Genomic DNA, 72,089 nt, shown 5'->3' on the forward strand with positions numbered 1-72,089 from the left:
TATGAATGTCAAGCTAGATAACGTAATACTGTGATATATGAAATAGAATTCATTTTTAATAAGGATATATTTCATTAGAATTGGAGGATTATTAACTATTTAGCAAGCATTTTATGTTACACGATTATGTACGACATTGCAATTTGAACTTCAGATTCAAATTTAATTTTAATCTTTTGATTAAATGTGTTTAGCGGTAATCTCAAGAGCAGAAAAATACGATGTTCTAACTGCTGATTGGTGGCTACATATATATACTGATTGTCATTGGTTCACCTATGTGTTTATTTCAAAAACAGTAGTGCCCTGCTGCTCCTTAAACAAATGATACAAAGAGACTGAAACTAATTTTAGAATTTATGGAAAGAAAATTATTTAAAAATCGTATGTTATACATAAATGATAAAATAGATTGTGTTTCATGTCCCTTTAAATGAGAAATAATGCTACGAGATACATTATGAAAATACGGATTGGTTATACATTATATGTTACCTATAGCTATGGTGTTCCATCTTTACGCTTTAAAAAGGGACACATGAGAAATACATATGTTAGGGATGTTTTCAGATATGTTTAAAGATTTATTTGGAATAAGAATAATGACATGTATTTATTTAAGTTGAAATATGGTCAGCCTACCTATAGCAATATATCGTTGGATCATTAAAGAGAAACAATAATAAGAGAAAGATATTAATCAGCTAAAATATGCACATTACACACAGTGATTGCTTTTGTTAGACTACTACAATAAGATATAAGTGAAATTGTAATACATGTGCTGTCAACATTCAAAAAATAGTCTGTTTTAAAAATATTATATGTCTATGTTGATGTAAAAAGGACAAAAATACATTAGAAATGAATATCCATTCCTTAAGAATTGTGGTCAGCATCACTTAAAGCGACATGAAATACAAACAATTAAGTTCAGGATTCACAGAGAGGATATTATTTCCATTAAATTCATAATTAACATCGATTATTTCAGTTTAATAATCTTGGGTTAATTTATTAAAGGTGCATCAATTCACGAATAGTTTATAAATGATCACATAGATGTGCCAAAAACAACCTATATATATATATATATATATATATATATATATATATATATATATATATATATATATATATATAACAACAAATAATAGCGAAATCCAAAAGCATCAAACAGGAGATGAAATGTATTATAAAACATCCACTTTATTGTGCAAAATTTAAAAGAGCAAAAGGGCACAGCACACAGAACTGCTGCTGACGCATTTCCTGCCTTGCGGCACTTCCTCAGAGCTAACATACAGCTGAGATTTAAGGTATTAAATTGCCTACGGAGCCGTCTACCTGAGCGAATGAAATAGCAGAATTCCATCACAGCTGTTCACAGGTTCAAACAATATGCTCCATTCACAATCTATAAGGCTTAGTAATGCTAAATCAACCTGCCAAAAAGATATTATAAAATTAAACATGAATCTATACAAACTTTCTTTAAAAAAAGAATATGATACTTAGAAAAAGTTTAGGCTGGAAACACTTATATACACTATGTATTAGTATCGATCATAAGCATCTAGCATTGTGGCATATTTGTTAAAGCCACATTTATATAGTTATAACAAGAAGGACAAATATATATGTATATATATATAAAAACTTTGTATAACACATTTAAATGTACACAATATTAATTATAAAATGCCTCCTCTAACTAAATACTTTATCATCTTAAATCTAGATACTAATCTTTTCCGTTTCATTCTCCACAGGATAAACAGTGTTGGTGACAGACCCACATCGAATAAATACAGGCTTCAGATTATATAGGGAAACTAGTTATAGTCTATAAACAATTTCACATTGCTGATTTTATTGATTCTGTGGAAAGGTGATAACTAAGCGCCAACTATAACGCAACAGACCTCCAGCTCTAATAAATTGGCACCTAGTTGCCAAGGGTGGATTCAATTTTAAGATTGGATATCAGAGCGCCAAACAACGTAGGCAGGGTCTATGGGCAGATAGTCAAATACCAAAGGTAACAATAGGTTGAAATAATATGATTTAATACATAAGATAAAAAAGTTGGTACATTAAAATTATACAACAATTAGTCATGGATCCATGTTACACTTTAAAATATATATTGAAACAATAGGAACAATTTAAAAATGCTTGTAGAACAATAAATAACAAAAAAAAAAAAAATCTAACAAATAATGTCTATCGCTTAAAACTTAAATTCTAATATGTGAATGCTAGGAGCGCTTATGCACACTCTATTTATAAAAACAATGGGTTACAATGCACAGGTGGATAGATTCCAGGTTGCTTGAAACCGGTGGATGTGAAATGTAAGTGGCTCCAAATTGGGGTTTTGCCTATGTGTTTATCCAAAATTGTGTAACTCCTAACAGGTGGACAAAAAATGTTACAGGAATGTCTAGAACCTGAATTCAAAATATAAGACCTGAGGTTGTGCCTATGTGTTTATCCAAAAAGGGTGTAAATCCTAACAAGTGAAAAAATGTGAGAAAAATATTGCAGGGGTGTCTGAACCTTATTTTCAAAATAAACAATGAATTCAAAATAAAACGATATACAAGTGAATTTTTGACAAATCAACTAATGCAAACATAAAGCATAAATAGAACCAAAAAAAACAACAGCACAACTTTAACGTGTGTTCAAATGTGTTTCTGCTTGCAAACTGTGATGTGATGTGAACAAATATCTGTTATAAACACTGATTAGTGGCAAAACTTTGTGATTGGATTAAAATTGAACACAGGCTCTAAATTGATACCCTAAAATACAAATCTAAAGGGCTCAGAGTTGCTGAGCTAGATATAAGGGACTTGCTCAAAGAGCCTCGAGATGTTAATTAAAAGAGAACATATAACAACAGTGGGTTAAAAAACGGATGATATAACATAAAATGCTTAAAAGTCCAAATAAATATTCAAATTGGATAATAAGAATCTTGCTATAGTCTGTCTCAATATGGATCCCAACTGCTGATTATGTAGAAATCTTCTTGGGCAGTAGTTAACAAATAATTCCAACTTGCAATGTTGTCCCTTACCTGCCAAAAAAGGAAAGGCAAACAATAGTGCAGATGGCTTCTTAATGTGATCACAATTAAAATACTCCTTACCACTCAACCGGTTTCGGTCTCCACTGACCTTTCTCAAGACAGTCTTGAGATAGACATTATTTGTTAGATTTTTTTTTTTTTTGTTGTTGTTATTTATTGTTCTACAAGCATTTTTAAATTGTTCCTATTGTTTCAATATATATTTTAAAGTGTAACATGGATCCATGACTAATTGTTGTATAATTTTAAATGTACCAACTTTTTTATCTTATGTATTAAATCATATTATTTCAACCTATTGTTACCTTTGGTATTTGACTATCTGCCCATAGACCCTGCCTACGTTGTTTGGCGCTCTGATATCCAATCTTAAAATTGATTTTATTGATTCCCAGTGGATGCCCTGTTTTTAATGTATAGATCCAAAACACCTCTTTCTTGGTAAGGGCCATACACCTATCACCTCCCCTTGCATTGATTCTTACTTGATCTATACCTTGAAATTGGAAATAGTGTATTCCCTCATCATGTTTGGCAAAATGTTTCCCTATATAATCTGAAGCCTGTATTTATTTGATGTGGGTCTGTCACCAACATTGTTTATCCTGTGGAGAATGAAACAGAAAAGATTAGTATCTAGATTTAAGATGATAAAGTATTTAGTTAGAGGAGGCATTTTATAATTAATATTGTGTACATTTAAATGTGTTATACAAAGTTTTTTTATTTATATATATATATATATATATATATATATATATTTGTCCTTCTTGTTATAACTATATAAATGTGGCTTTAACAAATATGCCACAATGCTAGATGCTTATGATCGATACTAATACATAGTGTATATAAGTGTTTCCAGCCTAAACTTTTTCTAAGTATCATATTCTTTTTTTAAAGAAAGTTTGTATAGATTGATGTTTAAATGTATAATATCTTTTTGGCAGGTTGATTTAGCATTACTAAGCCTTATAGATTGTGAATGGAGCATATTGTTTGAACCTGTGAACAGCTGTGATGTCATTGGCTCAGGTAGACGGCTCCGTAGGCAATTTAATATCTTCAATCTCACCTGTATGTTAGCTCTGAGGAAGTACCGCAAGACAGGAAACGCGTCAGCAGCAGTTCTGTGTGCTGTGCCCTTTTGCGCTTTTAAATTTTGCACAATAAAGTGGATGTTTTATATTACATTTCATCTCCTGTTTGATGCTTCCTGGAACACTATATAGATGAAAAAAAGATTCTGAGAGGTCTGAGAGTAAAAAAATTCCCTGCATTTTATAAGGAATATCCTGACTTTATGACAGGCTGGAATGAAACACTTACAGACTGTTCACTAATTTTGATGGGGAAACTAGTCAAAATTAAGAAAGAACAAAGAGATTTAATTCTTGCTGAAATAGAATTGATTGAAGAACAACTGAAAGAATTTAGGGATGATGAAAAATTGATACCTTTTCAAAATCAGTTAGATGAAACAATGGATAAATTGAATATTGAATTGTCTGATTTCAAATTTAAAAAATATGAGAGAGACTCTAAAGACTACGAATTAGGGGTAGTCTATAATTGGAATACAGACAAGAAAAAGAATTATGCTAAAAATCAAAAGAAGATCAATAACAGCAAGACTACGCCAAAGAAAGTAACCTTTACTAGCTTTGAAAGCACTACAACAGATGGAGGTTAAAAATCAGGATTCAATTTGACAGAGGACATCCCCACTACGTCTACATCGAAAACAACAGAAGAATATTTCACTAAAGATCTAGGGGCCAGGCCAAAAAACGGGTTAAACAACAAAACAAAAGAAAAAGAGAAAGCTCCTGAATTTCAAGAGGTACACAGGAGTGCAATGGAGGTACAAACCTCAAGATACCCAAGTCGAAGAACACAGTGGAAAAAGAAGAACAACAAAAATTGAAAATAATAAATCTATCTTCTATACAGCTGATTAAGCAAGAAGAACAGGTGCTGTCTAAAGGCTTAGGCTTCTCTCCTTCCAGGGACTTTAATTTATTTGACACCATTTTGGACACCAATAAATTTGTAAGGAAGATAGTGTTAAAAAAGCATTTCACAAATTTAAATTTATCTGCAGGTGGTGTGGACTCCATTCCAGACAACAGACCAATATCTACTTTGAGTGAAAATTGTAACTCTGGGGAACTTTGTGACATTGTTTCAGATAGAACCTAACTTGACAAGTGGGGTTAATGCACAACAACCTATTAAGGAAGTTAAGAAAAGTACTTTTTAACCTGTCAATGTAAGAAATTATGTTATAGAAATTTTTCATTCTATTGTGGAACTGGATTTAATCACTCTGTCTGGGGAAGTCTCAAAGAACAAAACATCTTATAATAATTTAAATAGTAAAGAACATTTTGCCTTGAAGAAATTGGAGAGTAACTCAGACATAGTGATTCTTAATTCTGATAATGGAGGGTCTATAGTTGTTTTGAGTAGAGAACAATATTTAAATGAGGCTTATAGACAGTTAAATGATTCTGTCATTTACAAAAAACTCACATTTAATCCAACATGTAAGTTTCAAAATGAATTAAGGCATCTTATAGATTTAGGTGTTGAAAAATCAATTCTGTCGAATAAGATAAGTGAATATGTATTTGTGGAACATCCTAGAGTACCCTTATTTAAATTTTTACCAAAAGTGCATAAATCACTGGTCAATCCTCCAGGGAGACCAATTATTTCAGCTATTGGTTCCCTGGGGGAAAGGCTTGGTCAGTGGGTTGATGCACAATTGCAACCTGTGGTACAATCTTTACCTGGTTTTCTAAAGGATACTTAACATCTCCTTAGATTATTACAAAAGGTTAGTTGGAATAGAGACTTGATTTTTGTAACTATTGATGCTGTCTCGCTCTATTCTTGCATCCCTCACGATATGGGTTTGATAGCTGTGAAGAATATGTTAATGAGATTTTCTGATTATGATCCAGAGTTTATTGAATACATACTAGAGGTTATTTCTTTTTTACTGGAGCATAATTATTTCATTTTCAACAGCGAATTTTTTATACAACTAAGAGGAACGGCGATGGGGGCGAAATTCGCTATGTATTTAGGAGCTTTTCAAAGAATATTCATCTTTAGTGAAGAAAATTTATATGCTAACAATATGTCATGGTTATTGCCTGTACCTTTAAACTACCTGCCTATATAAGGCTCCTCCTCCTACCATACATTGCTTAGGATTCGTTGTAGGTAGGATTCACTGGATCTCTCCTGCATATCACTTAAGCCTGGACTATACTAAGTATTGAGGAAAGATTCTTTTGCATAATCAACTGCTTTGTTACTCTAGCGTTACTAACCTGTTGTTTTCATTTCCATTCATTTATCTGCTGCTTATTAATTTTTGCCTTCTCTTGCAAGCACATCAGTTACTTCCTCTGAACTGCAAGTGTCGACTGATCTCACCTCTAGCACCGCATCCACTTCCGGTGCTCAGACTCAGTGGCCTCCACTGTAGCTGCCTGTCTCCAGCTGTAACTCCATTTCACAGGCTTCCTTCGCGCCACTTGCGCTGCATCCTGTCAGCTGTTCACGCAAGCTTCCCTGCAGAGCCACACCACTCTCACTCCCCAGCGGTAATTGCAGAAAATAAACAGCGCTACAATCAGCAGGTACTCAGTGTGAAGACTAAGGTAAACCTGTCATATCTCTTCTCAGAACTGTTGTAGGGGTATTTATGCTACATCACAGTGTTTTACCTTATTCTTGTTTGTTACCAAGTGATTTACTGAAGCAGCCTGCATTACCCTTGTTGTATCTCCACTTAATATTTGCTCACATTAAACGATCATTCTCTGAACTGCATAATTATCTTTTGTGAATCAACTACCTATACACATAAGGTGACTAACTTTTGTCTCTTATGTACTTAAACAGTGATTATTGTATATTATTTACAATCTGCTCTTTCCCTTTTGGGCCCTCAGTCTATGAACTGAACAGGGGTTATTTTATTTCTAACCCCGCTACTTGTGAGACTGAGTGGAACTAGAACCTAATTCCCTTCGTACTAGTCCTGCCTTACACAATATCAAGATTTACACGAGATTCATAGATGATAATCTTCTATTATGGGAGGGGCCTGTTGTGAATTTAGAAATCTTTATGGAATATCTAAATAATAATATGGGTAACTTAAGATTCACTTATAGTACCTCAGAAATAAGTATGCCATACTTGGATGTATTACTGACTCATGACCAAGACAACATAATCACAGAAGTATATAGGAAAGAAATTAGTGGCAACACCATTCTAAGAGCAGACTCCTCACATCCCCATCATCTGAAAAAGGGCATACCAAAAGGCCAGTATATTAGATTAAGGCGAACTGTACTGACCTAAAATCCTATTGGGAACATGCTAATGAATTAACATCACGCTTAATAGAGAGAGGCTATGATTCATCCTTATTGCAGAGCATTTCAAGTCAGGTATCTGAATATGATAGAAAGAATATTCTTGTTGATAAAAGAAAAGAAAAGCTATGGTGACATCAGCTTTATAACTACGTATAGCAGACAATACAAGAGTATCTGTGAAATTATAAAAAAAGGATGTCTATACTAGAAAAGGATCATGATCTTAAAAATGTATCTACAAACTGTAAATTTGTATCTAGCAGAGCAGAAACAATTGGATATAGGATAGCAATTTTTTTTTGCAACAAATGTAAATAAAAGAGGGGCTAAAACTAACTGGCTCTCTAACAAAATAGGTTTTTATAAATGTGGATGCAGACCCATGCAAGAGTTGTAGCTATGCCACTGTAGGAGATACTTTTACATCTACAAATACGGGTAAAATATATGACATCAGAAATAGATTAAACTGTAATTCGACTTATGTCATATATCTTATTACCTGTGGTTTTTGTAATTTATGTGGGTCTCACATCTAAGTTTCTTAAGGATAGGATAAGGGAACATCTTCTGCCCTTAGAGGCGGAAGTCCCTAAGACACCAATGGCAAAACATTTTGCCAAACATGATGAGGGAATACAATATTTCCAATTGCAAGGTATAGATCAAGTAAGAATCAATGCAAGTGGAGGTGATAGGTATATGGCCCTTAGCAAGAAAGAGGTGTTTTGGATCTATACATTAAAAACAGGGAATCCACTGAAAATCAATTAAATCAGCGATGTGAAATTGTTTATAGACTATAACTAGTTTCCCTATATAATCTGAAGCCTGTATTTATTCGATGTGGGTCTGTCACCAACACTGTTTATCCTGTGGAGAATGAAATGGAAAAGATTAGTATCTAGATTTAAGATGATAAAGTATTTAGTTAGAGGAGGCATTTTATAATTAATATTGTGTACATTTAAATTTGTTATACAAGGTTTTTATATATATATATTTGTCCTTCTTGATATAACTATATAAATGTGGCTTTAACAAATATGCCACAATGCTAGATGCTTATGATCGATACTAATACATAGCGTATATAAGTGTTTCCAGCCTAAACTTTTTCTAAGTATCATATTCCTTTTCTAAAGAAAGTTTGTATAGATTGATGTTTAAATGTATAATATCTTTTTGGCAGGTTGATTTAGCATTACTAAGCCTTATAGATTGTGAATGGAGCATATTGTTTGAACCTGTGAACAGCTGTGATAGAATGCTGCTATTTCTTTGGCTCAGGTAGACGGCTCCATAGGCAATTTAATACCTTCAATCTCACCTGTATGTTAGCTCTGACGAAGTGCCGCAAGGCAGGAAACGCGTCAGCAGCAGTTCTGTGTGCTGTGCCCTTTTGCTCTTTTAAATTTTGCACAATAAAGTGGATGGTTTATATTACATTTCATCTCCTGTTTGATGCTTTTGGATTTCGCTATTATTTGTTGTTCTTACGTTGGAGATCCTGCTTAATAGGGGTGGAGTGGAGAGCCCCAGTGAGTCCTGCATTGCAGCCCATGCCGTTTATACGGAGTCGGCATCGCAACCAGGTGACACCCCCCCTCTGTGAGTATTAGAGTCAAGCACCATTCCGGACTGGTGTGTTTGTGATTTCACTGAGGGTCACAACTTGGCTTGTGGAGTCCTTACGAAAACGCCACAGGATAGGAGAGCCGTGACAGAGAAGGGGTAAGCCAAAGTTTTAGCATATTACTGAATTATAAAGTACTGTGTGGGGTGTTTATAACACAGTGACGGCCGCAAATTGTGGAGCTCAGAGTGAGCTGAAAGTCACAAGTGTAAACATATTTGATATATTAGTGAGAAGCTGCATGTGAAAATCTCTGTGATAAATACATGTGTTTTATATATATATATATATATATATATATATATATATATATATATATATATATAACAATCTACATCTAGAACCTCAGTTCTCTGCTAATCATGATCTTGCAAAGATAAACTTTTCTGCAAAGTATATCAAAATGAAGAAAATTAAATAAGAGATGTAAATAATAAATTTACTGACAATTGTATTATATATCTGAATCATAAAAGACCATTTTTTGTTTCATGTCCCTTTAAGGATTAACCACATAAAATATAGATTTTAATAAATTACATAAATAAAGAGGACAAATAATACATTAATGACATTTTTTTATTATTATGTCATAAAACATAAAGAAATAAGATAACGTTACAAAAAGTCATATTGATAAATCAGCCCGATTGGAGCCATCTGACAGGGGACATAGTGCATCACAGTCTTTGAAGGGAGTTGACAAGGGCCAACACAGCCCCATTGGATCCATCTGACAAGGTGAAATAGTGCATCACAGTCCTTGGAGGGAGTTGACAGGGTAAACACAGCCCCATTGGAGCCATCTGACAAGGTGCCATAGTATATCACAGTCCTTGGAGGGAGTTTACAGGGCAAACACAGCCCCATTGGAGCCATCTGACAAGGTGAAATAGTGCATCACAGTCCTTGGAGGGAGTAGACAAGGGCTAACGCAGCACCATTGGAGCCATCTGACAAGGTGAAATAGTGCATCACAGTCCTTGGAGGGAATTGACAAGGGCCAACACAGCCCCATTGGAGCCATCTGACAAGTTGCCATAGTGTATCACAGTCCTTAGAGGGAGTTGACAGGGCAAACACAACCCCATTGGAGCCATCTGACAAGGTGAAATAGTGCATCACAGTCCTTGGAGGGAGTTAACAGGGCAAACACAGCCCCATTGGAGCCATCTGACAAGGTGAAATAGTGCATCACAGTCCTTGGAGGAAGTTGACAAGGGCCAACACAGCCCCATTGGAGCCATCTGACAAGGTGCCATAGTGTATCACAGTCCTTGGAGGGAGTTGACAGGGCAAACACAGCCTCATTGGAGCCATTTGACAAGGTGAAATAGTGCATCACAGTCCTTGGAGGGAGTTGACAAGGGCCAACACAGCCCATTGGAGCCATCTGACAAGGTATTATCAAAAAATCAGGAAATAAGCCAAGCACCAATAAGTAAAAATAAAACTTAGAACTTTATTTTGACATTTAAAACAAAGAATTTAAGCGATAGAGAGTATGGGTAACCCCCAATAAAGACTAACGCGTTTCGGCTAGGAGAGCCGTACTCATAGTCCCTAAAACCATTGAAAACACACTGACTTAAATACCCAGTGTTACATCATGATAGGTTGGACAGTTAATTGAAATTTAAAGGTATATTCTCTATCATAGTTTCAAATCATATAGTATTTTATTCAGCATATTGCTAGATATTGGAATTACCTTACAAAATTCCTTTAAGTGTCCAAGAAGGGGGGATTTGGGTTGATCATGTTTGTATAAATTTAAATTCATTTACAAAGTATTAACAACAAATTGTACCTTACTATAGGATTATTTCCATCAGTAAAAAGATCAGTATACATATGGTTTACAAACTGCATCATGAACCTAGATATACAAAATATAATAAAGATACATGAAAAATAATAATGAAAAAAGTATATTCTATGTGTATACACCATCCAAAGGATCCTAATGCACCCTAACAAATATCCGAAAGTGTCTGTACATAATAATAATGAAAAATAATAAATATATACTCAAACCCCAAAATTGAGCCTATGACAAGAGATATGGCCAAAAAATCCAAATTTATCTAATTGTTTTTCAATACCTAAAAGATTGAGAAATATGTGAATGGAAAAATAGAACCAAAGTTGTGTACATATGTACTAATTTGTATATATTTTTGTAACTGAGCCTATGACTAGAGACTATACTACATATTGACAATTGATCTCTAGACCGATCAAAAGTAAAAACGGAAATGGGTCTAACAAGGACACTCACAGGGGATACATATCCTTTTGGAATGTTATCACGACCAATGGTTGATAAAGTCGTATTCGGAATTCAGGCCCCCAGGTCTCTTAGTTTGGAGCCTGAAAATCCAATACATTTCCTGCCTTGAAAGGACCTTAAAGCGGTCTCCCCCTCTCTTCTGGGGTTGGACTTTTTCAATAATCGTCCACTTAAGTGAACTACAATCCTTGTCATGTTTTTGGACAAAATGGGTCACTAGTGTGGTACTACTCTTGCCTACCCGGATAGTGGACAAATGTTCGCGTATCCTTGAGTGAACATCCCTGGTGGTCAGACCCACATATTGTAGATTACACTCCTCGCACCAGAGGAGGTAAACACAGTATGTGGACTTGCAGTTCACACAAGAGGAAATATCAAAAGTTTCCCCTGTGACCATTGAGGAAAAAGTGTTACCTACTTGTACGTGTTCACATGCTTTGCATTGTGAGTATCCGCACCTGTATGTTCCTCTGTGTCTAAGCCAGGAAGAAGTACCTGTAGCTGGAGTAGCTCTTTTTAATTGGGAAGGGGAAACAAGATTACCTATTGTTTTATTTTTCCTGTAGGAAAACCTACAGCCTTTCTTCACCGTCTCTGTGAGGGCATCATCTGCCACCAACAACCGAAAGTGATTTCGGACTATGTTACAGATCTGTGGGTATTGGACTGAGTAATCTGTTACAAAGGTAAGTGTATTTTCAGAACTTTTATTAGGAATTTGTTTGTCTTGAAGGAGACTTCCTCGTGGGATGCTATCTACTTCCTTTCTGGCTCTTTTGATAACTTTTCTATTGTACCCCCGTTGTTGCAGACGTTTCTCCAGATCATCCGCATGTGTCGCATAACTTTGGGATAAGGTACAGTTGCGTTTAATACGCACAAATTGGCCTTTGGCCACTGAATAGGGCATATGTTTAGGATGGCAACTTTTGGCGTGTAAGAGGCTGTTTCCTGAGATGGGCTTCCTATACACCTGTGAGGATACCCTCCCAGAGGACCAGCCCCTTAGTTCCAAATCCAAATAGTGTACCCAGGTTGGGCTATACTCGAATGTGAATCTTAGATTCACCTCATTGAGGCCCAAATAGTCAGCAAAATCCTGCGCTTGTTCTTTAGTACCCTTCCATATAAATAGAAGATCATCTATATAGCGAATATACAGTTTGATTTTCGATCTGAAGGGGTTCGTAGCCGCATAGACGTGGGACCGCTCCCACCAACCCATGAACAGGTTGGCGTAAGTGGGGGCAAATTTGGCCTCCATTGCAGTCCCACGTCTCTGCAGGTAGAATTCCCCCTCAAACCGAAAATAGTTATGAGAGAGCAGGAATTTAGTGACATTAAGAACAAAGGAGATGAATGGCTCACTGTGGGTAGTTCCCTCTTCCAGAAAATATGCGACTGCCTGAATACCCCATTCATGTGGTATCATTGAATATAGGGACACAACATCCACAGTGAGCCACCCAAAATCCTGCTCCCAGGGTACCTTTTCTACCAAGTTCAATACTTGTTTAGAATCCCTGACATAGCTGGGGAGAGACTTAACCAGGGGTTGGAGTATTCCGTCCAGCCACTCAGAGAGATGTTCCAGCATAGACCCTATGCCATTCACTATGGGTCTACCCTGGACATTCTCTAGTGACTTGTGCACCTTCGGAAGATGATGGAACAAGGGGATGACCGGATGTTCTACAAAAAGATATTTGGAAGTCTTGTCATCTAACAGTCCATCCTCCACTGCTCCATCTAGAAGGTGCACAAGTTCTCTCTGAAAAGTGTGTGTGGGGTCTTGTTTCAAATGTTCGTAATTTTCTACATTTTCTAATTGTCTCAGGGCTTCCTTAATGTAGTCAGACCTGTTTAGGAGGACCACTGAGCCCCCCTTGTGCGCCTGCTTGATAACCACATCTGGGTTCTCTTCCAAAGCCTTAAGGGCTTTCCTTTCATTCAGTGACATATTACTCGGAGTGTTTACCTGTGACAAGGTTAATTGCCTTAAGTCAGATTCCACCCTTCTATAAAAGGTCTCTATGATGTTACCCCTACTTTGGATAGGGTAGAATGTGGAGGGATTTCTGTATTTTCTAACCCTATCTGGGTTCTGCTGTTCCATATTTGATGTTCCCTCTCTCTCTAATTCCCTTAAGGTAATAAGATCACATGTTTCCAAAAAGTCTAGTTCCTGAAGAGGACCCCCCTGAGTTGGTGTGAATCCAGTTGCTATCTCTTGGTCTGTGTTTGCCCTTGAAAAGTGTTTACGCAACGTCAAATTACGAATAAACTTATTTAAATCCAACATTGTCTTGAATAAATTAAAGTTTACTGTGGGTACAAAACCCAGACCAAGTGATAGCACTCTTTCCTCGTAATTACTTAAGATGTGGTTAGATAGGTTTATGACGGTATGTATTTCGACGGGGCTCTTGTCTGGCGGGATGGGTATCTCCCTTGTTGGGGTCCCTGTGGATTCGTACCTCCCCCTTCCCGGGGATGGTGTCCTACCTGAAAAACCTGCTCCAACTGTACCAGCTCATCATCTCTATTCTGAGCTGCTGCAGATTGGGCAGGGGGGTAGGGATGGTCGACTGTGGGTTGGTATCTTATTTGTTGATTTGGTTGACCCCTAGAGCGAGAAGAGTTATATATTACTCTACCTCTCCTTGATCCTGCCCTACCACCCATCCTATGCTGTTGATATGTGTGACCCCCATTCCAATTAAATTCAGTATTCATGCTCACAACTTCTTGAGAAAAATTACTCCCATCCTCATTCTCTGATTGTGTACTATCTCCACCAGAATCTGCCTCACTTTCAGAAAAAGTTACAGTTCTTCTGCCCCTGGATCTTCTCCTCCTACCCCGTCTACCCCCTCTATTGAAATTTTGAGATCTCCTAAATTGGGATCTTTGGCTCTTGTTCCAAATATAGATTTTGTTGCTGTCATAATCTGCCTTGTCCCTGATGAATTTGGTATGTTTAATATTAACTATCTCATTTTTCACTTCTTGTATGGTATGCTGTAATACCTTATCAAAATTAGGATAGTCCACTGTGCTAGAATAGGCATTTAACAACAATTGCACTTCCACAATCTCAGATCTTGCAGATGTTAACATTTTGGACTTATAAGTAATCAACAATTTCATCAACCTGAAAGAGCAATCATTAAGCACAGTGTTCCACATATCTATAAATTCAGAGTCCTCAGTTTCAAAAGTAGGGAATTTGTTAACTCTTAGTCCCCTTGGTATCATGTTAAGGGCAGAGTATTTCTCTAAAGTCCATATGTCCCATTTCAGCTTTTTCTCTTTGATTAACAAACGTTCCATATCGTCAAAAAGCATAGGTAAGTCAAAATTATTTCTATCCTGTGAAAATATTTGATCAACCTCTCTGTTATCCCCATCTCTTTCATTCGCTTTTTTAAGTGAGAAAAATATCATCACTGTTTCTTCTTGAACTTGCTGCATATTGAAATATCTAGTTGGTTCCAGTGGCTTACCACCTGCCACCAAAATGAACAAACCAAAAAAGAGAGAGTCCCAACTAGACTTTATATACTAAGCCCCACTGTGGTTTGGACCGGAAACACAAACTTTAAATGTGAAACTCTGGATTTTATCAAGTAGTTACACCTTAGGATTCATAAGTAAATTGTTGACTTATTCCAATTCATGCCCATTTCACATTTCTTTGATAGAGATTAATTGTCTTTATAACTACAACCGCCAGATGATAGTAAGAATGAATCAAATAAGATATCCAGTTCTATAAACCTTTCCGTAATGCACACTCCCACAATGACAGAGTTCTTTTCAATCAACAGTTCAAAATACCACTCCACGGCTTTATATCACCCCAGAAATAAAACAGGAGAAGCTAAACGTATCTCACCAGTTATTCGCACGCTCTTCCAGACCTCAGTCTGTCCACCACCGCGGATCGAGCGGCGTCCTTCTGCTGACGGGGAATACCTGTGGCTTGTAGCGCTTGGTTATTCAAACAAAACAGTTCCGTTGCGTGTCCAACGTGTCAACCCGGCTCCTGTCCAATGAACGCCCAGTATAGTGACGTATCCTGCGTGTCACCACCGGCACAGGCCAGGGGCGTATTCAAGATATCAGGGGCGTACTGGCGTTATCCTGCAGTACCCCAAAGGCTGCAACTGATCACCCAAGGCAAGGAACTTATATTGACAGTTGAAAGTGGGGGCATAAACGGAAGGTTTAAAAAGTCATATAGTACTGGCAAGGTTGTGTTGTATAGGTAGGGTTTCAAATTACCATAGGTGAAACTTCCGAAGAGGGAAAAACAGCTTTCCTTTACCTCCTCACAGATAGTAGATCCGGTGGGCTTATGCAGAAAGTGTTGGCTAGTGGTAAAATGGAATTATCAAAAAATCAGGAAATAAGCCAAGCACCAATAAGTAAAAATAAAACTTAGAACTTTATTTTGACATTTAAAACGAAGAATTTAAGCGATAGAGAGTATGGGTAACCCCCAATAAAGACTAACGCGTTTCGGCTAGGAGAGCCGTACTCATAGTCCCTAAAACCATTGAAAACACACTGACTTAAATACCCAGTGTTACATCATGATAGGTTGGACAGTTAATTGAAATTTAAAGGTATATTCTCTATCGTAGTTTCAAATCATATAGTATTTTATTCAGCATATTGCTAGATATTGGAATTACCTTACAAAATTCCTGTAAGTGTCCAAGAAGGGGGGATACACAGAGGAACATACAGGTGCGGATACTCACAATGCAAAGCATGTGAACACGTACAAGTAGGTAACACTTTTTCCTCAATGGTCACAGGGGAAACTTTTGATATTTCCTCTTGTGTGAACTGCAAGTCCACATACTGTGTTTACCTCCTCTGGTGCGAGGAGTGTAATCTACAATATGTGGGTCTGACCACCAGGGATGTTCGCTCAAGGATACGCGAACATTTGTCCACTATCCGGGTAGGCAAGAGTAGTACCACACTAGTGACCCATTTTGTCCAAAAACATGACAAGGATTGTAGTTCACTTAAGTGGACGATTATTGAAAAAGTCCAACCCCAGAAGAGAGGGGGAGACCGCTTTAAGGTCCTTTCAAGGCAGGAAATGTATTGGATTTTCAGGCTCCAAACTAAGAGACCTGGGGGCCTGAATTCCGAATACGACTTTATCAACCATTGGTCGTGATAACATTCCAAAAGGATATGTATCCCCTGTGAGTGTCCTTGTTAGACCCATTTCCGTTTTTACTTTTGATCGGTCTAGAGATCAATTGTCAATATGTAGTATAGTCTCTAGTCATAGGCTCAGTTACAAAAATATATACAAATTAGTACATATGTACACAACTTTGGTTCTATTTTTCCATTCACATATTTCTCAATCTTTTAGGTATTGAAAAACAATTAGATAAATTTGGATTTTTTGGCCATATCTCTTGTCATAGGCTCAATTTTGGGGTTTGAGTATATATTTATTATTTTTCATTATTATTATGTACAGACACTTTCGGATATTTGTTAGGGTGCATTAGGATCCTTTGGATGGTGTATACACATAGAATATACTTTTTTCATTATTATTTTTCATGTATCTTTATTATATTTTGTATATCTAGGTTCATGATGCAGTTTGTAAACCATATGTATACTGATCTTTTTACTGATGGAAATAATCCTATAGTAAGGTACAATTTGTTGTTAATACTTTGTAAATGAATTTAAATTTATACAAACATGATCAACCCAAATCCCCCCTTCTTGGACACTTAAAGGAATTTTGTAAGGTAATTCCAATATCTAGCAATATGCTGAATAAAATACTATATGATTTGAAACTACGATAGAGAATATACCTTTAAATTTCAATTAACTGTCCAACCTATCATGATGTAACACTGGGTATTTAAGTCAGTGTGTTTTCAATGGTTTTAGGGACTATGAGTACGGCTCTCCTAGCCGAAATGCGTTAGTCTTTATTGGGGGTTACCCATACTCTCTATCGCTTAAATTCTTCGTTTTAAATGTCAAAATAAAGTTCTAAGTTTTATTTTTACTTATTGGTGCTTGGCTTATTTCATGATTTTTTGATAATGCCATTTTACCACTAGCCAGCACTTTCTGCATAAGCCCACCGGATCTACTATCTGTGAGGAGGTAAAGGAAAGCTGTTTTTCCCTCTTCGGAAGTTTCACCTATGGTAATTTGAAACCCTACCTATACAACACAACCTTGCCAGTACTATATGACTTTTTAAACCTTCCGTTTATGCCCCCACTTTCAACTGTCAATATAAGTTCCTTGCTTTGGGTGATCAGTTGCAGCCTTTGGGGTACTGCAGGATAACGCCAGTACGCCCCTGATATCTTGAATACGCCCCTGGCCTGTGCCGGTGGTGACACGCAGGATACGTCACTATACTGGGCGTTCATTGGACAGGAGCCGGGTTGACACGTTGGACACGCAACGGAACTGTTTTGTTTGAACAACCAAGCGCTACAAGCCACAGGTATTCCCCGTCAGCAGAAGGACGCCGCTCGATCCGCGGTGGTGGACAGACTGAGGTCTGGAAGAGCGTGCGAATAACTGGTGAGATACGTTTAGCTTCTCCTGTTTTATTTCTGGGGTGATATAAAGCCGTGGAGTGGTATTTTGAACTGTTGATTGAAAAGAACTCTGTCATTGTGGGAGTGTGCATTACGGAAAGGTTTATAGAACTGGATATCTTATTTGATTCATTCTTACTATCATCTGGCGGTTGTAGTTATAAAGACAATTAATCTCTATCAAAGAAATGTGAAATGGGCATGAATTGGAATAAGTCAACAATTTACTTATGAATCCTAAGGTGTAACTACTTGATAAAATCCAGAGTTTCACATTTAAAGTTTGTGTTTCCGGTCCAAACCACAGTGGGGCTTAGTATATAAAGTCTAGTTGGGACTCTCTCTTTTTTGGTTTGTTCATTTTGGTGGCAGGTGGTAAGCCACTGGAACCAACTAGATATTTCAATATGCAGCAAGCTCAAGAAGAAACAGTGATGATTTTTTTCTCACTTAAAAAAGCGGATGAAAGAGATGGGGATAACAGAGAGGTTGATCAAATATTTTCACAGGATAGAAATAATTTTGACTTACCTATGCTTTTTGACGATATGGAACGTTTGTTAATCAAAGAGAAAAAGCTGAAATGGGACATATGGACTTTAGAGAAATACTCTGCCCTTAACATGATACCAAGGGGTCTAAGAGTTAACAAAATCCCTACTTTTGAAACTGAGGACTCTGAATTTATAGATATGTGGAACACTGTGCTTAATGATTGCTCTTTCAGGTTGATGAAATTGTTGATTACTTATAAGTCCAAAATGTTAACATCTGTAAGATCTGAGATTGTGGAAGTGCAATTGTTGTTAAATGCCTATTCTAGCACAGTGGACTATCCTAATTTTGATAAGGTATTACAGCGTACCATACAAGAAGTGAAAAATGAGATAGTTAATATTAAACATACCAAATTCATCAGGGACAAGGCAGATTATGACAGCAACAAAATCTATATTTGGAACAAGAGCCAAAGATCCCAATTTAGGAGATCTCAAAATTTCAATAGAGGGGGTAGACGGGGTAGGAGGAGAAGATCCAGGGGCAGAAGAACTGTAACTTTTTCTGAAAGTGAGGCAGATTCTGGTGGAGATAGTACACAATCAGAGAATGAGGATGGGAGTAATTTTTCTCAAGAAGTTGTGAGCATGAATACTGAATTTAATAGGAATGGGGGTCACACATATCAACAGCATAGGATGGGTGGTAGGGCAGGATCAAGGAGAGGTAGAGTAATATATAACTCTTCTCGCTCTAGGGGTCAACCAAATCAACAAATAAGATACCAACCCACAGTCGACCATCCCTACCCCCCTGCCCAATCTGCAGCAGCTCAGAATAGAGATGATGAGCTGGTACAGTTGGAGCAGGTTTTTCAGGTAGGACACCATCCCCGGGAAGGGGGAGGTACGAATCCACAGGGACCCCAACAAGGGAGATACCCATCCCGCCAGACAAGAGCCCCGTCGAAATACATACCGTCATAAACCTATCTAACCACATCTTAAGTAATTACGAGGAAAGAGTGCTATCACTTGGTCTGGGTTTTGTACCCACAGTAAACTTTAATTTATTCAAGACAATGTTGGATTTAAATAAGTTTATTCGTAATTTGACGTTGCGTAAACACTTTTCAAGGGCAAACACAGACCAAGAGATAGCAACTGGATTCACACCAACTCAGGGGGGTCCTCTTCAGGAACTAGACTTTTTGGAAACATGTGATCTTATTACCTTAAGGGAATTAGAGAGAGAGGGAACATCAAATATGGAACAGCAGAACCCAGATAGGGTTAGAAAATACAGAAATCCCTCCACATTCTACCCTATCCAAAGTAGGGGTAACATCATAGAGACCTTTTATAGAAGGGTGGAATCTGACTTAAGGCAATTAACCTTGTCACAGGTAAACACTCCGAGTAATATGTCACTGAATGAAAGGAAAGCCCTTAAGGCTTTGGAAGAGAACCCATATGTGGTTATCAAGCAGGCGGACAAGGGGGGCTCAGTGGTCCTCCTAAACAGGTCTGACTACATTAAGGAAGCCCTGAGACAATTAGAAAATGTAGAAAATTTCGAACATTTGAAACAAGACCCCACACACACTTTTCAGAGAGAACTTGTGCACCTTCTAGATGGAGCAGTGGAGGATGGACTGTTAGATGACAAGACTTCCAAATATCTTTTTGTAGAACATCCGGTCATCCCCTTGTTCCATCATCTTCCGAAGGTGCACAAGTCACTAGAGAATGTCCAGGGTAGACCCATAGTGAATGGCATAGGGTCTATGCTGGAACATCTCTCTGAGTGGCTGGATGGAATACTCCAACCCCTGGTTAAGTCTCTCCCCAGCTATGTCAGGGATTCTAAACAAGTATTGAACTTGGTAGAAAAGGTACCCTGGGAGCAGGATTTTGGGTGGCTCACTGTGGATGTTGTGTCCCTATATTCAATGATACCACATGAATGGGGTATTCAGGCAGTCGCATATTTTCTGGAAGAGGGAACTACCCACAGTGAGCCATTCATCTCCTTTGTTCTTAATGTCACTAAATTCCTGCTCTCTCATAACTATTTTCGGTTTGAGGGGGAAATCTACCTGCAGAGACGTGGGACTGCAATGGGGGCCAAATTTGCCCCCACTTACGCCAACCTGTTCATGGGTTGGTGGGAGCGATCCCACGTCTATGCGGCTAGGAACCCCTTCAGATCGAAAATCAAACTGTATATTCGCTATATAGATGATCTTCTATTTATATGGAAGGGTACTAAAGAACAAGCGCAGGATTTTGCTGACTATTTGGGCCTCAATGAGGTGAATCTAAGATTCACATTCGAGTATAGCCCAACCTGGGTACACTATTTGGATTTAGAACTAAGGGGCTGGTCCTCTGGGAGGGTATCCTCACAGGTGTATAGGAAGCCCATCTCAGGAAACAGCCTCTTACACGCCAAAAGTTGCCATCCTAAACATATGCCCTATTCAGTGGCCAAAGGCCAATTTGTGCGTATTAAACGCAACTGTACCTTATCCCAAAGTTATGCGACACATGCGGATGATCTGGAGAAACGTCTGCAACAACGGGGGTACAATAGAAAAGTTATCAAAAGAGCCAGAAAGGAAGTAGATAGCATCCCACGAGGAAGTCTCCTTCAAGACAAACAAATTCCTAATAAAAGTTCTGAAAATACACTTACCTTTGTAACAGATTACTCAGTCCAATACCCACAGATCTGTAACATAGTCCGAAATCACTTTCGGTTGTTGGTGGCAGATGATGCCCTCACAGAGACGGTGAAGAAAGGCTGTAGGTTTTCCTACAGGAGAAATAACACAATAGGTAATCTTGTTTCCCCTTCCCAATTAAAAAGAGCTACTCCAGCTACAGGTACTTCTTCCTGGCTTAGACACAGAGGAACATACAGGTGCGGATACTCACAATGCAAAGCATGTGAACACGTACAATTAGGTAACACTTTTTCCTCAATGGTCACAGGGGAAACTTTTGATATTTCCTCTTGTGTGAACTGCAAGTCCACATACTGTGTTTACCTCCTCTGGTGCGAGGAGTGTAATCTACAATATGTGGGTCTGACCACCAGGGATGTTCGCTCAAGGATACGCGAACATTTGTCCACTATCCGGGTAGGCAAGAGTAGTACCACACTAGTAACCCATTTTGTCCAAAAACATGACAAGGATTGTAGTTCACTTAAGTGGACGATTATTGAAAAAGTCCAACCCCAGAAGAGAGGGGGAGACCGCTTTAAGGTCCTTTCAAGGCAGGAAATGTATTGGATTTTCAGGCTCCAAACTAAGAGACCTGGAGGCCTGAATTCCGAATACGACTTTATCAACCATTGGTCGTGATAACATTCCAAAAGGATATGTATCCCCTGTGAGTGTCCTTGTTAGACCCATTTCCGTTTTTACTTTTGATCGGTCTAGAGATCAATTGTCAATATGTAGTATAGTCTCTAGTCATAGGCTCAGTTACAAAAATATATACAAATTAGTACATATGTACACAACTTTGGTTCTATTTTTCCATTCACATATTTCTCAATCTTTTAGGTATTGAAAAACAATTAGATAAATTTGGATTTTTTTGGCCATATCTCTTGTCATAGGCTCAATTTTGGGGTTTGAGTATATATTTATTATTTTTCATTATTATTATGTACAGACACTTTCGGATATTTGTTAGGGTGCATTAGGATCCTTTGGATGGTGTATACACATAGAATATACTTTTTTCATTATTATTTTTCATGTATCTTTATTATATTTTGTATATCTAGGTTCATGATGCAGTTTGTAAACCATATGTATACTGATCTTTTTACTGATGGAAATAATCCTATAGTAAGGTACAATTTGTTGTTAATACTTTGTAAATGAATTTAAATTTATACAAACATGATCAACCCAAATCCCCCCTTCTTGGACACTTAAAGGAATTTTGTAAGGTAATTCCAATATCTAGCAATATGCTGAATAAAATACTATATGATTTGAAACTACGATAGAGAATATACCTTTAAATTTCAATTAACTGTCCAACCTATCATGATGTAACACTGGGTATTTAAGTCAGTGTGTTTTCAATGGTTTTAGGGACTATGAGTACGGCTCTCCTAGCCGAAACACGTTAGTCTTTATTGGGGGTTACCCATACTCTCTATCGCTTAAATTCTTCGTTTTAAATGTCAAAATAAAGTTCTAAGTTTTATTTTTACTTATTGGTGCTTGGCTTATTTCCTGATTTTTTGATAATGCCATTTTACCACTAGCCAGCACTTTCTGCATAAGCCCACCGGATCTACTATCTGTGAGGAGGTAAAGGAAAGCTGTTTTTCCCTCTTCGGAAGTTTCACCTATGGTAATTTGAAACCCTACCTATACAACACAACCTTGCCAGTACTATATGACTTTTTAAACCTTCCGTTTATGCCCCCACTTTCAACTGTCAATATAAGTTCCTTGCCTTGGGTGATCAGTTGCAGCCTTTGGGGTACTGCAGGATAACGCCAGTACGCCCCTGATATCTTGAATACGCCCCTGGCCTGTTCCGGTGGTAACACGCAGGATACATCACTATACTGGGCGTTCATTGGACAGGAGCCGGGTTGACACGTTGGACACGCAACGGAACTGTTTTGTTTGAACAACCAAGCGCTACAAGCCACAGGTATTCCCCGTCAGCAGAAGGACGCCGCTCGATCCGCGGTGGTGGACAGACTGAGGTCTGGAAGAGCGTGCAAATAACTGGTGAGATACGTTTAGCTTCTCCTGTTTTATTTCTGCGGTGATATAAAGCCGTGGAGTGGTATTTTGAACTGTTGATTGAAAAGAACTCTGTCATTGTGGGAGTGTGCATTACGGAAAGGTTTATAGAACTGGATATCTTATTTGATTCATTCTTACTATCATCTGGCGGTTGTAGTTATAAAGACAATTAATCTCTATCAAAGAAATGTGAAATGGGCATGAATTGGAATAAGTCAACAATTTACTTATGAATCCTAAGGTGTAACTACTTGATAAAATCCAGAGTTTCACATTTAAAGTTTGTGTTTCCGGTCCAAACCACAGTGGGGCTTAGTATATAAAGTCTAGTTGGGACTCTCTCTTTTTTGGTTTGTCCATCTGACAAGGTGCCATAGTGTATCACAGTCCTTGGAGTGAGTTGACAGGGCATTGGCAAACACAGCCCCATTGGAGCCATCTGACAAGGTGCCATAGTATATCACAGTCCTTGGAGGGAGTTGACAAGGGCCAACACAGCCCCATTGGAGCCATCTGACAAGGTGCCATAGTGTATCACAGTCCTTGGAGTGAGTTGACAGGGCATTGGCAAACACAGCCCCATTGGAGCCATCAGACAAGGTGCCATAATAAATCACAGTCCTTGGAGGGAGTTGACAGGGCAAACACAGCCCCATTGGAGCCATCTGACAAGGTGAAATAGTGCATCACAATCCTTGGAGGGAGTTGACAAGGGCCAACACAGCCCCATTGAAGCCATTTGACAAGGTGAAATAGTGCATCACAGTCTTGGAGGGAGTTGACGAGGGCCAACACAGCCCCATTGGAGCCATCTGACAAGGTGCAATAGTGTATCACCGTCCTTGGAGGGAGTTGACAGGGCAAACACAGCCCCATTGGAGCCATCTGACAAGGTGCCATAGTATATCACAGTCCTTGGAGGGAGTTGACAGGGCAAACACAGCCCCATTGGAGCCATCTGACAAGGTGAAATAGTGCATCACAGTCCTTGGAGGGAGTAGACAAGGGCCAACACAGCCCCATTGGAGCCCTCTGACAAGGTGAAATAGTGCATCACAGTCCTTGGATGGAATTGACAAGGGCCAACACAGCCCCATTGGAGCCATCTGACAAGTTGCCATAGTGTATCACATTCCTTGGAGGGAGTTGACAGGGCAAACACAACCCAATTGGAGCCATCTGACAAGGTGAAATAGTGCATCACAGTCCTTGGAGGGAGTTGACAGGGCAAACACAGCCCCATTCGAGCCATCCCATCTGACAAGGTGAAATAATACATCACAGTCCTTGGAGGGAGTTGACAAGGGCCAACACAGCCCCATTAGAGCCATCTGACAAGGTGCCATAGTGTATCACAGTCCTTGGAGGGAGTTGACAGGGCAAACACAGCCCCATTGGAGCCATCTGACAAGGTGCCATAGTGTATCACAGTCCTTGGAGGGAGTTGACAGGGCAAACACAGCCCCATTGGAGCCATCTGACAAGGTAAAATAGTGCATCACAGTCCTTGGAGGGAGTTGACAAGGGCCAACACAGCCCCTTTGGAGCCATCTGACAAGGTGCCATAGTGTATCACAGTCCTTGGAGGGAGTTGACAGGGCAAACACAGCCCCATTGGAGCCATCTGACAAGGTGAAATAGTGTATCACAGTCCTTGGAGTGAGTTGACAGGGCAAACACAGCCCCATTGGAGCCATCTGACAAGGTGCCATAGTGTATCACAGTCCTTGGAGGGAGTTGACAGGCCAAACACAACCCCATTGGAGCCATCTGACAAGGTGAAATAGTGCATTACAATCCTTGGAGGGAGTTGACAAGGGCAAACACAACCCCATTGGAACCATTTGACAAGGTGAAATAGTGCATCACAGTCCTTGGAGGGAGTAGAAAAGGGCCAACACAGCCCCATTGGAGCCATTTGACAAGGTGAAATAGTGCATCACAGTCCTTGGAGGGAATTGACAAGGGCCAACACAGCCCCCATTGGAGCCATCTGACAAGTTGCCATAGTGTATCACAATCCTTGGAAGGAGTTGACAGGGAAAACACAACCCCATTGGAGCCATCTGACAAGGTGAAATAGTGCATTACAATCCTTGGAGGGAGTTGACAAGGGCCAACACATCCCCATTGGAGCCATTTGACAAGGTGAAATAGTGCATCACAGTCCTTGGAGGGAGTTGACGAGGGCCAACATAGCCCCATTGGAGCCATATGACAAGGTGCCATAGTGTATCACCATCCTTGGAGGGAGTTGACAGGGCAAACACAGCCCCATTGGAGCCATCTGACAAGGTGCCGCCATTGTGTATCACTGTCCTTGGAGGGAGTTGACAGGGCAAACACAGCCCCATTGGAGCCATCTGACAAGGTGAAAGTGTGCAACAGGCACAACATAAAAACAAAAAAGGCCAAATGGCAACAATAAATCCAAAAAAAGTAACATGTGGACGGAATATTCGTATCTGCGCCCTTGGAGCATCTCCGAATCCTCCACTTATGGGTCATCAGCATGACCCTCATCATTCTGTGCATTACCAGCTGCGGATTCATGCATTGACTCTAGATGTAGAACGTCAAGCACTGCATCCACAGCTGGGTATGCATGGTGTCATGCATCCTTCCCAGCAACACACTGTTCCCCAGCATGGTCTGCTCTATATGTGCTAGAGCCTCTAGCGTTAACCATGCTGAGTCACAACCTAAACTAAAATAAAGTATGAAAATTATTGTTAATTCCAGCATATAATAAAAAGAGAGCAAAAGACATTGTAATAATAAAAAGACAAATCATTATTATAATTAAATATTCTATATAGAAGATTTACACATTAAATATTTTCTTCATAGATAAACCATTAAAGGAACAGTTTACTGAAAAATGTTCTCCCCTTTAATTGGTTCCCAATGATCCACTTTACCTGCTGGAGTGTATTAAATTGTTTATAAGTATTTCCATTGTCCTTACATTGGCACCTGAAATAGTTTATTTAGCCTGTGGTATCCACACCTATCCTTAAAACTTCTGGCCTCGAGGCCAAGCTGTGTAAACACAGCAAGCAGAAGAAATTACACTCCCAGTGGGTTATAGAAGAGATAAGGTAAGAAAAAGTTAATTTTCAATTGTTCTATGCAAGTATTGGTGATTGGTATATGGAGTGATATGAGATAAAGAAGCAGGTATATTTTCAAAATGGGAGAAATTAATGAGATCTGATAATACCTACAAGTTCAAACCATTTTATTAGGTTGTGGCTTCAAAACACAAAATCAGCTAATTCATATACACAAAGAAGCCTTAACAAGCAAATCGCATACATTTTATACTCTGCAGCTGGTCCAAAAACTAATTGTAAACACATTAAGGGAAAAACTATTTTATAGTATACTGTCCGTTTAAGATCTTAACACAAATCAAAACCCTCTCAATCTTGAAAAATATATTTCTTTGGTTAATGACACACTGTGAAAAAGGGCAGTGACAAATACAAAATATTGTCATATAAACAGAATAGATATACATCTAAGCAATATCACTTAGATATTCGAAAATGTGGATCTTGATTTCACAAAACTGAAGATCGGAAACATTTAGATTAATCAAATAAAGAAAAGGTTTATCAAAACTTTTTTGATTTAAAAAAATCAATTTTTGTCTAATTATATCACTATAATGTCCCTTTAAGAAAGTATGTTATAATGTGGATTTGTAATGATACTTACATCTGTGGCTGGGAAGGACAATCTGACACCCAGGACAATGAAGGTGGGGACTGAGGTAAAAGTCTGGAGCGGGAGGGGGGAGGGATGGGATTGGGCTGCCTTTCTGGGATAGCCCGTACAGCTGGGGAGTCAGGAGCCTGGTGAGTTGGGGGCTGGGCAGGTGGGGGAGCTTTACGGGCAGAAATACGGGGAGAGCGTTGAGGGGGGCAAAGGGGCGTTTTTTGGAAGGGACAGGACAGGAGGAATGGGAAGCGCCGGGAGTTGTTTGGGGCTTGGGAGGGGCTTCTGACTGGGGAGGGGCTTCTGACTGGGGAGGGGCAGGAGGCTGATGCCCAGAAGTGGAAGGTCCATCTGAAATAGATAAAAAAATAGACATATATGATATCAATAAATATTATTATCTTGAAAGAAATAAAGATTCTAGATTAGTTAAAGTCTGGATTCTTGTCCTCATAGAATATTGATGCAAAGTAACAATAATGACTATGTTTTCGGTTATTGATTGATTGGAATCAAATAAAATTACTTAGAAGATTTAAAGGTGAATAAAACCCAATTTTTTTTCTTTCATTATTTATAAAGAGCATGCAATTTTAAACAACTTTCTAATTTACTTCTATTATCTAATTTGCTTCATTCGCTTGATATTCTTTGCGGGAAAGCATACCTAGATATGTTCAGTAGCTGCTGATTGGTAGATGTACATAGATGCCTCGTGTGATTGGCTCACCCATGTGCATTGCTATTTCTTCAACAAAGGATATCTAAAGAATGAAGCAAATTAGATAATAAAGTAAATTGGAATGTTATTTTAAATTTTATTCTCTTCCTAAATCATGAAAGAAAATGTTTGGGTTTAGTGTCCCTTTAATAGATCCTTTAAACTCTAAATGTTCATTGTTATTTTTCATGTAGCATTTCATAAATAGATTACAAATCATATTTATCAAAGACAACTTTATGTGCTAATATTTATTAATTGATAATATATTTATATTTTGTATAATATGTTGGTATGCATGTATGCATTTGAGATTGAAATGCAATAGAGTTCTTTTAGACACATTTTAAGCATATTTCTAATTTACTCCTAGTATCAATTTGTCCTCGTTCTCTTGTTTTCTTTCTTTGAAAAATAAGGCAGCTTAGCAATATTTGGTTTCAGAACCATGAAAAGCACTTGTTTATTGGTCATTGAATGTATACACCAATCAGCAAGAACAACCCAGATTGTTTCCCAAAAATGGACCGGCATCTAAACTTACATTCTTGCATTTCAAATAAAGATACCAAGAGAATGAAGAAAATTTGATTATATCAGTAAATTAGAAAGTTTATTAATATTGCATGCTCTATCTGAATCACAAAAGAGAAATTTAGTGTTCAGTGTCCCTTTAATATTAAATATTAAAATATATTTATTTGACAATGTCGCTGTTAATGAATTGTCTAGTCCATAGGTTGATGTAATGAATGGGATGGAGCATGCAATTACAATCAAATATGTAATTTAAGGATATCATCAGGATTCTTTAATAATCCTTTGCTCTTAAAGGGACATGAAACTCCAAACGTGTAATTGTATTAATTTGCATGATTCAAATCCAGCCTGTGATTTTAAAAACCTTTCAAATATACATTTTGTTTTTTAGTTTGCTTCATTGTCTTTGAAAGTTTTATTAAGGAGCAACTATGCACTACTGTTATCTGAAGACATGTGTTGAACAAATGAAAATAGGCAATTTTGTGCATCAAACAATCAGCAGGTTACTCCCAGTAATGCATTGCTGATCTTGAGCCTACCTAGATATGATTTTCAACTAAGGATAACAATAGACTGAAGCAAGGTAGATACTAGAAGAAAATTATATATTTTTAGAAAATCACGTGTCTAAATCATAAAAGTTAAATGTTGGTTTTCATGTCCCTTTAATGATAAGAAGAAATTATCAAAGCATATGAGATGTATATTTCTCTAATCTGCACATATGTAAAAATGTGTTGATGTCTAAATGTAGCCAAAAAATGTCAAGCACTACCCAGGGGAAGAATATAAAATGGGCATGACCCTAAGATTACATTAAAATGAAGATAACAAGAATCGAAGGAATATCTTCAAATACTCATACATTGAGGTTTGTATTACAATGGAATCCCAACTCTGATTTGTGATTCTTCTTTGAAAATACCAAGAAAAGAGAATTAGAGTATCCATATAAATATAGATCAATGTGAATGGATTATGTAATGTTATGTCCAAGTTTGTAAGACAAAGGTAAATTAAAATGAGACATACTATGCTGTGACGAACACGGGCTCGAGGTTCCAGCAACAACATCCATATCTGTAAAATATTCAATCAGGATTGGATATCATTAATACAAATCAGGCCATGGACACGAACAATCAGATTTTTATATTCTAAGTGACAAACTAAAATAAGATTTGTATTCACGTGAGTTCATTGTTTCCTAAACTAATGTATAAATAAAGAGATCATGTATTCTTATTTTGTATCTTTTATGTTGTTGACTGTCGCTTTAAGTCATTTTGTGTCTTCTTGCATTGTCATCAATTGATAGAGATTGTTAAATTTTTATTTTGATCTTGCTAGTATAGCTTTTATAATGTAGAATATTGTAAATAAGGATACTGTATTCTTCACATATATACTAATTAACATATACATTTAAACAACATGTCTAAAGTTATGCCACTGTTACAGCAAACACATGTTCATGTGTGTGCGCAATTCTATCTTTCATGATCATTGCGCAATGATTCAAAGCGGAATTGCGCATCCGTGATTCTGAATTGATTTGGATATAGTAGTGTGATGAGTATCATTTCTAAAGACTTCAAATATATTTCAAATTGGGTGTATTACGAGATTCCAATTGAATATTTGTTAATATTGAATGATACCAATTAATATTTAGAACTGTGGTATGATTCGATAGTCAATGTATGAAATGGCGGATGATAGGGATTTCACGGATGCGCAATACCATTTTCGCTCTGTGACGCATATTCTGGAGAGCGCAAGAAACATCATTCCTATTTCATGTGTGACAATTCTAAATTCTGATATCTATACATCATATGTAACATGTGTTGTGAGATCTGTATAGGTTGAATATTTGACTATATACACATTTCTTAAATATATACTCAAATATTAATATATAAATTGAAGTCTGATATTTACCTGGTTCAGTCTCTAGATTTTCTTCTCCCAGGTCATCGGATGGAGAAGCAGCTGCACTGGCCTCCGGGTCGGGACTTTCCGATTAAGCAGCTAGGAGGGAAGGAGAAGTTGAGGAGTGAGCGGATCTAAATCTTTTGGGGACCCGGAGATTGAGGAGGGCCAATAAAGTCACCTCATAAGGTTGCAGGTACAGTTTCCAAGGGGGTGGATCCTGCTTTCCATCCCTCTGATGGGCTATTACCCACTCCCATATTTGGTTGACTTTATTGCTTACCCGCAACCTCATATCCCAGAACCTCTGCATGATTTGATCCGTGGTCCTCTGGATGCCACACACCAACTTAACATCATTGGTGACAGACAACCAGAGGGCCTTCCCAATACTCTGCTTCGTCAACTACTTCTTGTTCCCAAACAGCTGCGGATAGAAGTCCTCGACAGTGTTGACCAGTGCTGCACTCTCCAATCGTGAGAACCTGGGAGACGTCATGCCTGCTAGTCCAAAAAAATATATAATATATCTCTATATATATATATAATATATAAACTGCCAGCAGGCATTAGAGAACTGACAAAAATGGCAACGTGTAATGGACTTTTATATGGTGAAGTAAACTTGATATGCACCACAGGACATGGTATCTGTACATCTGATTGGATAAACTTTTGAAATTTTGTTATCATGTCTGTGAGGCCATACTGACTCCAGTTATGTTTGTGTTATGAACTCTGATTGGCAGTACCTTAATGTTTCATATCTTTGTAACTTCCATACACATACCTCCGGGGGGTGCTGTCACTAGATTTTTCATGTAGACTTATTTGTAATTCATGGGACTGTTATGCGGATATGTGTGACGCAGATTTAAGATATGTGATCCGTTAAATATTAATTTTACATTTGATCTCTATTTGATTTTTATTAAATATAATCCAGTCACATTAGTAAATGTTTTACACATTTCATTTTTTTTTATTGAGGTATATCATAAGCCATCATCCAATGTTACTTAACATGCTCCAAATACATAAATACATACATACAGATGACAATAATAGAAAAAAAATAACTCAAAGACTACCAATCTATGCATGTATCGTTTAGTCAAAGTATGTACTCAAAGTCTTACAGGAAATAGAATATGTAGGGAATAGAGTGAGTACTAGAAAAATAATGATACCTCTTTTCTAAGTTGTTACATATTGAACTCGTCTTGCTCTTTATTTCCCTGAAAAACATATACTCCGCTTAGGATGATAACTTATATATAGTGTTGAAACGTGTATAATCACATTTAATTCTGCAAAAAGGAAACGTTAAACAAGTTGCATCTAGAAAAATAGTATTGTGAATGAGTCTTAAAGCAGTAATTCTAACTCCTTATAATTAGCTGGTATACACCCTTAACTCCTTAATGACCAAGGACGTACGCCACACGTCCTCAAAAAAAATACAGTTAATGACCGAGGACAAGTGGCGTACGTCCTTGGTCTGGAAAGCAGCTGGAAGCGATCCTGCTCGCTTCCAGCTGCTTTCCGGTTATTGCAGTGATGCCTCGATATCGAGGCATCCTGCAATAACCCCCCTTGGCCATCCGAAGCAGAGAGAGCCACTCTGTGGCCCTCTCTGCACCGGACATTGGTGGCCGGTATCGTTGGTGGGTGGGATCAAGTCTGGGAGGCAGGTGGGCGGCCATCGATGCGCCGATTGGAGTGGAGGGGGGCGGGATCGGGGGCGGGACGGGCGGGAGCGCGCGTGCACGGGGGGCGGCGGGCGGGCGCGTGCATGGGGCGGGAGCGGGAGGGAACCGCTACACTACAGAAAAATAACTGTAAAAAAGTGAAAAAATAAAAAGTTTTAAAAGCTGTAAATAAACAGCTAAGGGATCTGGAAGGGGTGGGGGGTTGATCTTGGGGGGGGGGGGGGAAGCTACACTACAGAAAAGGGCATTTTTTTTTAAAAAAAGGCACATTTTTTTACTAAACTGTGGCTAAGATGGCGCCCATTAAGGCAGAGGGGGAGGGTTAGAGAGCTGTTTGGTGGGGGATCAGTGAGGCTGGGAGCTAAGGGGTGATCCTACACAGCAGCATATGTAAATATGCTAAAAAAAAAACACAAAAAAAGCCCAAATATAGCTTTTATTTTAGTACTGGCAGAGTTTCTGCCAGTACTTAAGATGGCGGGGACAATTGTGGGGTGGGGGAGGGAAGAGAGCTGTTTGGGAGGGATCAGGGGGTCTCGTGTTTCAGGTGGGAGGCTGAGCTCTACACTAAAGCTAAAATTAACCCTGCAAGCTCCCTACAAGCTACATAATTAACCCCTTCACTGCTAGCCATAATACACGTGTGAAATGCAGCGGCATTTGGCGGCCTTCTAATTACCAAAAAGCAATGCCAAAGCCATATATGTCTGCTATTTCTGAACAAAGGGGATCCCAGAGAAGCATTTACCACCATTTGTGCCATAATTGCACAAGCTGTTTGTAAATGATTTCAGTGAGAAACCTAAAATTGTGAAAAATTTTACGTTTTTTTTTAATTTGATCGCATTTAGCGGTGAAATGGTGGCATGAAATATACAAAAATTGGCCTAGATCAATACTTGGGGTTGTCTACTACACTACACTAAAGCTAAAATTATCCCTAAAAGCTCCCTACATGCTCCATAATTAACCCCTTCACTGCTGGGCATAATACACGTGTAGTGCGCAGTGGCATTTAGCAGCCTTCTAATTACTAAAAAGCAACGCCAAAGCCATATATGTCTGCTATTTCTGAACAAAGGGGATCCCAGAGAAGAATTTACAACCATTTAAGCCATAATTGCACAAGCTGTTTGTAAATAATTTCAGTGAGAAACCAAAAGTTTGTGAAAAAATTAGTAAAAAAGTGAATGATTTTTTGTATTTAATCGCATTTGGCGGTGAAATGGTGGCATGAAATATACCAAAATTGGCCTAGATGAATACTTTGGGATGTCTACTAAAAAAAAATATATACATATATACAATGGATATTAAGAGATTCCTGAAAGATATTAGTGTTCTAATGTAACTAGCGCTAATTTTGAAAAATAATGGTTTGGAAATAGCAAAGTGCTACTTGTATTTATGGCCCTATAACTTACAAAAAAAGCAAAGAACATGTAAACATTGGGTATTTCTAAACTCAGGACAAAATTTAGAAACTATTTAGCATGGGTGTTTTTTGGTGGTTGTAGATGTGTAACAGATTTTGGGGGTCATAGTTAGAAAAAGTGTGTTTTTTTCCATTTTTTCCTCATATTTTATCATTTTTTTTATAGTACATTATAAGATATGATGAAAATAATGGTATCTTTAGAAAGTCCATTTAATGGCGAGAAAAACGGTATATAATATGTGTGGGTACAGTAAATGAGTAAGAGGAAAATTACAGCTAAACACAAACACAGCAGAAATGTAAAAATAGCCTTGGTCCCAAACGGACAGAAAATGGAAAAGTGCTGTGGTCATTAAGGGGTTAAACTATGATATTTCCAAAAGGTGCGGGGGGGGGGGGAAAGGGTACATTAGGGGGAAAGATAATTAAAAATTAATAATTTCCTCTCTACTCACCAAAAAACTCTGACCACCTTTCCCATATTTTAATATGTAAATCAACCTTCCCTACATATGCTTCCATCTTTTTCATATATGTGAGTTGATCTATTACATTCTGAATAGTAGGGGGGGAAGTCTGCCTCCACCCCCTGGCAATAGTCAATTTGGCTGCTGTAAATAAAAGAATAAGAAAACTTTTTCTCAGCGGAGACAATCTGGGAAAGTGCATATGCAAAAGGATAACCGCTGGGCTAAATGGTAAATTATAACTGAGATCACCCAATAACCTCACGCAGGTTCTCCAAAAGGGTCTGATCTTAGGGCACTCCCACCACATGTGCATCCAAGTGCTTATTTGGCCGCATTCTCTCCAACAAACTGGAGATGTGTCAGCATAAAATTGGTTTAAACGTTTAGGCACTAAATACCACCTGTGTACTACTTTATAATGAATCTCGTATAAAGTTGAGCAATGAAGAAACTTCTTGGCTAGCGCTATCTCCCTGAGCCACTTCTTAAGATTAAACTTCTCCCTTAGGTCTCTTTCCCATGCTACTTGTGTACTAGTCTTTGTTAATGGTAGTCCTTCTATCAGACAAGAATACAGGTATGACAGCAATCTCCAAGGCTTGTTATTAGACAACCAGCAAACTTCCCATAGTGTTTTTTCTCTCATCTCATTGTTTAGCAGACCCCAATTCTGTATAAAGCTAAGAAGTCTAAATGTTTCAAAGTGATATTTACCTATTTATCGAAACAAGATCTGACAACCTCATATTAATTGGAATGATATCTCTCTCTACCTCTCTCCATCTGTGGTCAGAGTCTGCAGTACTCCAACCCATAATATGAGAGAATCTAGCCGCATCATGATATGTCAGGATATTTGGTAAGGCTAAACCCCCATGTTTTATCCCTCTCTGTAGAATGTGACCAGAAACCCTCGGCTTCTTGCCCTTCCAAATGTATGATGTCACCATACTTTGTAGCCTGTTAAGTATTGATCTTGGTACTTGAATAGGTATGCAACGAAAAATATATGTAATTTTTGGTAGAAACCACATTTTTATTGTTGCTATCCTCCCAGACCATGAGATTTCTGAATACTCCCATGATTCTAATACTTTTTTAAATTCCTGAAACCTGTCTGAGAAGTTCTTAGATATCATTATAGACATATCTGGGCTCAGGTACACTCCCAAGTGTTTTAGACTATTATCCATCCACCTGAAGTCATATAGGCCTCGAATATTTTTGATTACTAGATGTGGCATTCCCACTGGAAGGGCCTCTGTTTTAGTTAAATTTAATATATAGAAGCTAAGAATTCCGAATTGATTAATTAGTTGCATAAGAGCCGGCAAAGAGGTCTGGGGGGAGGTCAACATAAGGGTCACATCATATGCAAAAAGCGCAATTTTATGTGTTGAATTTCTAAATGTTACTCCCTCAATTCTATTGTCTTCCCTAATGGCCTGTGCCAGTGGTTCAATTGCAAGAGCAAAAAGTAAGGGCGACAAGGGGCATCCTTGTCTAGTACCATTGGACACCATAAACTTTTCAGATTGAAAACCTATCCCTCTCACTGATGCTTTAGGGCATTAATATAATGTTCCCACTGCTTTAATAAATTGGGTCGGCAGGCCAAAATACCGAAGTGTCTCCCAAAGGTATTCCCACCTCACCTTGTCAAATGCCATTTCAGGGCAAGGAGGGTTATCCCATGCTTCTTGGCTTCTGACATTGTGTGAACTATCCTTCTGGTATTATCGGGTCCCTGTCTGCCGGGAATGAACCCAACCTGATCTCCATGTATCAAGGTTGGTATAACGTTCGCTAAACAGTTGGACAATATTTTGGAATATATCTTTGTGTCTATATTAATCAAAGAGATGGGTCTGTAACTGCCACAATCCCCTGGATCCTTGTCTGGTTTTAATAGAGTAATTATAGAAGCCTCTAAAAATTCTGGGGTAACTTTAATTGTGTTCATCATATAAAGATCTGTAAAATTTACAAAAAGCTAATCCTACATCCCTAGGTGAGGTGACTACAGCCAATCCCTGTTTTATAGCAGCTATCCTTCTCTGTGCAGTTCTATTACGCAATTTGTTTGCTAGAAATGTAGTAGGTTTATTGTTGCAATAATAGAAATTTATCTAAAGTTCTCTGAACTCTGAGAAGCTCTAGCTCCCGAATTTGCTCTTTCAGTAACAGAATCTTAGCATTGATCTCATGAGAATAGCTATCAGAAAGTTGAGTCTAACGCGCTCGCAGTTTGCATGTTAATTCGGCTAAAGTACCCCCCCTTTTCTTCTTTTCTCGAGCTGCCAATTTGATATAATGTCCTCTCATATATGCTTTGAGAGTAGCCCATAAATCTTGGGTGCTTATTTGATGGTCGTCATTTAATGTTAAAAATTCTGTCATGGTTTCTAAGGATTCTGTTACCCTAACAGGAGACTGGATTAACCAAGTATAACCCTCATTTGGCATAATAGGTCCTATATCAATTGTTACTGAATTATGATCTGATCAAGATATTAGGATTATTTTAGAGTTAGCTAGTTTGTCTAGTAGTTTAGCTGTAATAAAAAATGTGTCTATTCTCGAATATGACCTGTGAGGGTTCGAGTAAAATGTATAGTCCCTCACCAATGTGTTGTAAGCTATCCAAGCATCGTACAGTTGGAATTGGTATGTCACTCATCTAAAAGCACTAGTTTTAGACTGAGAAGATCTATCTATTTTAGCTGAGGGAGGCACTAATCTGTCTATATCAGGGTCCCAAGTGAGGTTGAAGTCTCCCCCCAAACATAATTCTCCCTGTCTGATACTCATTACATGTTTAAGTATTTTTTTGAGGAACTAGTGTAAATAATACATTATTAATTTTACAAACTAATACAATAAATATTGCCTGAGGATCACATTCACTATAGATTTCCTCAAAGCTCAATGAGTCCCTAATCAGTATTGCTACGCCTCTTGATTTCATGAGGTGGGAGGCCCTAAAAATGCGTGAGTAGTTGCAAAATTTAAATGTCTCACCCTTCGACTGCAGTCAGTGGGTCTCCTGAATAAATGCCACATCAATATTGTTGCTTCTCAACTGATTAAGAAGGAGACTCCTCTTAGCCAGCGTATTTAGCCCCTGAGCATTGTGTGAAAAAAATGCATGCCAGCCATACTGGGGATACAAAGAGGTGATAACAAGTGGAGAGAGGAAAAAAAAAAAAGGGTGGGTGGGAACAGTAGAGGAAGTGGAGTACTGGGAAAAGGGGTGGCTAAGGGGGAAAGAATAAGTAATTATTGTGGAGATACCAACTACACTCTAGTTATTCCACCTTTGGTAAACTTTTTATCTGTAAAATCTCAAAACTCATAATCAACTAATAATTGATTTTACATTTATACATACAGTGACTCTTAATTTCTATGTAATAATAAAGCAACTTGTATTAATAAAACAAAACAATATTAGCGGATAAATACCGCTCTATTATTCAGCAAAGAAGGGTAAACAAAAACTAAGAAGTGTGAACATGAATTCTCTTGTTTAGGTACAACTTCAGTTAACTTCTTAGGGGGGAAAATTTAAAGGATAAAAGGGTATATGTGAGAAGGGAAGGGAAAGGAGGGGAGGGGGGCGGAATTCACCAAGAAACTGAAAATGAAAATAAGTGCGCCACAACTCTTCTGATTATAACAAAGTTATTTAGAGGTGTTTAACTAACTCTTACCCACTATGAGCAACTAGAGCTAAATAAGTTGTGGTCTTACCAATTTTACCTTACAGATAAAGGTGAAAAGGTTTAGTAACAATCTGCCTCAGCAGGGAATTGGAGAGCTCAAACCAGCACTATAGTGCTATGTATTGAAAAAAAGAAATAAATAAAAGTAAGGGTATATGGGTATTAAGGGGGAGGATCTAGGTGGGGGAAGTCCCACAGCCACTCCGGATGATAATCTTTTCTAGATTCCACTTTAGTGTTATTATATGTAATTGCTCTCCGTCACCTATTATACACTAAAGGATTCCTATGTTTACTGGAGAAAATATAGCTGTCACATGTGGAGGTTAATTAGTATTTAAGGTCAATACCTCTGTAGACAGAACAAAAGAACCATATATATATAACATAGTGTATCCTAGAAACATAACTCAATTTACTTAAACTCTATAGATCTTTTTTAATAAAAGAAACGAAAATAAGGGACAGCTCGGAACATTCCTGGTAAATCTGATTCTCTATGATGAGGAAATAATCTCCCTCATTTAGTCTATAAGCCACAGTTTTTAGAGAATATAACATACCTCGGCATTCCAGGTATCCTCCGTCTCCAATGCATTTCGGCACTATTTTAATAATATAGCAACCAGGGTAAAGAACATATCTCATAACCAACTTTATAAATATAACAGTCAAATACCTTAAGTTCTTAATGAACATGTCTCTGTGTTAACTGCTACTAGTGACAACACACTATATTATAGCTTCCAACAATGACATATTAAAGTTCCTTCATTCTCCTGAAGATGCTGGCAGAACTTTGTCCTGTTGCTGATTCAGTCTTTTTGTCAAGGGTTGCCACTCAGCTGTGGAAGGTCTTAGCTGACCAAGATGAAGTGTTTGAACTAGTCGCTTGCTGACCAAGACCCAGTGTTGTCATTAGCTTGAGAACCTGGTCCAGAGAAGATATAACATAATTCTTGCTTTTATGTTGGAATAAAAGTCTAACTGGGGATCCCCGTCTATATTTGACTCCCGCCTTTCTCAAGCTTTGTGTGATAGGGGCAAACGACCGTCTCTTAGCTAGCGTAAAGGAGGAAAGGTCAGGGAACAACTGGACTCCTGGGTATTTATCACCGAATGATTTATTAGTACATACTGCTCTCAGCAGCCTCTCTTTGAATGTAAAATAATTAAGGCGTATTATTACATCTCTTGGGTGGTCAGATCCCAGTGCTCTCGGTCTAAGGGCCCTATGAGCTCTGTCTATTAAAGTGTCCATATCCTGGAGCGGACCCAGTAGATCTTTAAATAAAGCTAGTAGGTATACTGGTAACTCGGAGGAACCTATGTCTTCTGTAATGCCTCGTATCCTAATATTGTTCCTTCTGGATATGTCTTCTATATCAGCCATCTTTGATTCCAGATCCGCGATGTTCTCTGCTAGGGTTTGTGCATAGGATAATAAATTTGCATGATCTATGGCCAGATCTTCCTGTTTTCTCTCTATTATTTCCATTCTTTCATTTTGTGAATTTAAATCCCTCCGTAAGTCTGCAACCAAGCTTCTTATTTCACTTTTGAGAGATGAATAGTGGGTATCAATTTTAGAAGATAAAGCATTAATGGAGTCCAGAACTTGTGAGTCGGAGTGTGATGGTCTCCCTTTAGTTGTGGTTCCTATTTCTGAGGTATCTTTATATAATACTTGTGAATCTCTGGATTCTTCGTCAGACCCCTCCCAGTCTGAGAGTATTCTACTATTAAAGTGGTCTGCTACCGTACGTTTAGGACCTTCCATTTGCCTTTGCTGATGTGTTTTTTCTGTTAGAGTGCGCCATCTTTGCCCAGAAATGGCTATCTGTGATAGCAGAGATGTTGATAGGCCTGAATTATGGGTTACAATGTCTTGGAATCTCTACTCTTCACTGCTCCTTCTGAATCCCAAAGCTTCTCACCCCCAACAGGTATACCAGCTATTAATGAGTTATGGCTGACTAGGTCCCCCACTCCTCTCCCATCCGTAGATTTTAGTGGGAAGGCATGGTCTGACTTATTTTACTCAAAATACTGGATCGCTTTCTTAATTATGCAACAGCTGGAATGGTTTAAAGAATGTCTCTGAGTGATGAGTCAGGTGTTAGCGCAACTCCCCAGGGAAAGTGTCCTCACTGGACCAAGTCGGAAAAGGGATTGTGGATATGACCTTCTGTTGTGCTCAACAACTCCTGTAAGGTTTATTCACTTCTCCAAAAGCACCTGTGTAGTTTTTTTATTTGGACTGTATATGTCAATATAATCAGTTTTTGGAAAATTCACCCAATGTGCAATTGGGCTAGGACAGGTAGGTGGGGAGGAAGACCCCTTGTTCTTTAAATGAGTTGTCTTTAGTTATATTGTGTGAATAACTTTTTAACAAATGTCTCCAAAACCTCTGTCTTATCTTCCTATTTGCATGGGGTTTATTCTAAATACTCCTATCCCACAGCTGATTGCCCAACATAAGCTAAAGTTAAGGGAATTTCCCCTGTGAGCGTCCTCACTGCTGCACACAAGGTAACTCAGATAAAGACTACGCAGTTAGGTATTAAAATGGTGGATTTTGCGCCATGACAGTTCCCAATGTGTGTAGTGGTTGAATCTTATCCTTACCCTTATAGCTTGGGCACCGGACACTTCTACCTTGCTTAAATTGCAGCCACTCTGAGAAGCAACCTTTCAGTATGATGTCCGTGTGGCTTCTTGACTTCCAAGTGTTAAATCCGGGGCTCAATGTCGGCTCTGTGTAAATTGCCTCACACTCCCGATAAGCCCTCCTGAACTACGATCTCCACGTTTCTGTAAGCTGCACAGCGTTGTCACTCTAGCTCCTCTGATCACTATAGCTGGATTGTCTTCAGATGTCCTACGGAGCGGATCCCCGACCCTCCGGAGGAAGAGATGGCTCTGTTGTAAGATAGTAAATCTGTCAGCTTGCCAAGCCTCAGCGTTAGTGCCGTAATACAGGGTTCAGAGTTTGTGGGTTTACAAGGATCTGTCTATAGATGAGTCAATTTATCCACTGACCTCTGCTTACAAATTATATACACTTAGATCCGTAATTCCAGACCTCTGGATAATACTTTTAAGAGATTTTTGTCTCCAAGGACATCAGAGCTCCACAGACCCACAACCTCTTCATACAGCGGTTAGCTCCGCTTCCCCATGTTTTACAAATATCGATGTTTATTCTCGATCCGGTTATTTAATCTAAATAAATTTTATTGGAAAATAGTAAACATTGTATGTATTTATTGTTTATTAAAGAAATATCATGACTTATTGAGAAGTATTGACATTGCTCTATTAAATGTATTTATAATGCACATCGATTGTGTGCTAGTGTGTGGTATTAGACTAGAATTTTTAAAGATGCGAATCTCGTGTTGCAAGATACGTTTCCCACGCTATATTTCTGAAATGCGTAATTTGTATTTATAATGGACGGAACTTGGATAATTTGTTTTTAAATATTAAAATACATGTTTGTTCATTATTAGTAAATAAACCTCGAGCTTGTATTTGTCTGAACTGCTCACATATGTTATTGGGCAACCGCGTCTTTATTTTTAAAGGGACATTACACCCAAATATTTTCTTTCATGATCCGGAGAGAGAATACAGTTTTAAAAATTTTCAATCAACTCGATCTATTTAGATTATTCTTTAGATATCCTTTATAGAAGAAATAGCAATGCACATGGTTGAGCTATCACACAAGGCATCTCTGTGCATCCACCAATCTTCAGCTACTGAGCATATCTAGATATGGTTGTAAATGAAAGTATATCAAAATAATGAAGGAGATTAGATAATATAAATACATTTTAATGTTAACAAAGATATTTTATTTCGAAATCCTGAAAGAAACGATTTGGAATTTCCGTCCCTTTAATGAGCTAATATGCAATCTTTAAATTTATCAAAATACATCTGTCTAAACATTGTAAATATACATTGTTGCCCACCCACAAATAATTAGATATTTCCCAGTAATGCTTTGCTGATCATAAACCTATGCATCTCCATTTCTCAAACTTAGGATAACATGAGAATAAAGCATATTTGTATTAGCTTCTGTATTGTTTGCCCCACTGTGAATGAAATATCTTCCAATGGCTGTATTTATACAACTTTACCTTAAAGGGACATTAAGCTAGATGTTCTTTCCAGATTTAGATGGATAATACAATGTAAAAACAATGTCAAATTTATTTTATTTTTATTTTTTATTTTATAAAATATTTTACCAGGAAAGATACATTGAGATATCTCTCGTTTTCAAGTATGTCCTGGGACATAGTTCTATTATCTCATTATATTCTATCCTGAAAATCATATCTAGATAGGCTCTGTTGCTGCTGATTGTTGGTTGCACATAGATGCCTTGTGTCATTGTCTAACCCATGTGCATTGCTATTTCTTTAACAAAGGATATCTAAAGACTGAATCTAATAAGATAGAAGTAAATTTAAATGTTGTTTTAAAAGATTTGTATTATCTCTCTGAATAATTAAATTAAATTTTGGTTTTAATGTCTCTTTAAGGACAAAACAATTAGGAATATTTGGAGTTAACATTGTAGAAATAAACTAAACTAAAGGGGAATGGAAATGCCTATAGATATTTTATATCTATCCAACAGGTAAAGAGTATAATTGCTAGAAATTATCTTTTGATATATCTATAGTAAACTGATCCTTCAAATAACTCCACTAGAGCTAAAAAGTAATCAATATGGCATACAATAACTAGCTTGGGCCTCCATTACATATGCAGCATCACCCGCAAAATCCTCCGCCGCCAGATTTTACGCAATTTTTGTATTACATATACGGCGTAGCATACAAGTTACGAGTGTATATTTCACCCTTCGGACGTATTTTTTTTACCCATAGACTAACATAGAACAGCCACGCAATTTGGTATCCAATATACTGCATAAGGACTTACGCGTTCAGAATTCAGAGAATCTACTCCATTCTTATCTCGCCACAAATTGTAGGCGCAGTAACCCTTGCACTGACTAAAAAAGCAATGTAACTCCCTGAAGGTCTAACAAACGCATGTGCAATCACATACATATCAGTGACAAATCTCAAACAGTTAAACCTCTTCTAAGCATTTATTATTTATTACTCTGACTAATCCTCCACTTCAGTGTAGTGTGCTGTAGCTCAACGAACAATCCAAACATACTGAAGAAAATGGCAGCTGCGCATGGGTTTATATATGAATTTTGAATAGCGTAATTATGTGCCGCATTTATATTTTAAATCACGGTTCATTTTTCCGAGTGTTAGCCTAATTTGCATAAAACTACTCTTTATTGACACTTTCTGTGGACAAAACACTGGCGTAAGTTATTTACGACGACTGAAATGTGTATTTGCGCACATTTCAGAAGATCGCCAGTTTGTCCTACTTACGCCAGTTTAGCATCTAATGGCGCAGTATATGTAATACCCCGATGTGCGAGGTGAAATTTCGCCAGCGCAGGTTCACATGTTTCCCACCGAAACCTGCGCCATATATGTGATCGCGCCCTTGGTATAAATGTGAAATTAACTTACGTTTTATTTAAAGATAATTTCTAAAAATAATTAAAGCTGAATAACATATATTTAGTGTAAGAATGTTTTTGGATACCTAAGAAAGATTATAGAGATTAGAATGTAAATCTAACATTAAACTACACTTTAATGTAAGTTAAACACTGTCATTACTTAATAGTGAAATGAACAAAGTTGTATAATTTATACTACATATCCTCGTTATAAACATTTTATGATTTTAACATCTATAAATGGATGTATAAATTTGGATGTATTTAACTCCAACTTAAAATTTGTAAGATACTTGACTTTAACATTATCTGAATAAGCTGTGTTGATATTTTTCATTCAATACATTAAAAAATTTTTGTATATTTGATATCAGGCATGTGCTTGTAAAATAGATGACTTTAACAGTCATGGGACTAATATTTTGTTTACATGTCAGAATATTAGATGGATATATTTCTTCTCATCTTACTGTGATAGAGATATGTCTCAAAGAATTTGTATTTAAAAAAAAAATACATAGAAAAAATATATAGTATGAAAATAAATTTATTTACAAAAAAAAAGGGAATTCATCACAGATGAAACTCTGAAAAAGAAAGAAAATAAATATTAAAAACATTAGTCATTTAGGTTATTTAATGAACACATGTCTTAACATATTCATGAAATCTAATAATTGTTAAATCATCTTGTGTCTATGCTCTAACATGTATTTTTTGTCTTGATATTAAAAACAGGTTCATACTTGAATTCTATATCTATCCATAATTTGAAATTAATCCCATTATATTGTCTAATCAATAGTTGAATTACACATTAGCATTTAAAATTAGACAAAATAATGCATATCATTTTTTTAAAATATTTTTATATTGGATTGTATGAGGAACATAATTGAATGTAATATGTCATGTCCCTTCAAATAATATACCTAAATATCAACTATAAAATGTACCCCTTTGTCTGATTGGTCAGAATCTGAGTCCTCTCTAGCTCGAAGTAGGAATAATGTATCTAAAATAAACATATTCTAATATAGGACATGTATATATTCCTAATTCTTTGAATATTCTTCCTCCTATGATTCTTAAATAGCATGCATTGTGCAAACTAACCTGGATGTATGGTCTTTGAAAGGCAATTATCTTCAAAATATCAGTTTATCTTCATTAGGTGTCTTATTCATCATTTTCAAAATAGAGGATTATGAAATACCATCTTCAAAACAAATATAAAATTAAATCTAAGTGTGTCCAACAGGATGAATCCACAGTCTTGTTCCATAGAATTGTTGCCACTTACCATGTGAACGTGTCTTTGTATGGTTTTCAAGGTCAGCACATTTGAAAGAGAATGCCACAGACATGATCACATTGGTATTCTTCAATTTCAGTCTGGGATTCTTCACTTTCAGTCTGGGATTCTTCACTTTCAGTCTTGAATTCTTCACTTTCAGTCTTTAGATGAAGTCATCTCCCTAATGGAAGAAAAAGTGTAAATCAAATAATTAATAAAAGTGTGTGACTTAGTTCTGCACCCCCCCCCCACCATTTCTGAAACTATTTATATCACTAGCTTACTAAGCGTGTGTAGCATCTTGTTCTATCAATCAAGTGTGAAGATGAGTCATACATTTTGCAGACCTAACCTCTGATGTATGACTTGGAATATGACTTGGAAGCATATAGTATTGCTAGAGGATCCCTTTCTGAGTATCCAAAAATCTAGTAATGTGTAAACTAAATACTACATTTTAAAATGTATGCCATATGATGGCTGATTGTGCAAAATACCCCCCACCTACAGTCCATACATTGGTTATACTTACCATCTGATATTTTCTTTGAAAACCAGGTGGCAAAGTCATTACAGGACTCAATGCCAGAATCATCTGATGTCTAAATTACCTATTACCTTTATTAATATTATTTTTTTTGTTTTATAATAATTTGATAAACAATCCTAACATGTTTGCACAATTTTCTACTTCTCATTTCCCTAAAATTAACACATATTCGCAATGCTCCTATATAACTTCTAGTATTTACCGTCTGAAGTGGTGGTTGATGATGTTTCCTCTGACATTGAGCCCCTCATCCTGCAATGGCCCCTCTAGAACAGGGTCGTCCTCCTCATCTTGGAGAAGGTCTCGGGGTGCCTGGATGGCCTGCAGCATCCCAGCCCACTGAGCAATGTTATACAGGACGCTGCAGGCTATAACGATCTTCGCCACCTTATTAGGGCTGTATTGGAGGGCTAATCCAGACCTGTCTAGGCATCATAACCGCATTTTGTTGAGCCCAAACATCCTCTCCACTACAGCCCTAGTCTGCTTGTGCGTCCGATTGTAGCGCTCCTGGGCCTTGTCCGTGGGGTTACGTATAGGCGTAATGAGCCAAGCCCGGCTCATGTAACCCAAATAACCTATAAATAATGAACATAACAAAATGACAAATATTAAAACTATAGTTCAAATTATTATATTAAAATACAATTCATTTGTGTACCCAAAAAATCCACTAAAATTGACATTTGCTGAAAGACAATTAGATGGTTGAAGCACATTCCATATCTGCACATTTAAGCTAGGACATGCTACATATGCGTATTTCACATAAATCAGACATTTCCTAAAAGAGAAATAAATGGTTAAATTGCATCCTAGAGCTGCCCATTTAAACTAAGACATGCTACATATCTGTTTGGAGCTAAAAATAGACATTTGCGGAAAGAGACAATTAAATGGTTAAAACACAATCTATATCTGTCCATTTAAGCTAGCACATGCTACATATGCATATTTCGCATAAACCAGACATCTGCTAAAAGAGAAAGAAATGGTTAAATTGCATCCTAGAGCTGCCCATTTAAATTAAGACATGCTACATATCTGTTTGGAGCTAAAAATAGACATTTGTGGAAAGAGACAATTAAAAGGTTAAAGTGCATTCTATATCTGCCTATTTAAGCTAGGACATGCTACATATGTGTATTTCGCATAAACCAGACATTTGCTAAAAGATAAAGAAATGGTTAAATTGCATCCTAGAGCTGCCCATTGAAACTAAGACATGCTACATATCTGTTTGGAGCTAAAACTAGACATTTGCGGAAAGAGACAATTAAATGGTTAAAGCGCATTCTATATCTGCCCATTTAAGCTAGGGCATGCTACATATGCATATTTTGCATAAACCAGACATTTGCTAAAAGAGAAAGAAATGGTTAAATTGCATCCTAGAGCTGCCCATTTAAATTAAGACATGCTACATATCTGTTTGGAGCTAAAACTAGACATTTGCGGAAAGACAATTAAAAGGTCAAAGTGCATTCTATATCTGCCCATTTAAGCTAGGACATGCTACATATGTGTATTTCGCATAAACCAGACATTTGCTAAAAGATAAAGAAATGGTTAAATTGCATCCTAGAGCTGCCCATTTAAACTAAGACATGCTACATATCTGTTTGGAGCTAAAACTAGACATTTGCGGAAAGAGACAATTAAATGGTTAAAGTGCATTCTATATCTGCCCATTTAAGATAGGACATGCTACATATGCATATTTCGCATAAACCAGACATTTGCTAAAAGAGAAAGAAATGGTTAAATTGCATCCTAGAGCTGTCCATTTAAACTAAGACATGCTACATATCTGTTTGGATCTAAAACTAGACATTTGCGGAAAGAGACAATTAAATGGTTAAAGTGCATTCTATATCTGCACATTTTAGCTAGGACATGCTATATATGCATATTTCGCATAAACCAGACATTTGCTAAAAGAGAAGAAAAGGTTAAATTGCATCCTAGAGCTTCCCATTTAAACTAAGACATGCTACTTATCTGTTTGGAGCTAAAATTAGACATTTGCGGAAAGAGACAATTAAATTGTTAAAGTGCATTCAGTCGCCTAGATTTAGAGTTTTGCGGCCAAAGGGGTGCGTTAGCTACGCTGGCTTTTTTTCTGGCCGCACCTTTTAAATACCGCTGGTATTTAGAGTTCACAGAAGGGCTGCGTTAGGCTCCAAAAAAGGAGCGTATAGCATATTTACCGCAACTTCAACTCTCAATACCAGCGGTGCTTACGGACGCGGCCAGCTTCAAAAACGTGCTCGTGCACGATTCCCCCATAAAAAACAATGGGGCTGTTTGAGCTGAAAAAAAACCTAACACCTGCAAAAAAGCTGCGTTCAGCTCCTAACGCAGCCCCATTGTTTTCTATGGGGAAACACTTCCTACGTCTGCACCTAACACCCTAACATGTACCCCGAGTCTACACACCCCTAACCTTACACTTATTAACCTCTAATCTACCGCCCCCGCTATCGCTGACACCTGCATATTTTTTTTAACCCCTAATCTGCCGCTCCGTAAACCGCCACCTACTTACATTATCCCTATGTACCCCTAATCTGCTGCCCCTAACACCGCCGACGCCTATATTATATTAATTAACCCCTAATCTGCCCCCCACAACGTCGCCTCCACCTGCCTACACTTATTAACCCCTAATCTGCCGACCGGACCGCGCCGCTATTATAATAAAGTTATTAACCCCTAATCCGCCTCAATAACCCTATAATAAATAGTATTAACCCCTAATCTGCCCTCCCTAACATTGCCGACACCTAACTTCAAACATTAACCCCTAATCTGCCGACTGGAGCTCACCTCTATTCTAATAAATGTATTAACCCCTAAAGCTAATTCTAACCCTAACCCTAACACCCCCCTAAGTTAAATATAATTTTTATCTAACAAAATAAATTAACTATTATTAAATAACTTATTCCTATTTAAAGCTAAATACTTACCTGTAAAATAAACCCTAATATAGCTACAATATAAATTATAATTATATTGTAGCTATTTTAGGATTAATATTTATTTTACAGGCAACTTTGTAATTATATTAACCAGGTACAATAGCTATTAAATAGTTAATAACTATTTAATAGTTACCTAGTTAAAATAATTACAAAATTACCTGTAAAATAAATCCTAACCTAAGTTACAATTAAACCTAACACTACACTATCAATAAATTATTTAAATACAATACCTACAAATAACTACAATTAAATAAACTAACTAAAGTACAAAAAATAAAAAAGAACTAAGTTACAAAAAATAAAAAAATATTTACAAACATTAGAAAAATATTATTCGGGCTGAATAATAGTGTTGATCCAAGCCCAAGCGGGGGGCTGAAGAGTGACGTCCATCCTCGGGCTGAAGTCTGGATCCAAGCGGCGGCTGAAGAACTCCATCATCGGGCTGAAGTCGGAAGTCCATCATCGGGATGAAGTCTTCTGTCAAGCCGCATCTTCAATCTTCTTTCTTCTGGAGCGGAGCAGAGCCATCTTCTTTCCAACCGACGCGGATCCAACCTCTTCAACCGACGCCTACTCGCCGAATGACGGTTCCTTTAAATGACGTCATCCAAGATGGCGTCCCTCGAATTCCGATTGGCTGATAGGATTCTATCAGCCAATCGGAATTAAGGTAGGAAAATTCTGATTGGCTGATGGAATCAGCCAATCAGAATCAAGTTCAATCCGATTGGCTGATCCAATCAGCCAATCGGATTGAACTTGATTCTGATTGGCTTATTCCATCAGCCAATCAGAATATTCCTACCTTAATTCCGATTGGCTGATAGAATCCTATCAGCCAATCGTTATTCGAGGTACGCCATCTTGGATGACGTCATTTAAAGGAACCGTCATTCGGCGAGTAGGCGTCGGTTGAAGAGGTTGGATCCGCGTCGGTTGGAAAGAAGATGGCTCCGCTCCAGAAGAAAGAAGATTGAAGATGCGGCTTGATAGAAGACTTCATCCCGATGATGGACTTCCGACTTCAGCCCGATGATGGAGTTCTTCAGCCGCCGCTTGGATCCAGACTTCAGCCCGAGGATGGACGCCACTCTTCAGCCCCCCGCTTGGGCTTGGATCAACACTTCCGAGGCTTGGATCAAGACTTCCGAAGACGGATCGGTGAACCTGGTATGGTGAAGATAAGGTAGGAAGATCTTCAGGGGCTTAGTGTTAGGTTTATTTAAGGGGGGTTTGGGTTAGATTAGGGGTATGTGGGTGGTGGGTTGTAATGTTGGGGGGGGTATTGTATGTGTTTTTTTTTACAGGCAAAAGAGCTGAATTCTTTGGGGCATGCCCCGCAAAGGGCCCTGTTCAGGGCTGGTAAGGTAAAAGAGCTTTGAACTTTTTTAATTTAGAATAGGGTAGGGCATTTTTTTTATTTTGGGGGGCTTTGTTATTTTATTAGGGGGCTTAGAGTAGGTGTAATTAGTTTAAAATTGTTGTAATATTTTTCTAATGTTTGTAAATATTTTTTTATTTTTTGTAACTTAGTTCTTTTTTATTTTTTGTACTTTAGTTAGTTTATTTCATTGTATTTATTTGTAGATATTGTATTTAATTAATTTATTGATAGTGTAGTGTTAGGTTTAATTGTAGATAATTGTAGGTATTTTATTTAATTAATTTATTGATCGTGTAGTGTTAGGTTTAATTGTAACTTAGGTTAGGATTTATTTTACAGGTAATTTTGTAATTATTTTAACTATTTTAGCTATTAAATAGTTCTTAACTATTTAATAGCTATTGTACCTGGTTAGAATAAATACAAAGTTACCTGTAAAATAAATATAAATCCTAAAATAGCTATAATATAATTATAATTTATATTGTAGCTATATTAGGGTTTATTTTACAGGTAAGTATTTAGCTTTAAATAGGAATAATTTATTTAATAAGAGTTAATTTATTTCGTTAGATTTAAATTATATTTAACTTAGGGGCGTGTTAGTGTTAGGGTTAGATTTAGCTTTAGGGGTTAATCCATTTATTACAGTAGCGGCGAGATTCGGTCAGCAGATTAGGGGTTAATGTTTGAAGTTAGGTGTCGGCAATGTTAGGGAGGGCAGATTAGGGGTTAATACTATTTATTATAGGGTTATTGAGGCGGGAGTGAGGCGGATTAGGGGTTAATAACTTTATTATAGTAGCGGTGCGGTCCGCTCGGCAGATTAGGGGTTAATAAGTGTAGGCAGGTGGAGGCGACATTGAGGGGGGCAGATTAGGGGTTAATAAATATAATATAGGGGTCGGCGGTGTTAGGGGCAGCAGATTAGAGGTACATAAGGATAACGTAGGTGGCGGCACTTTGCGGTCGGCAGATTAGGGGTTAATTATTGTAGGTAGCTGGCGGCGACGTTGTGGGGGGCAGGTTAGGGGTTAATAAATATAATATAGGGGTCGGCGGTGTTAGGGGCAGCAGATTAGGGGTACATAAGTATAACGTAGGTGGCGGTCGGCAGATTAGGGATTAAAAAAATTTAATCGAGTGGCGGCGATGTGGGGGGACCTCGGTTTAGGGGTTCATAGGTAGTTTATGGGTGTTAGTGTACTTTAGAGCACAGTAGTTAAGAGCTTTATAAACCGGCGTTAGCCCAGAAAGCTCTTAACTACTGACTTTTTTCTGCGGCTGGAGTCTTGTCGTTAGATTTCTAACACTCACTTCAGCCAAGACTCTAAATACCAGCGTTAGGAAGATCCCATTCAAAAGATAGGATACGCAAATGGCGTAGGGGGATCTGCGGTATGGAAAAATCACGGCTGAAAAGTGAGCATTAGACCCTTTCCTGACTGACTCCAAATACCGGCGGTAGCCCAAAACCAGCGTTAGGAGCCTCTAACGCTGGTTTTGACGGCTACCGCCCAACTCTAAATCTAGGCCTATATCTGCCCATTTAAGCTAGGACATGCTACATATGCGTATTTCGCAAATATACCAGACATTTGCTAAAAGAGAAAGAAATGGTTAAATTGCATCCTAGAGCTACCCATTTAAACTAAGACATGTTACATATCTGTTTGGAGCTAAAACTAGACATTTGCGGAAAGAGACAATTAAATGGTTAAAGCGCATTCTATATCTGTCCATTTAAGCTAGCACATGCTACATATGCGTATTTCGCATAAACCAGACATTTGCTAAAAGAGAAAGAAATGTTTAAATTGCATCCTAGAACTGCCCATTTAAACTAAGACATGCTACATATCTGTTTGGAGCTAAAACTAGACATTTGCGGAAAGAGACAATTAAATGGTTAAAGTGCATTCTATATCTGCCCATTTAAGCTAGGACATGCTACATATGCGTATTTTGCATGAACCAGACATTTGCTAAAAGAGAAAGAAATGGTTAAATTGCATCCTAGAGCTGCCCATTTAAACTAAGGCATGCTACATATCTGTTTGGAGCTAAAACTAGACATTTGCGGAGAGAGATTGACAATTAAATGGTTAAAGCGCATTCTATATCTGCACATTTAAGCTAGGACATGCTACATATCTGTTTGGAGCTAAAACTAGACATTTGCTGAAATAGAAAGAAATTGTTAAATTGCATCCTATAGCTGCACATTTTCCACATTACACAAACAACTGTTTTTGAAGACTACAGTGACAATTGTCTAACTAATTAACCATGTTGTGCACATGTACTCACCAATGAGCCACCCAGGGGGAAACTGTCTGCCCTCAAACTGCCGCCACGAGGATGCAGGCATCATGACAAGCCCCGCTGAATTTCGCTCACACCTGCATAATCCGCATCCGTGCGTCGCAAACAAACTGCACGTTCAGACTATGGAAGTGTTTGCGATTTCGGAAGGGCAAGTCATCTTCTGGAGCACGCAACGCAATGTGGGTGCAATCTATTGCTCCCAAGACATTTGGCATTCAAGCTTTTGCAAAGAATTCCCTCTTCAGGCGCCTCCAATCGCCATCATTTGGAGGGAATCCTATGTAACGCTTACTGACTCGTACCATTGCGTCCAGAAAGTTGTCAAAAACCACAGAGAAGGTACCCTGAGACAGCCCATGCATGTACCCCTCTCCGGATTGAAAACTTCCGGAGGCCAGGACGTGTATGCAACTTAGCATCTTGGTCATGCCAGGGATTGCAGTTCGCATATGTCTACGTGGCTCCATATGAGGTTTAAGAACATTGTAAAGGCAAATGAGCTGTTCGCGATTGAGCCTATACTTGTCATAAACCTCGAAGTCACTCATGTTATCCAAGGTGGGCCTCACCCTGTGAACAGGAGGACCTCTAACCAAATGAGCCCTTTGTCTCTCTTGGAGATGGCGAGCCCGCCTGATTCTATTGAACACCACTCATGCAACAGCACCAGCAGCAACTAACTGCGGATCACCCATATTTGCCAAGCTAAGCAGCACAAAGCCAAACAGCAGAGCAAACATACAAGGAGCAACAAGGTATGCAAAAACACAAAAGCGATTTGATACAATGTCGATCACAAGGGACGCTTTGGCCTTGTTGTTTGGGGGATTTATAGTGCAATATGTCCAATGGTAGCGTGTTCGTAATGATTGCTGATTGTATACACTTGATTGTATGTGAGCGGCGCAAATGCTTTCAAAGTGGGCGTTTTTTTAGGTGTTTGCTGAAATTTTGTTTCCCCCCCATCAATCGCAATGTGAAAGTGTAAAATCTAACATATACAGTGCATCTTCGTAATGTTTGTTCATATGCGTAATAAATACTTATTAAACACGATCCTATAGTTAAAAGCACACGTCCATGCTAACATGAATGAAAGTGCATAGTTGTGTATAATGTGTGCATAGACAAGGCATAGAATCAGATCGATCAATGTTGCTGCAATATTGTTTCTAAACGATAAAGTAACTGCTGACATCTGTAATATTCTATATATAAGTGATTGGCGAGATGTCAATATTTTATGTGTCCCATTGTAATCACAATAATAATGAAGATTTTCCGGCTGACATCTGTAGCATTGTATATATAAGTGATTTGCGAGATGTCAATATTTTACGAGTCCCTTTGAAATCACTATAATAATGAAGATCTTCCAAACTCTCATTTACGTTTATGTAGTATTGAGTGAGAAACTTCTGAAAGGGGCGGTACAGTCCAAAAGCTGTAATCTGTATGGTTGAAGCTTATAACGATGTCATCATATTAGCAACCTGCCTGTCTAGTTTGCAAATCCTCATTCTGTTGTATTTTACAACATTATACTTGTGTGCTGATTAAAATATAAATGTGTGCTTTGTTGTTGTGTGATGCGTGTTATGTACATCTATGTATGTATGGTGATTCTCTCCCACATATGCTGACTTATATAAAGCAGTATAGCATTGTTGTTCCTTCCAAAAAAGTGACAGCTGTAATATGTTCTAATGAAAAGTTCTTATTGTATGTAATTCCTAATGGTATATTATGAGTGAATCGTGATGTTAAAGGGACACTAAATCCATATTTTATGTTTCGTGATTCATAGAGAGAATCTAATGTTAAGCAACCTTCCAATGTAGTTGTATGATGTAAATGTGTTCATTGTTTATATATGTTTTTTGGCCAGAATATCAATGCACATGTATGAGTCAATGACAAAAGGCATGTATGTGCATTCATCAATCAGCATCTGTTGAGCCTATGTATATATGCTGTTCATCCAAGCATATGAGTTGAATAAATGATAGGCTATAATAGAGGTAAATGAGACGTGTTTGCAATTGTCTACTGTTTGTGAATAATGAAATGTAAAAATGATTTTTTTTGTCCATTTAAATATGATGTAATTTTTCAAACCGATTTCGTATTGATGATGGTGATTTGTAGTTGATCTAATGTAATTTCCTTTAAGAATGTGATGTTGTAGTGATGTTCACACAAGTAAAAGCCATAACTCCATAGGGAAATAGTAATTTCTTGATCTATTTGTCATAGCGGGACTAACGTAAGAAAGAATGAGTTATTACCACAATTGTAACGCTGGTATTACGAGTTTTCAAGTCTACGCATTTTGTATGCATTAGGTAAATCTTCTGGTCGCGTGCACGAGCACGTCTTCCCCATAGAAGTCAATGGAGGAGAAAAATGTGTTGAGAAATAAAATCCAACACTTGTTTTGAGCGTAAAGTGAGTGACGTCATGTTCTTGTGTGAAAAAATAGCTAAATCGTGTTTATTTCCTAATAAAAATCTGATTTGTGTAGGTAATGTGCTGTATATTGTTTGTATGTATCGATTAGTGTATGTATGTGATAATATTTGTAGTTAGATGTAGCTAAATGAGTATATATTCCCATCTGTCTATGTAAGTCAATGTAAAATGGATTTGTGTGGCTTTTTTTTCAAACACCCGAGATCTCGTAAATTTGATCCGTTCTAGTTTGACATGAAAATGTAAAATCTAAAAAATAAATATTGTGTAGTGTTTGCATGAGTGTAAGTGTACTTTGTGTAATGTTTTTTAAGTGATTCGTGGATGTTTTTGTTAGCGGTATGTGATTAACTACTGGGTCTGGGTTTACGTTAATGATTTGATTGGAGATGGTTATTTTTGTAGCGTTACGTTTTTCACTACCAGCAGTAGTGAAAAAGCAGCATTAGGAGGCTTTTTCACGCATTACGCACAACTCGAAAGTTTTTTTGATTTTTCTTGGTAAGAGAAAAATTGTCCTCCAGGGTTGAATTATCTTCTTGAGAGGATCAGACTGATATACTAAAGGTATAGGTAGACTGCACCTTGAGTGCTACTGTGAAACAAACAAGGAGGTTTTTACAGCTGATCTTTATTATCAGATGTTTGCATCCCTCTATTTTCTTTTATTAAAGGGCCATAATACCCACATTTTTAAACACTTGAAAGTGATGCAGCATAGCTGTAAAAAGCTGACTATAAAATATCTCCTAAACATCTCTATGTAAAAAAGAAAGATATTTTACCTCAAAAGTTCCTCAATAGCCACATCCCATTGTAAAGGACTTCTAAGCAGCATATTAGTGTGTCTGTCCTGGGACAGCTTAGGGGATGAGCCTCGTGAACTCTCATATTATTTCACCAATCAGGTAAAGGAAGCTTACTATGAAATCTCATGAGAGTTAAGTCAAATCTCATGAGATCACAGTAAGAGTTCATGACCTCAGCACTGCTGATGCTGATTGGCTGCAGTTCATTTCTTCATTTTTTTTTTTTTTTACCTGCAGCTGGGATCAGCTGAGTATAACTTTTTACACAGAACTTACTCTGCTGAGCTGAGGAAATTGTGAGGTAAAATATCTTCCTTTTTTACATAGAGATGCTCAGGTGAAATTTTCCTGTCAGCTTTTTACAGTTATACTGCATCAGTTTCAAGTGATTTAGCCTATGAGTATTATGTCCCTTTAATGTTTTTGGAAGGAAATGTTGATAGATTAGATTGGGGACAATGTTCTCTGTACAGTAATTAATAAATGGGAAATCATCTTCTGAAAATGATTGTAACACTACATAACAGAACTTAGGTTGCCTTTTTAATTTTATTTTGGTCGTCATTATTTTTTTAATATATGAATATTTATGCTTAGAAAAATATAAAAAAAGTTAAACAACCCTTTTTTAAGAAACGCTTTAAAAATCTGTCTATAAAACCTAAAATACAATTTATTTAAGTTTCTTAGAGTTGATGAAAAATCTCATCTTGTATATTCTTGACTTGTGCTTCTAAGTGTTCATTATTGGTTTCTTCTGTAACATTGCTGGTGTATATTTTATAAATTTCTAAATGTTAACGGTAAGAGGTCTTAGGGGCAAAAGACATACATGAATGCAGGCCAAAAATGAAATTTCCAGCTCAGCATGTGCTGTCATAATTATTGTAATAGAACGATAGGTGATCAAAGGCCAGTGTTATAATACACAAGAGAAAATCATATGGTTTAATAGCCATCACAATGTAAAATAATGGAAAAGACGTTGAGGGACAAGCTAAAAGAGATCATTATAGTGTTAAACTATGAAGAAACAGCAAGCACACCTTGTTGAGATTGAGAATGTCAATTCATACAACATAGTTTATCCTGATTTCGATAGACCTATAGCAAAGTGTTTTAAGTACAGACATTTCATACTACAGCAGAAACCTACAGGGTGCTGATAGCAGAGGAAGGATTGAAATGTTCTCCTTTCTTCTTGTACAACTGCATCATGTTACCTCCTGCTGTTGCTAAGCGTTCAGGCTGTCACTATTAACCACTTGCATTTTTAAAGGTAATAATTGGATGGAAACGTGATCAACAGCGTCTGTCTGTACAGACAAGACTGGTCAGTTTATTTCCAAGTACTTGCCTGGTTCTGTTAAAGCACTGCTTATTAATATCTTGAAACAGTGGCGTTGCCTAAATAGCAGGCTGATTTATTTCAGTTACATTGTAAAATATTGCAGGTTTTGTATGCCCACGTTTTTTTTTTCCTTTCAGAGGTATAAAATTGGCACTGTGGAGGCTGCATTACATTTCCATCCTTATCCCTGCTTGTTATAGATGTAAACTGCATGTTAAGCTTTATTAGTTCAAAGTAAAATAATATAACCCATTATTATAATCTAATATCTCAATAGTTAGCCATGGGATGTGTGTTTACATGTGGTCTAAGAGAAGGATATGTCAAAAGCCATTTTGGCCATTTCAGCTATGTTTCCACCTCCACAGTTCGGTTTCAAAAATCAAATAAAGTCTGAGTTCTATTTTTAATATTTCTTTTATTTATAAATTGTTGCCTCTGAGTTAGGGTTGCCAACCCTTCCTTATTTCAAGGGATCTCCCTTATTTGCCTAAACCTTTTGACAGTCTCCCAGGATCTATTATTTATCTGCTCTACCTTATTTTTTCCAACATGTAAAATCTTGATTTTAAATGTTTAATATTGTACTTTTGTACTCTTATTTAGTTAATTATTTTGATGTACTCGCACTGTACACAACCAGAAGTAACCTTTTGGGTTGGCACATGTATTACAAGTTGAAAGTAAAAGGTTTGTGCTTGAGCAAAAGACAACTTGAGATAACTTCAGGACTTAGAATATCATGACCGCTTTATCTTCTTTTCCCCATAGACTTCAGTGGAGAGAGCAAACTGGAAAAAAAACTCACTGCTCGCACTAAACCCGACAAGAGTTAAACCTATAGCGCTAAGCCAAAGGGAGTTATAAATATTTTACATTCCAGCAGCAGGCAGTAGACTTACAGAACTAGGTAGGTAAGCCTGATAGAACATAAACTTCAATAATACACCTCCAGGTAGGGGAAGAAGAAGGCGATAAGTTTCTAGAGCTCCTTGGACACAGCAGCCAGCAGCTCCCTGAGATTTTGTCATTGACAGAAGATGACTGCCACAGAGCAGGGAGGGCAGGACAAGGCATGGCATCAGCAGGCAACAAACTTACTGAACTAAATAGGTAGGCCTGATGACATAAACCTCAAAAATACACCTCCAGGCAGGGCAAATGGTGACTGCAGCGGCCAGCAGTTAACTGAAGATTTGGCATTGACGGATGATGACCAGCACAGAGAGGGTAGGAGCAGGAGTGCCCACAGCAGGCAGCAGATTTACCAAACTAGGAATTTAGGTCTAAACTGTGCATAAATCATAAAAAATCTCCTCCAAGGGAGGAGGAGGACAACAGGTACCTAGAGCCCCTTGGACACAGCAGTGATCAGTTCCCTAAAGTTTTAGGATTAATAGAGGATGACCACCACAGAGCAGGGAGGGCATGAGCATGAGTGGCCATAACAGGAAGCAGACTTACTAAACTAGGTAGTCCTGACAGTAAATAAACCACAAAAATACACCTCCAAGCAAAGGGATTTGGAAGGAAACAGGTGCCTGGAGCCCCTTGGACACAGCAGCCAGCAGTTTCCTGAGGATTTGGTATTGACAGATGATGACCACCACAGAACAGGGAGGGTGGGGGCAGGAGTGGCAGCAGCAGGCAGCAGACTTACTGAACTAGGTAGTTAGGTCTTACAGTATATAAACCTCAAAAATACACCTCCAGGGGAGGAGGAGGACAACAGGTGCCTAGAGCCTATTGGACACAGTAGCCAGCAGTTCCCTGAGGATTTGGCATTGACAGATAATGACCACCACACAGCAGGAAGGACAGGAGCAACAGACTTACTGAATTAGGTAGTTAGGCCTGACAGTACATGAACCTCAAAAATACACTTCCAGGTGAGGAGGAGGGCAATGGATACCTAAAGTCCCTTGGACACAGCAGCCAGCAGTACCCTGAGGATTTGGCATTGATGCATGACCACCACAGTAGCAGCAGCAGAATTACTTAACTTGCTAGATAAGCCTATCAGTAAATAAACCTCAAAAATAAACCTCCAGGCAGGATAGAAAAAGGGCAACATGTGCCTAGAGCCTCTTAGACACAGTGGACAGCAATTCTCTGAAGATTTGGCATTGACATATGATGACCACCAAAGAACAGGGAGGGAAGGGGCAGGAGTGGCAGCAGTAGGGTGCAGTGGCAGCAGCAGGCAGCTGTCAGGGTTTTTTTCCCTGTTGTGTTTGCCATGTGCTGCTGGCAGCCATTTTACCCACCTCTCTTCCTGACTATGGTGCATTGTGGGGGATGCTGCTCAATTCCTGCACTTCCTTTTATGGCCAGACTGGTGTGCATCATCCATGTGAGACAGGATGCAGTCTCAGAATTGTGATGTCATCACTTATTATTTAAAGGGCCTCTGTTCAGTATGTTTTGCCTTTGCGTTGTCTCAGACCTGTTTGTGAGAGTTCTTGTGTACTACCTGGCTGCCTGACGTCCTTCCTGGTTCCTGATCCCTGGCTTGTTCCTGACTCTGCTGTTTTCCTTGTTCCTGATTCCGGCTCGTCTGACTATTCGCTTTGGCTCCTGACTCGGCTCGTCTGACTACCAGCACTGGTTTTGATTCCTGGCTTGTTATTTGACTTGTGGACTTTTTATTATTTTTTGCTATTAATAAAGGTGTGATTATTTTTGCACTTCTCGTCTCAGTATGATTCCTGGCACCCTGACATTACGCAAAGGCCATGAATCCTGATGGTGCTAATAATCCACCTTTACCTGCCATCATTTCCAGGATGGATGTACAGGATCACCGCTTGGATAAATTTGCACTAGCCCTGCAAACCCTGCTGACTCGCACTGCACATTTGGACCAAAGTGTCCCGCAAGTTATGGCCAGGAGCATGTCCGGTTCTGCACCTCTACCTCAGTGATATGGAGGCGATCCTATTCAGTGCAGAGGGTTTATGAACAAGGTGGGCACTTACTTTGAGATGTTACCTCAGGCATTTCCCTCTGACAGAGCTAAGGTGGGATTTCTCATCTCGCTACTCTCTGACACAGCTCTTGCCTGGGCTAATCCCTTGTGGGAGACTAATAAACCTGTGATTTCAAATTACCCTGAATTTGTGGCCTCCTTTCAAAGGGTATTTGATGTTCCAGCTTGCTCCTCCTCTGCTGCTAAATGACTCATGTCCATTCAGCAAGGTACAAGATCTGTTGCTCAGTATGCTATTGAGTTCCGTACGCTTGCCGCAGAGGTAGGTTGGAACAATGAAGCCCTTGTTGCCGCCTTCTTTCATGGACTCTCTAATGCGATTAAAGACGAAGATGCTGCAAGAGATTTACCAGAGGATTCATTTTGAAACCCTCCAGTTCCAGGTGATAAACTCTCCACTTTTTCCGGTTGTTCTGCGTTATCCCTGGCTCCAAAAGCACAATCCCAGTCTCAACTGGCGCAGGTCCGAAATTTTGTCGTGGTCCCCGTAATGTATTTCCACTTGTCTTCAGAAACCAGTTAAAGTCTTGTGCACTTCTTCGGTTTCTAAATTGCCAGAGGAGTACCCAGAGTTCCTAGACGTGTTTGACAAGGTGCGTGCCGGTACGTTGCCTCCTCACCGGTCTTATGATTATGCCATAGACCTGCAACCCGGAACCATTCCTCCTCGGGTCTGGGTGTATCCTCTGTCTGTTGCAGAGAATTGTGCTATGGAGGAGTATGTTGCCGATGCTCTGTTGCGGGGGATCATCCGCAAATCCTGCTCTCCTGCAGGGGCTGGCTTCTTCTTTGCCAAGAAAAAGGGTGGCGAGTTAAAACCATGTATCGATTATAGGGGTCTTAATCGTCTTACCATTAAGAATGCTTACCCTATTCCGCTTATTACGGAACTCTTTGACCGCCTCAAGGGAGCTACGGTCTTTACTAAACTTGATTTGAGAGGAGCGTACAATCTCGTTAGGATTAAGGAGTGCCACGAATGGAAAACAGCATTTAACACAAGGAGCGGGCATTATGAGTATCTTGTAATACCCTTTGGCCTATGTAAAGCTCCTGCTGTTTTTCAGGAATTTATTAATGATGTCCTACGAGATATGTTGCAACAGTGTGTTGTGGTGTACTTAGACAACATCCTCATACACTCACCCACACTTGAGGCTCATCGTTCTGATGTTACATGGGTTCTTCAGAGACTACGTGAGAACAGCCTGTTTTGAAATGTGAGTTCCATCAGACTCAAGTAACCTTCCTAGGTTATGTTATCTCTGTTGCAGGGTTCTCCATGGATCCTGACAAGTTATCTGCAGTTCTGCAGTGGCCTCACCCAGTTGGTCTTCGGTCTATTCAACGTTTTTTGGGGTTCGCCAATTACTATAGAAAGTTTATTAAAAACTTTTCATCCTTGGTGAAACCTATCACAGACATAACCCATAAAGAGAATGATCCACTCCATTGGTCACCTACTGCCATTAAGGCCTTTCATAGTCTTAAGACTGCCTTGCTGTCGTTCCAGTTCTGGCTCATCCTAACCCTGTCCTGCCTTTCGTTCTTGAGGTCGATGCATCTGAGCCTGGAGTAGGTACCCTCTTGTCTCAATGTCCTACGCCTGACGGTTCCTTGCATCCGTGTGGCTTCTTCTCTAAGAATTTGTCTCCAGCGGAGGCATCTTCTCGAGGGTACTAGCGTGCCAGTGCTCATTCTTACTGACCACAAGAATTTAACTTAACTATCTGAAGCAAAACGTTTGTCGCCTCGACAGGCCAGATGGGCGCTATTTTTGTATCGGTTTAATTATGTGGTCTCCTACCTGCCTGGTTGTAAGAATGTTAGGGTTGATGCCCTCTCTCGACAATTTTCGCCAAGGAGGAGTCTGTACCTACTCCTGTTATACCTCCTGATCATATTTTGGCTACCATATGTACTAATTTGACTTCTCCCTTGGGGAAGGAGATCCTGGCTGCACAAACCAATGCACCTCCTGAGAAAGCTAGTGGTAAGTGTTTTGTTCCTGAGAATCTTCAAACTAAACTTTTGCACACTTACCACTATCCTAAAGCCGCAGGTCACCCAGGCAAGAACCAAATTATTTGGTCTGTCACTCGACAATTCTGGTGGCCAGGTCTTCGTTCTGATGTTGCTGCGTATGTTGCCTCCTGCTCAGTTTTTACACAGAATAAGACTCCTCGACGTCTTCCTGTGGGTCTTCTTCAACCTATTGCTAATGGTGAGCATCCTTGGACACATCTTTCCATGGACTTCATTGTCGAGCTCCCTGTTTCCAATGGCAATACTGTTATCCTTATGGTGGTTGACCGTTTTTCTAAAATGTCACATTACATTCCCTTGATGAAGCTGCCTACCGCTCAGGAGCTTGCTTCAATTTTTGCCTGGGAGGTCTTCCGTTTATATGGGTTACCCAAGGAGATAGTGTCGGACCGGGGTAGCCAGTTTGTCTCCAGATTTTGGCGTTCCTTTTGTGCTCAAATGGGGATCCAGCTTTCCTTCTCCTTGGCATTTCATCCTCAATCCAATGGGGCTGCGGAAAGGTCTAATCAAGCTCTGGAACAGTTTCTCCATTGCTATGTCTCAGATCACCACAATAATTAGTCTGAACTGTTACCTTTGGCAGAGTTTGCTCGTAACAGTGCTATTAATGCTTCCTCCAAGATATCCCCATTCATGGCGAATTATGGGTTTCAACCATCCTTGTTGCCCGATTCATTTATGTCTCAGGGTATTCCGGCTTTGGAGGAGCATCTCTGGCAACTCCGTTCCACGTGGGTGCAAATTCAGGATTGCCTTCATCGTTCTATGCAGCGCCAAAAGTTCCAGGCTGATCGTAGGCGTCTGCCCGCACCTTTCTACCAGGTTGGTGAGAGAGTTTGGCTGTCCTCCCTCAACTTGAACCTTCGTGTGCCTTCCAATAAATTGTCTCCCCATTATGTTGGTCCTTTTTGAATACTCCGATGGGTTAATCTTGTGGCCTACGCTCTTGACATTCCTCCTGCTATGCACATCTTCAATGTTTTTCATGTATCCCTCTTGAAACCATTGGTTTGTAATCGGTTTACAACTGTGTTGCCTCGTCCCCGTCCTATCTTTGTTGACAACCATGAGGAGTATGAGGAGTATGAGGTCAGCAGCATTATTGACTCTCGTATGTCCAGGGGCCGTGTACAGTATTTGGTTCACTGGAGAGGCTACGGTCCGGAGGAGCGTTCTTGGGTTCCCTCCTCTGATGTTCATGCTCCCGCCCTCCTCCGTGCCTTCCATGCCCGTTTCCCCAATAAGCCTTTTGTCCTCCTGCGGGGGAGGGGTCGTTGAGGGGAGGGTACTGCCAGGGTTTTTTCCCTGTTGTGTTTGCCATGTGCTGCTGGCAGCCATTTTACTCACCTCTCTTGCTGACTATGGTGCATTGTGGGGGATGCTGCTAAATTCCTGCACTTCCTTTAATGGCCAGACAGGTGTTCATCATCCATGTATGACAGGATGCAGTCTAATTATTATTTAAAGGGCCTCTGTTCAGTATGCTTTGACTTTGCGTTGTCTCAGACCTGTTTGTGAGAGTTCCTGTGTATTACCTGGTTGCCTGACGTCCTTCCTGGTTCCTGCTCCCTGGCTTGTTCCTGACTCTGCTGTTTTCCTTGTTCCTGATTTCTTCTCGTCTGACTATTCGCTTTGGCTCCTGACTCGGCTCGTCTGACTACCAGCACTGGTTTTGATTCCTGGCTTGTTATTTGACTTGTGGACTTTTTATTATTTTTTGCTATTAATAAAGGTGTGATTATTTTTGCACTTCTCGTCTCAGTCTGATTCCTGGCACCCTGACAGCAGCAGACTTACTGAACTCAGTAGTTAGGCCTTACGTTATATAAACCTCAAAAATACACCTCCAGGGGAGGAGGAGGACAACAGGTGCCTAGAGCCTCTTGGACACAGTAGCCAGCAGTTCCCTGAGGATTTGGCATTGACAGATAGTGACCACCACACAGAAATGTAAATTGCATTGCATTTCTTACTTTTACTGTTTTTGAGAAATCCGATTCTGAAAATACATTGAATTCGGAACCCATCGCCGGCAATAACTTTGCACCCTCCAATCATGAGTGATAACCGAGGTTATCAAAATGGTGGATTCTTGCCGCTATTCACTACTCGTCATACTATACGTCACTCAAACCTGCAGACCCGCTTTATCTAGATCAGACAGAGCTGATGACCACGCTGAAGATAGCAAGTAATAAAGGAGCGCTGCGCTGCAGGAATCTCCCTAACAATAATGAGCATAAAATCTATATTTATTTAAACATGGCAATAATTAGTGAAGGGATATGCGCATGCGCTGGTTGATGGATGCAAATGTGCAAATGTGCAAATTCGAAATACTATTGCAAAGGGAGTTTTTGAGGGTTGGCTTATATGATGTCATCGTAGAAAATAAAAAATAATTTTTCTAATGTTCAGAAACTTTGTTTGACTGTAAAAAAGGTATGTGATGATATATTAATGTGTAGTATATGAAATTGATGGTAAGTTGGTGCAAAAAAAAAAGGAAAGTTTTAGAATGCTTTAACTAGCTAGATAGGCCAGGATAGAAAAAGGGCAACATGTGCCTAGAGCCTCTTGGACATGACGGACTGAGGATTTGGCATTGAATAAAGATGACCACCATAGAGCAGGGAGGGAAGAAGCAGAAATGGTAACAGCAGGCAGCAGACTAACTGAAATAGATAGGTATGCCTGACAAAACGTAAACCTCAAAATGCACCTCCAGGCAGGGGAGGAGGAGGGCAACAGGTGACTAGAGCCCCTTGGACACAGCGGCCACCAGTTCCCTAAGAATTTGGCATTGACAGATGATGGCCACCACAGAGCAAAGAAGGCAGGACCAGGAGTGGGAGCAGCTGGCAGCAGACTTACAGAACTAAAAATAGGTAGGCCTGACAGTACATAAACCTCAAAGCAGGGGAGTAGGAGAGTAGGAGAGCAACAGGTGCCTAGAGTCCTATGGACACAGCAGCCATCACTTCCTTGAGTATTTGTAATTAATGGAAGGTGACAAGCACAGAGCAGGGAGGGCAGGACCAGGAGTGGCAGCAGCAGGCAGAAGCAGGCAGCAGACTTACTGAACTACATAGGTAGGTCTTATATGACATAAACCTCTAAAAATACAACTCTTGGCAGGGTAGGAGGAGGGCAACAGCTAGGTGACTAGCCCCTTGCACACAGTGACCAGCATTTTCACAAGGATTTGGCATTGACTGATCATGACCACCACAGAGCAGAGAGGGTAGGAGCAGGAGTGGTAGATGCAGGCAGCAGAATTACTGAACAATGAAGTTCGGTCTGACAGTACATAAACAGCAGAGTTACTGAACATGCTATGTAGGCCTGCCAGTACATATACCTCAAAACTATAACTCCAGGCAGGTAAGGAAGAAGGCAACAGGTGCTCTAGCCGTTGGACACAGCAGCCAACAGTTCCTTGAGGATTTGGCATTGATGGAAGACAACCACCACAAAGCAGGGAAGACAGGAGCAGGAGTTGCAGCAACAGGCTGCAGACTTACTGAACTAGGTGAGTAGGACTAAAAGATACATAAACCTTTAAAAATAAACCTTCAGGCAGGGAAGGAGGAGGGCAACAGGTGACTAGAGCCCTTGGACACAGCGGCCAGCAGTTTATTGAGGATTTGCCATTGAAGGATGGTGACCAAAACACAGTAGGGAGGGTAGGACCAGGAGTGGCATCAGCAGGCAGCAGACTTACTGAACTAGGAAGTTAGACCTAATGAGTACATATATCTAAAAAATACAACTCCAGGCAGGGGAGGAGGGCAACCGGTGCCTAGAGCCCCTTGGACAAAGTGGCCAGCAGTTCCCTGAGGATTTTGCATTGACTGATTATGTCCACCACAGAGTAGGAAGGTAAGGACTGCAAAATTAGAAGTGTTTTTCTGCACACAAAGGGTTAAAGATTAATTATACATTTTTTGGCACTTTCAAAAAAGAAAGCAGGCCAGTACAGTTGCAAGCTATAGCTGGCCAAACAGCAACATTTATGTGCAGCTTTTAACTCATAGTTTAACTGACTGCAAAATCACATAGAAATGTTTTTCTGCACATAAAGGGTTAAAGTTTAATTCTAAATTTATGGCACCCCACAAAATCAAGCAGGCCAGTGGCTGCACACAGAGCAAATGTTAACTTTATATGTAGCTTTTAAATCAAAGTTTAACTCACTGCAAAATTAGATGTTTTTCTGCAGATAAATGGTTAACGTTCAATTCTAAAATTTTTGGCACCCAAAAAAAACAAGCAGGCCAATACAGTAACAAGCTAAGGCTGGTCACACAGCAAAAGTTGACTTTACATTCAGCTTTTAAATCAAAGTTTAACTTTCTGCAATAATAAATAAATATAGCTATTTTCCTGCACAAAAAGGGTGAAAAAAATTAAATTAAGGGCTAGATTACAAGTGGAGCTCTAAATATCGCTTTCATGAAAGCAATATTTGGGCTCCACTGTGTAATACCAAGTTGTCAGCAATGCGAACACAACATCACGTTCGATTTGCTGGGATGCATTGAGTCACACTCCAAACTCCACTATGGTGAAGACCAAAGAGCTGTCGAAGGACAGCAGAAACAAAATTGTATACCTGCACCAGGCTGGGAAGACTGAATCTGCAATAGGCAAGCAAGACCACTAATAATCTCCCTCGATCTGGGGCTCCACGCAAGATCTCACCCCGTGGGGTCAAAATGATCACAAGAACGGTGAGCAAACATCCCAGAACCACACAGGGGGACCTAGTGAATGACCTGCAGAGAGCTGGGACCAACGTAACAAAGGCTACCATCAGTAACACACTACGCCGCCAAGGACTCAGATCCTGCAGTGCCAGATGTGTCCCCCTGCTTAAGCCAGTACATGTCCGGGCCCGTCTGAAATATGCTAGAGAGCATTTGGATGATCCAGAAGAGGATTGGGAGAATGTCATATGGTCAGATGAAGCCAAGTAGAACTGTTTGATAGAAACACAACTCGTCATGTTTGGAGGAGAGAGAATGCTGAGTTGCAACCAAAGAACACCATACCTACTGTGAAGCATGGGGGTGGCAACATCATGCTTTGGGGCTGTTTCTCTGCAAAGGGAACAGGACGACTGATCCATGTACATGAAAGAATGAATGGTGTCATGTATCGTTAGATTTTGAGTGCAAACCTCCTTCCATCAGCAAGGGCATTGGAGATGAAACGTGGCTGGGTCTTTCAGCATGACAATGATCCCAAACACACCGCCCGAGCAACGAAGGAGGGGCTTCGTAAGAAGCATTTCAAGGTCCTGAAGTGGCCTAGCCAGTCTCCAGATCTCAACACCATAGAAAACCTTTGGAGGGAGTTGAAAGTGTTGCCCAGCGACAGCCCCAAAACATCACTGCTCTAGAGGAGATCTGCATGCAGGAATGGGCCAACATACCAGCAACAGTGTGTGACAACCTTGTGAAGACTTACAGTAAACGTTTGACCTCTGTCATTGCCAACAAAGGATATATAACAAAGTATTGAGATGAACTTTTGATATTGACCAAATACTTATTTTCCACCATAATCTGCAAATAAATTATTTCCAAATCAGACAATGTGATTGTCTTGATTTGTTTCCACATTTTGTCTCTCATAGTTGAGGTATACCTATGATGAAAATTACAGGCCTCTCTCATCTTCTTAAGTGGGAGAACTTGCACAATTGGTGGCTGACTAGATACTTTTTTTACCCACTGGATATGCATATACATATATATTTACTGGGAACAAACAGTTCCCATAGAGCGCAATGTAAAGTCATTACTTCAGTGCTGTTTTTTTTCCCCCACACCCCACTCCCATTAACTTTACCCCAAAATATTGCTGCTATTTTTTTTTTATATAAAATACACTAGACTGTATTTTGGGGCATTTGGGGCACATTTATAAAATTAACCAGTGATCTGATTACTGGTTAATTTTATAAGCGCTAAATGCTACCACAAGCTTGCGGGCGCATTTAGCACTTATAAATTTAGCTCTCCACTTGTAATCTAGCCCTATATCTTTAAGTTTCCCAAAGCAGCTGCCCTATAATGTAACTAGTATTATAGTCTCACAGCTATGCCCCACTGCTACCAATGATTAACTTAAAGGGATATGAAACACAACATTTTTATTTTATGATTCGGATAGATCATACATTTTTAAACAACTTTCCAATTTACTTCTATTTTCAATGTTGCTTCATTCTCTTGGTGTGCTTTATTGAAGAAGCAGCAATGCACTACTGGGAGCTAGCTGAACACATTGTTAAGCCAATGACAATAAACATTTTTGGGCAGCCACCAATCAGCAACTAGTTCTCAGCTCCTGAGCCTACCTATGTATTATTTTCAGCAAAGGATACCAAGAGCACTATGCAGATTTGAGATAATAGAAGCAAATTTTAAAGTTATTTAAAATGATATGCTTTATCAGAATCATTAAAGAAACATTTTGGGTTTTGTGTCCCTTTAAAATTCAACAACACTAAAATAAAGAAAATTATATAATGGATTTTGCACAATTTTTGCAACATCAAAAATAGCACAGCTACTGTATCTCAGATAAGCACACACTACAACACAGTAGAAATTACTATATGATGGCTGATCTTTACTGTTCAGTAGACTAACACACCGCCCAATGCTAGATTAACAGTGGATTGGATAAGCCTGTTTAGGATTTGATTCCTGACTTGATGGCCCTCACATCAATCATTTAGTGATGCTTTATCATGATTGGACAGAAAAAGTTGTTCACATAAATGGTCAGACACCCTGTACATTACTGAAAATGAAGGAGCTCACTTGTCAAATGATCTCAGGCTCTCTCCCCCGCTCCTGTGATATGTGCCCCTTTATTTTGGAGCCTAAAGTCACTAACGTAAAAACAAATTGAATGGCACTAATAAACATACAAAAAAATGATTATGGTTCGATTTCAGTCCCATTTCTATTTGTCCTCTCTATATGCTGCAGAAGGAATGAATGGTCCAATATTCGGGTGAATACATGTTCAGTCTAAAAACTAATGCACATGCCTATTGTGCACTATACTGTAATGTATGTAGCCTTCCTTTGCCTAAAGTGTTTGCTGTGTTTATGTTCCTCTTTACTCTGGTCTAATTGATACTGACATCTGCCTTTTATTTGGGCTAAAGACATCACACTGACTGCTGCCATATAGTTCCAGGGCCCATACACACCAGGATGATAATGATGATTGAGCGTTCAGGTAGTTCCCTGTGCTATTTCTTTAGTCTCCTAAGATCATTGTTACTATGCAGGCTCCTATTGATGGTTAGTTATGGTGTGTCCGAAGATTTCACATTGCCACCACTCATTCTGAGCACTATCAGATTTACCAGAGGACAGTGAAGCAATATTATGTGTTTCTCCTATTTTATTTCCCCTTCTCAGATTGTGGCATTCAGTATAAAGTTGATGGTGCAAATGTGGTGAATGAAAATGTATAAAAATGACGTAGTTGCAGATAAGGATGTGAGAACATGGTATGGGGCATCTATCACCGGGCACTTTATGAGTACATATAAAATGTAGCTTTTACAGCCAGTGCTTCTCTTCAAGTAATGGTAGATGTATTCACCCTTCCACCATCATCCAAGCCTCTAGCCCTGGTCCTCTTACACTAGAAATGAGAATTGCAAAACAAATCCAGTTATGAAGATGGATACTATTCCTTGGTTAAAGAATGAAGAGAACCAGTTTTGTTAGAAGTTAGGATACTACACAGACTGACCCGACCCTAAATCTTGTGTTGAATAAGGGCTATGCTACAACTACATCTAAGTGCATTTATAAAAAAAAATTACATTTTCTGAAGGTATAATGGTTAATCCGTTTGATCATTATTGTCTTATATATACAATTTTTTAAATTTTCTGAAGGTTAATACATGCTATTTTTCACATGTTTTGTACTTTACCATCCTGTGTTTCCCTATAAGAATTAACATATGGCCTATTATAATAGGGTATATTATTTGCTCACCCTTAGTTAGTCGCATTTTATGTCAATCCAATTCGTGATTTTAGACGCTTATCCTTTTTTGGGCCAATCAAAAGTGGGCTGATTGTGACATGCGCAATGAACAGGCGACTGTCTGTTGCACTATCGAGTGCTAGATTGCCTTCTGTTGCTCAAATTTTTACTCCACCTGTGTCGTCTTCCTACCATCGTAGAGTGTGAGTCAGCTGGATGGCTCTTATAGTTCAGCCTGCTTTCCTTGCACTATTGAGTGCCTGATAGATTGTGAGTACATTGTATCACTCTTTTGGGTTTCTATGACAGCCAAACATATTTCACTTTTGGTTGCCCTCTTTCTCTTTCTACTTATACATCTAACTGCAATTGTCAGTTTCGTTAAACAGGTTCCATTTACTGGAGACAACTTTCAAACTCATCTAGTGTCTGTAGGTAGTTCTGCTAAGTGTCTTTTCTGTTTCACAATGAGGCCCATTTATCACGCTTCGAGTGGAGCTTGAAGGGCCGTGTTTCTGGCGAGTCTGAAGACTCGCCAGAAACAGCAGTTATGAAGCAGCGATCTAAAGACCGCTGCTCCATAACCCTGTACGCTTGCTCTGATGAGGCGGACAGGATTCGCCGCAATTCAACCCGATCGAATACGGCGGTGTTGCACCAGCAGCTCTTGTAAGCTGCTGGTGCAATGCTGAATACGGAGAGAATATTGCTCTCCGCATTTAGCGAGGTCTTGCGGACCTGATCCGCACTGTCAGATCAGGTCCTCAAGACCTTTGATAATTCGGCCCCTATGAGTGTTTTATCATAAGTGCCTTTTGTGGATCCCTGCTCTCAACAAGCTCTTGGTGAACTGATGGACTTTCATTACAGTGTACCTTCTTCAATGGACCCATGTGTAATGGTCTGCAGATCTTCTAGAGCACTGATTTTCAAATCTGTCCACAGGCCTCCCTAACAGGACAGATTTTCCTTACGTGAGAGCAGGTAAAATAACCATGTTTACTAATCAGCTGATTATTTCACCTGTGCTTCAGTTCAGTTATCCTTAAAATCTGGCCTCTTAGGGAAGCCTGATGACAGGTTTGAAAACCAGTGTTCTAGGGGGGAAAGAGCAGAGGACTGGGATTGGGAACAAAATACAAGATTGTTGGGACCTCTTAAGGTCCAGTGTAATTTCAGGTGATGTAGAATGTCAGTCTACAAAGTAGAGTCTCATTATGTTGCTTATGTGTTGCGTGGACCAGAGCTGTTGTCAGTGTTCTATGTAAATCTCCAGTTGCTCTTATTATTGTTTGGCAGTTAAATGGCCACGTGAACGTGCAAAAACCTGCTTTCTGGATCTATTTAACAAATCTCACCTAGCTGAGAGCTTTATAGAATTGATCCATGTGAATTGATCTAATTTAAAAATAAAGTACAACAGCATTTTCACAATTATTTTGTACTAATACAACTATTTAAATAAATTAATTTATTTAGATACAATAATTAGACATAAAACATACTAAATAAGCAGCCAAAGATATTTATAATTGTACAAATGTAGATGTAAATGTATCTGCTTGTATGTATTTTATTATGAATTCATCAGAAAAATGCGCAAGCTCACAGTAATTGTTATAATTCACATTTTGAGCTTTTTTTTAAGAACAACTTGCTTTTATTAGAATGCATTGTTCACTCCCTAAAAGCCCTTACAAACAGACAAAATTGCTTGGTATTTTGGTAGTTATAATGTAGATTTGGGAAGAGTATATTTATTCACTCTGAAAAAATACTGAACTTATTTGCCTAAAATGTACAGGATTTGTAGTTAAGCTGGAATACCAAATTTCAGCTAAATGATTTAGGTCTAATTTATAGCACATATCAAATTCTAGGTCTATGGCTGACATAATATAATGTATAGCCACATATAAGACACTTGCCCAAATGTATTTATGGTTGCAGAAAACAATACAGGCTTGCCATTTTTACACTCATTCTGGAATTGGATCACCCACACAAATCACTTTTGGCCTGCAGTCACTTACAGCATTGTCACACTTCCTTTCCACTTGACGCTGGGAAAATAAGACTACTGGCTAGCACAGCATGCTGCATTAGGGTGTGCACCCACTGTAATTCTGCACTTACTATATATATATATATATATATATATATATATATATATATATATACACACAGAAGTACTCACTCATGTACACACATATGTACACACTTAAATATTTAGACACTAATGTGCACTAATTATAACCCCCCATACCCATACCCTTTCTCTCTCCCCTGGCCATGCACTTACCCCTTACTCCCCCCTTCCATGTCCATACCCCTTCTAACTCCCCTCTTCCAAACCCCTTCTCTCTTTCCCCTTCCTGAATCTGTATATATGTATAACTCATCAGTGTCCAGGAAAAAATGGCTGAGGTGACAAGCCTATCTGAAAGGGAGCTCAATTGTAAGCAGTGAAGCAAAGACAAGAAACACATATAGCAAAAGTATGCTTGTTTAATGGCAATTATCTCAGCATCCACAGAAACATAATATTACTGATAACTGTAACTTAAAAGGATGCAATTTATTTGTATGTGTGTTTACATATGAATACAATTTGGATTATTTTTTTTTTGGTCAAGTTACAGACTTT

Source organism: Bombina bombina, chromosome 2, assembly GCF_027579735.1.
Source record: "Bombina bombina isolate aBomBom1 chromosome 2, aBomBom1.pri, whole genome shotgun sequence".
In the NCBI taxonomy this organism is placed as follows: Eukaryota; Metazoa; Chordata; class Amphibia; order Anura; family Bombinatoridae; genus Bombina; species Bombina bombina.